The sequence below is a fragment of the Punica granatum genome, chromosome 1 (genome assembly GCF_007655135.1).
Source record: "Punica granatum isolate Tunisia-2019 chromosome 1, ASM765513v2, whole genome shotgun sequence".
Classification (NCBI taxonomy): domain Eukaryota; kingdom Viridiplantae; phylum Streptophyta; class Magnoliopsida; order Myrtales; family Lythraceae; genus Punica; species Punica granatum.
In genome coordinates this window covers 15,330,527-15,399,905 of record NC_045127.1, presented here as the reverse complement: position 1 = coordinate 15,399,905, position 69,379 = coordinate 15,330,527, and the positions used below count along the sequence as shown (strand labels likewise).

The following is a 69,379-nucleotide window of genomic DNA, read 5'->3' as shown; positions in this document are numbered from 1 at the left end:
ATGGGAATTGTCCATCTCAATTAATTTGCAACGCCAAAATTACCTATGGTGCAAAATCCGTCCCTATTCCTTAGATTTCTTGTAGTGACCTCCATTGTAACAAAAAAAATCGAGAATCCAGTGGTAGGCCAAACAACCTTTGTATTTTGAAATATTCGCCAAAAGTGATTTTCTACTTTTCCATTACGTACTTAAGTGGAAAGCTTTCTTAATTATATATGATTAAGGATTTAACATGCAGTCAATAATGTCTTATCCTATAGATTATGTAGAAGTTTGGCATTCAACAATATCGAATTAACCGTATCCATTGGGTACATTTTTTTCCTTTCGATTGATTAAAATTTCACACTTATTCACATAATCATTATCACTTTGATCAATAGAACCATCTTTTTTATGTTGGGCATGAACCCAGACCGAAAGAAGATGATGATGAACTCTATCTTCAATATTGAAAAATTACTTCGAGAAATATTTTTCGAAAAGAGTTATTCGCTTCCTCGTAAAGTCATTAAAGGGTTTCAATAAGTCTTTTCTCGGAAATACTACGAAACTTTTTAGTGTTGTTCGATTAGCAAACTCAAAGAATACCTTGATTATCTCCCTCAATCGATCTTCAAGAAGTGTTTTGAATCATCAATTTGATTAATGATTTTGGGCATATGAGTCTTTATTTATTTATGCTCAACGGGCATTAAACGAAGAATTTCTTCTTATTTCTTTCCATTATAGGACGTCTTTTATGTCGAATATGTCCCACAAAAAAAAAGCCCTTTCATTTATTCATACATTTCGGACCTTTTATAGGAAATAACTATCAACACCACCTACATGGAAACAGCAATATGCGCTCCAGATCACGGTTTGGGGCTGGAACATGCCCCATAACTGCCATCACGGGGCCTTGACCGTGGTCGCAGAGCCATGACAACGGTCACAGAGGGGCATTGCATCTCGGGTTAAAACTACTCCAAGCCATGGTTTGGGGAACTCGTGAACGTAATATGGACCCCTGAAATCTCTGAATGTGTATGTTATGATCCTTTTCATCCGAATCCTCGTTTTCATTCACGAAATATGTGAATTACAGCAACTAACTCATCGAAATACAAACTCAATAGATCAAAAAAAAATTGAATTATTCGTTTTGAAACCATTTCTATATTAAATTAACATTTCTCAGTCTGAAAAGTGCATTGTTGGAACTATATGCAGCTGAGACATCCTACCAAACCGGTAGACGTGAACCTTGTTCCTACATGACCCAATCAATTCGATCAGACATTGCAAAAGAGGGGAAGTCAGCCACATTAAAATTACCTTTTAGCATTCTAATTTTCACAACAATATCAACCTTAATAAGACGGCTAAAATTTTAGCTGGATATCATTTTATCTTTTGGGCGGCTGAATATGTGGGAGATATAGGGATATCACAAAAATCTCTATCAATCTATTAAGGCTAGTATTGATTCCTCGAGAAATTTTTCGTGTTTCAGCCTCTTACTGGCTAAGCAGAGCAAAGACATCCTCAATTTGTTACTCGTGATCGGTCTTATGGCCGGGTTGCTCATCAAGTAAGACTCATTTCGGCCCCAACCGAGACCGGGTTACCTAAACTAGGCATACTTTATACTTTTTCGAAAACGTAATCATAAGACCACTTACACCAATTGGACTCGCATATTTTTGGGGCCACTAATTAGATTGTCGTTCAACCACCATGTCAGACCGATACCTTGGCTGGTCAGAAAACCGAGCTGTATGGATATTTGTTATGCAATTTGAGTCACCTGATACATGAAACGGAACTATAGGCACCAAATTATAATAATCTGAATTATGGGGGTGAATTTAATAGAAGAAAACCTCAGGAGCCAATTTTAAATTAAGGAAAAAGTCTTGAGGGCCAGCGTAACGGCGTCGTGTTGCTGAGGAAGCCAGTGTTTCTCTCTGCTTCCACTTCCTCTCCGGTTGATTGCAATTGGGGGAGGAAGCCATGGCACGCGGGAAGCCGCCGTCGGCTGCCTCCGGGAGATCAGTACCACGGCAACTTCGCGGCGCCGAACGGTCAGCCTACTTTGCCCGCAGAGAGGCGGCGAAGGTCCTCCGGAAAGTCCTCGAGGGAGACTCCCGCCGCCAGGCCGTCGGCTCCATCAAGTCGCTCGTGTACAGCCCTTCAGTCAGGAACAAGAAGGCGACTTTTGCCCTAGTCTGTCAAACCCTAAAATGTAAGCATTTCCCGTTAACGCTCGATTTCTGTATGGTTTTTCGGCTCCTGCTGTTTGAATATGGCAACCTGAGCTGCAATTTGAAGATTAGAATGTGCTACTGAGGCTCCATTGGTTGAGCTAGTAGAAGCTTTATTGAGAAGAGCATTGCTTTCTTAGTCAGTTTGATAAGCCAATGAGTTGAATTGGTATTAGGTATTATCTAGCAACTATATTAGGATTTCCATTAGTTTGAGATTGAAAGTTTTCAAGTTATATTCTTGTTTGCCTGTTTGCAGATCTTCCTATCATCAAGAATGTGTTGAAGAGTGCTCAAGTGCTTAATGGAAAACTGAAGGTATGAGATTGTTTGCGGCAGTGGTGGTACAACACCTTGAACCAAAGCTAGAGGCTAATAACTCGGAATAAAACGATAAATTTCTCTTTGATACCGTGTCATGAGAAGAAAGTATTAGGTCTTTACGACTTATTGAGGTGGCATGAGCTATTCCTAGTCAAATTTAAGATAAGAGTAGAGAGTCAAATTTCGCGAGCTCTGAGATATTGACTCACTCTTAGTGGGAATTATACGCCACAGCAGATAAGACACACCCTTGTAATGTTTTCTTCTGTCAACTTTTATCTACTTGGAAGTGTAATATGTGAACAGAAGGATTACTTTGCAATTATTGTTAGCGTGTGTTACCATGACCTGCCTAGAACTTTCTTGTGAGTATTTGTATGTTCGTGGATTTGCACTTAAGTGATTGTTGCTGCTGTTTTTACAGAGACAATTGGAGTTGGTTTACATTGTTGCATATGATGTCCTTTTCAGGCAGGTAATTCATGAGTTTCTCATATTCCTTTCAGTACTGAGCTTTTGGAAAATGTGAAGGACAATTTGAGATGAGTAAGTCTAACAGAAGGTAGAGTGTTTGCGTTTCCAAAGCAATAGGCATGTGGTGTTGAATTTTCTCCAAGTAAATAGTAGATTATGAAATTTACTGATTTAGGCTTAGTCCTTGGGGATGATTGTGCTTAGGATTTCTTCCTGCAGCCTTTCATCTGCAAACATTTCTCATTGATCTTTAACTGAAGCTTTTTTTCTCTTACTGATTACGTAAAGCATGGTTGCTTCAAATTTTAGCATTACACGTGCTATGCCACATAAGTGGTTATAGGGTTTTTGTTTTTTTCTATTTTTATGTAATGGATTTTTTTTTTCCTTTTTAATCATTGAACTTTTTTGAGGATATGTTTGGTCGCTGTGAGTTATGTCATATTAAGAACAACCAACTCTTCTCTTATGATTCCACAATTTTGACTGGGATTCTGCAGGCAACGTCAACAGTTGGTGAACCAGAAAAGTTTCTCGTACTTCGCAGAGACGCTTTACAATCAGCCCTTCAGAAACTTTTAACGAAGAAAAGGGTTAAATGCGTTGACGATTTGACAGTGCTGTATCGAACGCCTGGTTTGTATTGCATCTTCTCAAACCCTATTATGGTATTCTCAAATTGGCACAGTTGATTGATATATTAATTTGCTGGTTGCTAAAACATCAATGGTACAATCTTTTACTGGAGATATTTCAAAAAGCAGCCTTTTCATACTTGACTTCTACGGTTGACAATTAATCAGCTTATGGTCACTTTTCATGCAATTTTCAGGGTGCTCTTGGTAAATTCTGTTCTCGAAGCCTTTAGTAATGCCTACCATTTCATTCATAAATAAGGCTATTTACCTTGGTTGTGTTGGAAGAAAACGGAAGGGAAATGAAGGGTATTGTATTGAAAATTCCATACAATCCCTTCAATTTCCCTGCCTCACCTTCATTTCCCTCCAACCTAGAACACCTTAATCTAATCCCTTAAGTAGCCAGCATTGTATATCACTTTTGCTCAGTCATCTAGCTATCAGAGAAATTTCTAAGCTATTATCAGGAAAGAATGTGCTTAGCCAGTAGACCAATACCAATTTAATAATCCTGAATGAATTTTCAACGGTTATCTTGGGAGATGCTTTTGATCTTTTACACTGGAAACGTGAGTTGTAGCAACAGTTACAGGTAATGCTTTTCTGATTATAATGCAGATATGCTGAAACCACGTTATGTTCGAGTAAACACGCTGAAGTTGGATGTTCAATCTGCAATACTTGAATTAGGGAAGCATGTCAAAGTACGTTCTGAATCATTGGTTAATGATTATAATGGCGTGGAAATAGAAGATGTCAATGCACTGCATAGATGGACATCATGTGAAATATTGGAGGATGAGTGTGGGCCACCTGCCCATTGTAACAAGATGAGCGCAGTTGTTTTCCATCTGTAATTAGGTTTCTTCAAATCCACAAGCAATGATATACAAACATTTGAATCCTGAACCTGTTTAGGATTTTCTCTCTTATACATATAGCTGTTCCTCCTGACTTATTCTGATGATATGATGAGACTTGTATTTTCCCTTCATGCCAGCATCATGTTTCTGATCTGAAAAACTTGGGTCTGCTTATCCTTTCCATCTCTGGATAGGTTGCATGTTGATGATTGTTACTAGCCCTTCCTGTTTCACAGGTTGAAAAGGATGGCTTGGTTCCGGACCTGCTGATGCTTCCGCCAAATACTGACTTGCATGATCATCCGCTTGTCTTGAATGGAAGTATCTTTATGCAAGTAAGGCGGCTGAAAACACAGAATTTTCAATGTTGTGGGTGTAGTAGCTATAATGGTCTAGCTCAAAATGTTATGTGTGTATTAACATGAATCTCATATTTCATTTAAAGAGACATGAGAAATGATTTAGCCAGTTTAATCTTCATCTAGTAATTTTCAGGGCAAGGCAAGTTCCATGGTTGCAGCAGCCCTTGATCCTGAGCCTGACTGGGATGTGAGTTCTTTTTTTCAACACACCTCTCTCCTGGAGTCTCTGAGAGAGCTCATTTCCGATTGAGGATTGTCTTTTCATTTTATTTGTTATGAAATAAACTTCCCACATTTATGCTACTGAAATTCACATTGGTACTTTAAAGATTATCTTATTTAAAATTCTACTTCCTTTTATGTATAATTCATGAAGAATCTATAAAGGAGACATTGCTTAAGTTAACCCTATAATTCCCTGCAGTAGTGATTCATAACTTTGCGACAAGTCTCTCTTCCTAGTTCTGCCAGTTACTGAAGTGAGAACATGTTGGACTTATTTTCTCCTCGTGTGTTTGATGAAACTTTTTTTTTTCCTAATTTGCTTGAAGGTCCTCGATGCATGTTCTGCACCAGGAAACAAGACTGTCCATCTAGCTGCTCTTATGAGAGGCAAAGGAAAGATAATAGCCTGCGAACTCAATGAGGAGAGGTTAACCCGGTTAAACCATACTATCAGCCTTTCTGGTGCTTCTAGTATCCTTCTAATGGGTTCCTCCTGTTGTATTCGTAGATGGTAAAGCATAAAATGGTGATTGAAGTTATTTGATCATCTCGATGCATTTGTCTCGGCCGAAAATTTAGGACCATTTTTTATGTATACTATCCAGCTGCTTTCGTCAGTTTGTTATGTTTTTTAACCCAGTTGAAATACAATGACCTTAATTCTGTTAGACATCCAAGTTTTGCATGGAGATTTCTTGAAGTTGAACCCGCATGACCCTTTGTATGTTAGGTAAAACTTTTGTTTTCTATGATTCATATCAGCAATATTTCTTCTATTTTCTTGGATAAGTATGTCGTAAGCATTTTTCGTTCGGAGAGTTTTTTCTTGTCTTCCCGTCTGTGTACATTTACTGTCTTGTTATAACAGGTTTTGTGCTTTGCAGATCCGTGCAATCCTTTTGGATCCTTCTTGTTCAGGTTCTGGAACAACCGCCAATAGATTAGATCATCTGCTTCCGTCTTATAATGCAAGTAAAGTTCTAATCTTCACTGAGCTCTTCAACTTTTTCCAAGAATACATTTCGACTTCTCATTCGCCATAAGATATTGTTTGAAATTTCTGTTGCATTGAAGAACTTGATCTTTCTTCAGCGACTGTATTTATGCTTACTCCTACAACTGCAGGTGATACAGTAGACACTGACCGGCTTAATAAACTCGCCGCTTTTCAAAAGAAGGCTCTTTCACACGCCTTAACATGTTAAGTCTCTGCTTCCACGTCATTGATATTAGAATGATCACAAATTGGAGCTTTTGAGAAAAGAGAAAGGAAACGGTTTTTACTGATTGAACGAGAATTTGATTTTCCAGTCCCAGCAGTTGAAAGAGTGGTTTATAGCACATGCTCGATCCACCAAATTGAAAACGAAGATGTTGTGGAGTCGGTGCTTCCTCTCGCCACATCTCTAGGCTTCCGCCTTTCAACACCCTTCCCCAAATGGAATGGACGAGGCCTTCCGGCATTTGATGGCTGTAAGTGTCCTTGTCCTCGCCCTCACCATGGAACTTAGACCTCTCTGAATCAATTTATCAGCTGTTCTCTACATTGTTTTTGCAGCGGAGAATCTTCTGAGAACTGATCCAGTGGAAGACAAAGAGGGTTTCTTCATTGCCTTATTCATCAGGAAAAGCTCCGGAAACAAGCTCCATTGTCAGGACGGAGCTGGTGACTTTGCAGGCACCCGAAGAACGTCACATAACGGAAATACTCATTCGACCAGGACGAAGGTTGCTTCCTCAACCGGGAGATATATCAGGTTCCCGTATTTGTTGACCAGATTGTCTAAAATGAGCTTGTATCACTCAATACAGAGGAAGAGAACCGCATAGATGGACTTAAATAGTTGCATCCTCTTGTCTTTTCCATTCGTCGAGATTTTCCCAACCTTGCAGCGTGCCAAACTTGCAAATGCATTCAGTTTTGTCTCCAAACAGAGTTTTGATTCCCAAAAAGGAAACACTTGCCACAGCATCGATATTTTCTGTCTCATTGGCCAATTACAAAATGTCATCATTCTCTTTATCCTCTTGATTGCATTCGATAACTGTTATAACCTAAGTCAAATCTGATTTTATTTTCTTGCTGCCATTCAAGTCTAGAAATTTGATGTTCTTTGTTAGAACAATATTGTATGCGGCTACTAGTAGACTTTTCATCCAAATGCAAATTCCATATATGAAATAAACAAGCTAGATTGTCTTAACACAAACCGAACTTAATATTCATATATTCCATGAGACACATCAAAACAACTCGCACACTAAGACCCATACATAACATCATGGAACGGGCAACGGCACACAGACAAGCCAGCTCTCCCAAGCCAGCTCTCCCATCTAATTATTTATCAAAATCCGCCACACCAGAATCCGTACATCCCCCCATCCGCACTCCACGTCATCATAAAACATATTCAGATCCGAGCACAACGAACCTGCTCATGCAATCTTCACCTCGATAGTCTTGGGCTTCTTGGGCTCGGGCGGGGGCAGCTTCTGCACGGTCACAGTCAGCACGCCATCCTTGCAAGCCGCCGAAACAGCATCGGTGTTTGCATTCTCAGGCAGCACGAACTTTCTCATGAACTTCCCGACCCGCCGCTCCATCCTCAGGTACTTCTCCCCTTCCTTCACCTCGTCCCGCTTCCTCTCCCCGCTGATTGTCAGCACATTGTCGTCCTCGACCTGGACCTTGATGTCACCAGACTTGAGCCCGGGCATGTCGATCACGAACTCATAGGAGTTCGGGTACTCCTTCACATCTGCTGGGGTGGACGCCATCGCCCTTGCATCCCTCACATAGGCCCGAGACGGGGCATTGACGGAAGACTTCTCAGACGACTCATCCGATGGCAGGTCCATCATGTGCTGGAGCGCCGAGAAGACCGGGGAGTCGAAGCCCATCATCCTGAGATCCATTGCTAATCAATGTGACTACTCGAACGAGACCCTACACGACTCGAGATGGCTTGAATTGCTTGTAACTTGTTCTTCCCGTTTGCTACTGCGGAAGAAGCGGATGATGAACAATATTTATAGGCGTTCAGGTGGCAGTTGAATGGGAGCTTCTAGGAGTTTCCGGGCCTGTCGGAATGCCGCTTTACAGAAGTCCAGAACTGATGAGAAACTTTTCGGAGGCAAAGTTCAAGAAAGTTCTAGACCAAATTGTCAAAGAGAAGGCCCATTAACGAGCGTAATGGGCCAAGAATACAGGCCCGGCCTTATCTGTACTCGGGGTCCGGCTGTCCTGCGAAGTAGATATTGATTTATTGAAGGACAAGCGGGGTAGTCAAAAATCGGGTTTCGAGGTAGAAATAGTAGTGTATCCCAAGATCAAGATATAAAATCAAATAATAAAATCGTAAGTTTCAATAAAAAAAATTGATATAGTCCTATGAGAATAAATTTATACATACTCTTCTAAATAACAACTAGCCATTTCACCAGCACATTGCACGGAAATGTGATATGAATTTTTATAATTTATTATGCAGTCTTTAAAAATATATTGATTACTTTGTCATTGTAGAATTAACTCTTTGATAATCGTTAAAATAATGATGAACAAAGAACGTTAAATTCATCGTATTGAATTTGCTCTATCAAATACTTTATTTACATAAAAAACTATATTATTTATTTAAAAAATATTAATTTATATAATTTATAAATAAGATTAGTGAAATAACATGAATACAATTCTTTTAATTAAAGTAATTAATTAATGCCTCATAGTTTTTAAGAAAAGCTCTTATTTTTCAATATCGAAATTGTTGAAGATATTTGCATTTATATCATTTATACAATAATAAGTCACTCATAGAACTTAATAAAAAGTGAGACTAAATTTATTTTATTCATTTAATGAACTTTTAAATACATAATTTGTTTTAATATCAATTTTAATTTCTAAGCGTATTTAATTTTGACATATAACTTGTAATAGTTTTTTAATATTCCATACCTCCTCATAATTTCAATTATACTTGTGTGAAAAATTTTAGAAAAATATTTCTCTATCCTTTTTAAACTGAAAAACCCTATTACAGTTTCAAGAATATAATTAAGCATTTGTAGAATTGAAAAATAAAAAAATTAATTAATCGAATTCTAAAAGATATATTTATTACTAAATTGTATGAACTCTTAGATCAATTTATTTATATTATATTTTTTATATTTCTTAAGTGTATTTAATATTGGTATAGAAATTTTTAAAAGTTCATAGATATTCTAGTAAACAAAATTTTACTTGTTAAATTGAGAATTGGAAAATTGGAAATAATTTTAGAAAATCGAATTGATATAAATATATTATCGCTATAAATCAATTTATTTACTTGTGATTTAATTATTAATGCATTAAAGAGGGTAGAGAAGATTAAAGAAATTTGGGTAAATAGAGAGCTGAGGGATTGACACGTGCCACCACCTTGTTAATCCTGTGATGACACATTGCACAATCTCGTTAGACTTGCCTTTTCATTTTGCTATCATATATCATATATAGTTTCTTATTCACAAGTTAAGGGTACATATTATTCAAGTAAAGGGTAAATATACGTTTCAAATGAAAATCTTACAAGATGAACTAAACATTCTTTTTCCCTCCTTTTTATGTTTCCAAACGTCGATTTTTGTGGAGGAAAAAGGAGGTCATGCGAAATTATAAATTGACTAGCCATTCAATTTGCGCATTGCTCATTTTTACGGTTTTTGCTTTGTATTTATACTATTGTATTTACAAATTTTATAATAATAAAAAATTTGAAATAAATAATCTCCTTGAAAATATCTAATATATAAATGTATTGTGAAATTTTGATAAAAATAATTATGAGAATATGAAAAAAATCTAGGTATGTATTAATGTGGACATTTGAAGGGACAATGGATTAGGAGCTGAGTGTTTACGAAAACCGCTTACGTGACATGTTCTCAACGATCGAATTGGAGATTCTTGTGGTATTGTATAAATTTTATTTATCAATGACTCTACCCATTTGAAATTTGGATTTGATTTTAGAATCGTGATTTTGATTTTAACTCTATCCATAACAAAACAAATTACACTCATCAAAGTCAAAATAATGGGCTACACCCATAAATATTTACATCACTCCATTTTAATACAACTCCATAATTACAATATTCTCAAATGAATGTGGGCCCGCAAGTTTGACCAAATACTCCGTAAAATCACAATCAAAGTCAAGTTAAAATCAAACCTAAATTTCAAATGCCACTTATATATCATCTTATCGTATGAATTTTAATGAAATCTCTCAGTATATCTGTAAATCAATGTAAGCTAAAGATTAAATGCGATATATACAATACATTAATTGGTTTCAATGCAATATAATTAGAAAAATCCTTAGAATTAGTATGAGCGAAAATTGAACACGACACATGATTGTACTTAATGGGATGCATTAATATCGATCTCGATCAACGTGTCTTCGTTCCGTACATAGAAGTTCACAGCCGCTGCATCTACATGTTTAAAAGGAAAAAAAAAACCACGTTAATTGAATTTTTCATTGGGGAAGTTATATATCCACTTGCTTTTTGTTAATTTCCTCCTATAAATGGTCAAGCTAATAAAATGTCATAAGCAAGTTTCGGGAGAAACTTCCCATCTAAGAAAATCGATTGCATCCGCTTCTACGTTTTTGTTCAAGTAGACTATCATTGTCGTCCTCCACTTATTCATTTGCCATCATTTTTGCCATTGACATATTTTTGTCACCAGTTAGCTCCAAACATTGGCATTCCGTTTAACATTTATATCCTTTCGTGACGGAAAAGTGACATAGCATATAATGTCGTCCATGAATTTTCTGTCACAGAGGTTAATAGAAAGGTATAAATGTTAGACGAAATGCCAACGTTTAGAGCTAACTGATGGCAAAAATATGTCAGGGGCAAAAACAGTGTCAAATGAATAAGTGGAGGGCGACAGTAATAGTCTACTCTTTTTTTTGTCTTAATAATTTTTGCTCAATAAATAAATTACAAAAATTTGAATGGATTTATTGCTTTGAAAAATGTAAATTCATTATTGAGTAATCATAAAAACCGATGTAAATATTAACATGGGATGCAAAGGGTCGATCGTCTAGGAGTTGAGAGTTACGAACAGAAACTCTTTATCAATCGAATAGAGAGCTCTCATAGGAGGAATTTAAATTACATAATATATAGATATAGATATAGATATATTCTTCGTTTTTTTTTTCTTTGAGATATATGCTCTATACTTGCGAGTCCATTATAATAATCAATTTCTGCATAAAAAATTATAAAAATATATTAATTGCCTATATATTTGAAAATGGTAATAACAAATTAATTTAGAGCTTGCAGACTTGAATTTTATGCTAATTTTAAACTAAATAAATCCACATTTTTGTACAAGTCTAGCATATTTAAATCTTTATGGCGAACTGACTCATTATGAAAAATATATAAAAACATAAAAATAACTAGATTTTACACGAGCGCTAATGCGTGGTATAATATCAAGTCCTAATCAATATTAAGTACAAAAGTTCATCAGTAGAGAATACGTAGTTTCGAAATTTATAAATATATAATTATAGATTTTAATTTGAAATGATGTACTCAATCATGCTATCTGGATCTATTAAAAAAATTGTGGGTGAAAAAAATAAAAAAATAAAAGAAAATTAAATGAGGATGAGAGGAGAGAAAGAGAGAGAGAGAACGTTGAAAGTGGAATGGGTGGGACACATATAGTGAAGGGTAAGAGAAAGAAAAGAGAAGCGTGTTAATAAATTTATCATTTTAACCCTGTATTGGATGTTTTATTTTTCCTTCAACCAATATTAGTTAAAGATTATCAGGACAATATGATATGATCAGCTCAAAAGTATCTTATGGGGTGGTTTTTTTTTTTTGGGTAAGTTACAATAGGGATTTCGACAAGTAGATTTAATTTAGTGTAAATGCAAGTAAAGTACTTGAGCTCGCCTTAAGTAATTTACTTGGGTTCGAAGGCAAAGAAAAAAAAAAAAAAAAAGAGGAGTAATTTACGGGGGAGTCAGGATGGTACGGTCACATGGTTTAAACCAGGCCCCTGACTGACCCTGAGGAGCTCCAATCGGATCCAAGTGAAGTAACCAATATTCGAACATTCACTGACTAAACATTACATTTACTCGGGACCTAAACGGTACGTAGTTGATTCTTCCAAGGGACCACCAAGAACCTAACCAATGAGAATTGCACAGCCAATAGCTCGAATTGATTCCAGTGGCTCCGACTGTGTGAAATAGTTGAAGAACAAAGCCTAAGCTATATAGACGCAAAGTCAGCCATATTTACAAACGAGAATTCATCAATATGAGTTAGTTCAAATAGTTCATTGCTTGTTCTTCTTAATAAAATCTCGAGTTCGAGTCTTGTGATAGAGAAATTCATATTGGAATAACTTTATTCTTTTATGACCGCTTGACTCGAACTGAATTAGTTAATGTCCATTGGCCAAGAAGAAGAATATTTCACTTATAATAATTTTATCTTATAACTAGGGTGTTGACCAGCGTGATGCCACGGCCGAAAAAAATTGTGGTCAATATTGGTCAATCTTTTGATTTGTCTTATTAGTTTAAAGGATGAAATGAAAGTTATTAAAAAAAAAGACCATTATAATCTATATCTTGTCATAATTGCAATTCTACTTAAAATCGATCGAGGGTCATAGAATCGTGAATCGTAGAATTGAATTGTGAATCGTAAAATTCTATCTGTAATTTAAAAAATAATATATATTATATTATATATAATATATATGTATATACATATATATTATATATTATATCTATGCTTCCGGACTTCATCGTCGGTGAAGAAACGAAAGCTAACAGCCTCCACTGTCTCTGTGGTTCTTTGCAATAACACGAAACACTTAAAATTTGAAATGACACAAAGATATACACGAATCAGCAATCTGGAAATGCGAGAGCTCCTGCTGAAAAATCCGAGAAGCAGGTGGAGATGCAATGGATGATCGGAGAAGCTGAGAAGCAGGTGGAATGGAAGCTCGGATAAGCTCGGAGTTTTAAGGCAGAACTCGTCGAATACTCGAAGATTTAGGGCAAACTTGTCGAAGCTCGGACTGGAAGTACAGAAGAAATTGGGGAAAACCAGAAAACCCGACTGGAAAAGAAGAAGAAAGGGAGGGGGAGGAGAAAAAAAAGAAGAGGGCTGAGGCTTGGGCTTCAGTCCGCTTCTAGGCCTAGGCTTCGGTTCGTTTCTAGGCCTGAGCTTGACCTGACTCTGGCCTGAACCCAGAATCACGGAATTGGTCCGATTCTGCAATTCAGCACTCGATTCACCACTGATTGTACTGTCCCGACTCATACCGTGGAATCGGAATCAGAGACCCCCATTTGAATCGTAAAATCGTACTATTCTACGATTCGAATCGCAATTTAACAATCATGATATATATCTATTTATATAAGAGTAGGAACATAGTGAGCTCGAGCAGATGGCATTAGAACGCTCCATTATTAAATGAATTTTCTCGATTTTTTGAGTTTTTTAAAGAATCTTTTTGAATTTTTTTAGTATTCATTATAGTATCAAGAAGTCCGTACCATTCTTATTTTATCGATTTTTTTAGCTTTCTTTAAAAGATATTTCTTTTTTGAATTCAAAAGATATAAATATAGATTTGTGGGACTGATCATTATTTTTTTCTAGCTTTTAAGCCTTTTTTAGAGAAACGAATTATTATTGTTATTATTTTTGAATATATAAGTGTAGATCTCCATTTCTTAATGGGATTTTCTCGATTTTTTAAGTTTTAAAAAAAACAAATTTCTGAATTTTGTAAAATATATAGGTAGATAGATTTGTGAGACTGTTCTTTATTTTCTTATTTTTTAGCTCTCTTTAGATTTTCTTATATGTTTAAAGTTTCAAAAGATATAAATATAAATTTGTGGGACTGATCTCTATATTCTCGAGTTTTTAAGCTTTTATTAGATTTTTTTTAAATATTTTGGGACATATAACTATAGATTTATGGAAATGGTCATTTTTTTTGAATATTTAAAAATTATAAATACCATATGAGAAGATCTAGATAAAATAAATTCTTTTCTTTTCTTTTTAAAATATAAATTGGATCATATTTATATAGATATATATGATGGGGCATACATTTGATTTTTAAAAACCAAATATGATCATTTTTTTTATTAATATAGGTACACTGTATCATTTATATTATATTCTGTATAATATGATATAATAGGAGAAGTACCCTACATAAACTATGATCAATCCGCTTTGGAAAAATATTGCTACCATTTGAGTTCGTTTTCGCACACATGCACGCTTGTTTATTTCATTACGCCCATAATTAGACCAAATATGAGTTCTTCAACTTTTTGCTTTTTTTACAAATAAATTATTACCAAATTTTTGGGTTCTTTAATTTTTTTGCTTTTTTATATTTCCAGACATAAACTTTTACAAAAATTTTTGAATTCTCCACTTTTACATAATATCATGTTTTATCCCGTGCGATGCATGAATTGCACAGCTAGTTAATAATAATATTTGTGACAACTGATAGTATTATATTATTACTACTCATTTATCTATTTGATACGATCTAAATGGTATTTTCTATTTTGCTACTCCTTAAATTTTTTATGTGGGATTCTACATCTCAATAGTACAGCCAATGCAAAAATCAAACTCCATGGCAGTCCTCCCGGCTCCAGAGATGGAGAGATTTCTGACAAGCCACTGCTCGTTAGAAGCCGAAAGAAATGCTCCGTGTTCGTCACTAGCACAATGAAAACACCCACTGTAGCAAAGCATGAACTGATAGTTTCAACAACTGAATTTGAAATGTGTTTTTTAGTTTTTTTTATCTTATTTAGACTTATAGTAAAAGTTATTTTGGTGAGTGAAAAATTGACAGAATTTGGAAGTGGATATTAATAAATAACACAAATGATTCCAAACTACACGCTTCAATTTTTAACGATTTTTATTTTTTTGTTATATCTATGAAATCTATGGAAATAGAGTATAATTGAGGCGTTAGTTTTGAAAATTAGACCAGACTTTTATCCGCCGTAGCTAAACTTGAACTCTAGAGAGGAAGAGGGTAAAGTGTAGTAGTGCGGCTCCTCTTTTGTCAAGCAAGAGATTGCAGATTTAGTTATTGTAATGAGAGTATTCATATATCGTTATTAATTATTAAGATTTTTATTTTCTTATATTTTATTTGTACAAATCTACTCTAGCAGAATCCAATAAAGCTCTTGAAAAAATACAGGCATCACCGATTTAGCAAAGATAATAAATATATATAAATCATCGGTGGCACGTGCACAGCCATCCCACCTGTCACTGTCACTGTCACTGTCACTCATTCCATCTCCGTTATATATGTTCACACACAGACATGCATCTCATTCCCTTCCCAGTTCTCAGTGATCAGTTCTGTTCTTATCAAGCTTATAAACACAATTTCCTTCCAAGAGGAGGAGGAGAAGAAGAAGCGGACAGCAGTATGGACCTTGGGGAGATGGGGATGGACCCCGTCCTAATCAATGCTCTCCACGAGCTCCTTGACTTATCCGAGGAGACCCCGGAGAAGTCAGGCCACCATACCCCGTCCCGTGCCTACATCCGCGACAGGAAAGCCATGGCCGCCACCCCTGCTGATGTCCTCGAAAAGCCATGGCCGCCACCCCTGCTGATGTCCTCGAGTACCCTGACTCCTACGTCTTCCTGCTCGACATGCCCGGACTCAAACAGGGCCAGGTTGTTTAATTAATTACGTACTAGTTAATTATTGATAGATCATTTGAGGTCGTGTTTGATATCAACTCTATGGTGGTGCTGAAAACTTTTCCGGCTTCCATTTGATTGCTTATAATTAGTGCAGATCAACATCCTCGTCGAGGACGACAACGTGCTGGTGGTGAGCGGGGAGAGGAAGAGGGAGAAGGCCGACAAGGAGCAGCGCATCAAGTATGTGAGGATGGAGCGGAGGCACGGCAAGTACCTCAAGAAGTTTGCGCTGGGTGATAATGCAGACACCGAGAAAATCACGGCAGTCTACAAGGATGGGGTCCTCACGGTCACGATGGGGAAGAGGCCACCGCCCGAGCCAAAGAAGGCCAAGACCATTCAGGTCCAAATCGGGTGAAGAAAGGGACAAGACGCATATATAGTGTCGAATGTAGCATACATATGCCGATCAAGGGTTTGCATTAGTCCTTATGTGGAAAAAGTTGCATTCTCTGTATGGGCGTCTGTTTAAAAGAAAAAAGATCAAGTCTAATGTTTGATGCTTCTGTAGAGTATATGTTCAGTGAAGTGTGCGTGTGATCGGTGAAGTGTGTGCAATCAGGAGGGTATGGTTGGAGCTATGTCAATATGCATGACTTAATTGAAGGGATGATGCTTTCGAGATTTTAGCATAGTAACGCATTGTAGGATATGATAGTCCTATTAGATATCAAACATGCGATTTATAGATCAACAAATAAGGGCACGTGCGCTACACTCTCTTTTGATACTCGACTCTTTATTAGTTATTAAGATATTTATTTTATTAAATTAGGTCCAAGGGTCGTTCTTACAACCCAAAAAAAGAAAAAAAAAATGAAGCTTCCGTTCATTGTTATATTACCGTCTGACTAGCCAGCATAAATCATCGAGTACCCAGCATAAATCATCGAGTACGAGAAAATAGGTGCTTGTAGTCGCACTCGTTTTGGATCCGGAATCATGCGATTTCACGACAATTGTTGTTACTGTAAATTTGTGGCATTTTATTTTTGTATCAAACTTGATTCATCCTCTCATCCATAGAGGTAGTTATTTACATGGATATCACAGGTATGTGTCCATTCGAGACTCACTTTCTTGCTCCCTTTCATCGCAGTACAAGGAGAGATTATTGAGGAAAGAAATCGAGAAGGAATTTCGGGGAATAATCAGAAAGGAAATCAAGACGGGATTGGAAAGAATAATCAAGACTGCAATCAACCGAGTATGCACTCGGATCATTGCCTCACTGAAAATCAATCTCATCCATTCCATGACAGCACGAAGTAATTAGCTGGACGTTTAGAAACAAATCGCTGTTCAAAGCTCAATCTTCTCGACTTCCCGTATCTTGCCGGGGTGATTTTTCGTGCTGCCAGCAGCTTTAATAGGGGGGTTGGTCGATACAGAGATGGCTCATGTAGGGTTGGGTCAAATTGAACACGGATGAAGCCTTGAAAGACAATCCTGGTGTGGCATGGGAGCGGGGCTATAGTAGGATCATCCTTGAGATGGATTCTGAGGTAGCAGTGCCTTTTTTACCTTCCAGCAGCTCGAGAATGCCTCGTTTCATGGCTCACTTCGGGATATTTGTCGGATTCTTTTACATGATTAGGTCGTTAGCATCCGTTTATACTTACTGGAAAGGGAATTTGTGTGTGGAGTGGCTGTCTAACTATGCACTTCCCTTCACGGGTGGGGTTTCATGGCTTGTTCACTAGTCCATCCGGGCCAGCTCTTTTGCTGTTTGCTGATTCTGAGGTCGACATGCCTCGTTTTTGGACTGTATAGTTTGTTCCATTATTTACCCAAAAAACACAAAATTGAGAAAAAATAAATAAATAAAAAGGAGGATACTCAAAGAACTAGGGGCGGTGGTAGCCCCCAGTTTCGATGACGTCGGGCTGAAGTAGCCAAAACAAGTTTGTGACGACATCGTACCTCTACTAGTCTGCTTGCTATAACTATGTTCGGGTATATTATCCTTTTATTTTTTCTAATATTATTTATTTTTTTCTCAAGAAATTAATAAAATAGCCACAGGAAAACAGATGGAAAACAAATGAAAATGCAAAAGTTGATGTAAAAAAGGAAAATTTAACTGAAAACACACAAAATAAAAATATTTTGAAAATACGTGACTTATTTTCTACTCAGTTTCATTTTTTTATAATTAGTAAAAGAAAAATAGTATTGATATTTATCTATTTTTACTGCCCAACACGTTTTTAAAATTTAACACGTCCTAGCACGAGTAATGATTTTTTGTGTCGAAGCTAGCATGTTATTTAAACATGTGTTAGAAAAATAGATGGAAAGCTGATGTAGTCTTCACGATGTGCCCACCCCTGCACACGCAGAGAGGAACACGTGACAAAATAACATTAAAATTTATTTATTTTTATTATTATTATTTTTAATTTAAGGAGAAGAGTAGGGGGAAGAAGGGAGGGAGGGGATACGGTTCCCCCCAAAACCCCACCCCCAACGAAGGAGGTTCCCCAGGGTACGGGGGTCCGTCCCTGATGATCTTGTTTTTTTGTTTTTTTTGGGGAGGGTGGGTTGGGTTTGGACTTGGAGCCCCTTCCCTGAGCAGGTGAGGTCGTCGATGGCTGGCGAGGAACCCCACCCAATTCAATTCCTTTCCCTCCTTTTTTTTTTGTACTTTTTTTTTGGGTACTTTTAGTGTCATTTTCTAATTCATGTGTCATCTTCACATGTGCAGCGGTGGACTGCGGATGCCAACTTAGCTTTCTGTCCATTTTTCAAGTACCCATCACATGGCATGCTAGATTTGACCAAGAATCGCAATTTTTGTTAGGGTGTGTTAAATTTTACAATCGTATTAGGTGGTGACTATAGAGAAAAATCAATGGTATATTATGCTAAGACTAAAGTACAGTTTTTTTAAAGAAAAAAATATACAGGAAAAATTTATTTTTCTTTTTTTTTTTCCTCCAAATCAATCTAAAATTTCTTTTTAGTTATCATTTTGATTAATTAAGGCATCACTTTTTGTTTATAATTTTATCCAATTTTTGTCATGTAATTATTTGACTCGAAACCCTTTTGATTTTATGATTTTAAAGGTATTGCGAGTACTAAATAATTATCATGAAACTTAGTAAGAATAAATTTAGGCTAAGGACATATATGGAATTTTACTCTCTTTTTTTTGTAAGGAGTGGGGAAAGAAGGGGTTGTTTGTGTTTGCTGCGTTGGTAGGGTTCCCGTCCATCAGCCCAGATCATGACCTACTTTTGGCGGCGGGTGGGATGTCATTTATATTTTTGAGGATTTTCCATTGATATATCTATGTTTTGTTTGACATCAACTGGATAATCAACCCGAATATAATCGGAACTAGATGATTCTCGCGCGTTAATTTTTTATTACTTATTATAAGATAGAATTCAACACATATAACTTATAAATGAGTATAAACAAAAAATCTATATTAAAAAACCAATCATATAAATAAAATCATGATCACAATAAATAAACACGTACTCTAGACATATAAAGTGAACGATATGCTTATAGAGACACTATAATCTTGTAATATCCATAAGTACTTAGAAAAAAAAGCATAGCAAATAGAAAGAGGACAGATAAAATGAATTTCATCAGGTATTTATAAAGAATTTAGCGCATTGAACTTGAAGCATTTCAAGCATTTCGATGAGTTCTTTTTTATTATCGAGGAAACTTTTATTTTTTCAAAATTAATTGCTAATATATTATTGCTTGCAAATAATCTAGACAAATTTTTAATATTCGTTAAATATAACATCAATAAATGCAATGTCAAATCCCGTGGAGCTTAGGGCTATCAAATGGATGTAAGATTAATATTAAATATATTAACATATTACGCAGCGGAATAACTAACTTACAACCATAGCTTTGATGATATTGATGATTTTTCACGTCACACGATAGACTTGTGAAAACAATTAAAACCGAGAGTGTCTTCTAGCTCCTACCCTCTCTGTATGGGACATCTAGATGGAGATATAGGCCTTTTAAATAGACAGAGTTAGTGACCCCACGGAATAATATTTCCTTACATATTTTCCCATCAAAATGATATTAATTGCAATCCACAAGATACATGATATCTCACTCAAATATCGGAATATCTTGTTACTTGAGAGCCATCTAATAGAGAGATTATTTCCTTATTTTATAAAATATTCTTACATTCTCCCACTTGGCCCCATGACACAAATATTTATGAGTGAAATTTTATTTGGCCAAACTTGATATCCTGAAGTGTGAAAACCTCCCACATACCCTGAAAATGCTACACACAAATCACTTTAGGGAGACTTTGTAACACTCCCAAAATAAGCATTTTAGGGAGACTTTGTAACTTAAAAATATAACTTACACGGATCAAACTATATCCCAATGAATTCGATACTTTATTTATGCAATTGATGAAAATAGAATTCAACTTTGTTATCCAAAAGTAACAAAAGCAATACATATGTGACCAAAATACATCAGGAGAAACTACACCCTGAATAGGTCCATACTTCCAACATGACCAAGAAACTATTTTACTAATAAACTTTTGGTAATTGGATATGCAATCATAGCATATGTGTTGGCGTGTTCAATAACCACCACGCTTCCCTTGATATATTCCCTCACACTAAGATACTTGATATCGATATACTTATTTTTGTTATTCTTAGAGAAGAATACCGCAAATGTGTTATCACGATAGATCTGGATTGGTCTCTCTATGGTATCGACAATCTGAAGACCACTTATGAAATTCTTCAGCCATAATGCATGTGTCGTGGCTTCATAGCATGCAATGAAATCTACCTCCGTAGTAAATGTAACCACGATGGACTGCTTGATACTCCTCAAGGAAATAGCCCCTCAAACAAGAAGAAACACATATCCTGACATAGATTTTCTGGAATCTACACATCCGACAAAGTCAGCATCTAAATAACAAACCATCCTCAAATGGTTAATATGCCTTTAGGTCAGCTTATAGTCTTGGTTCCTTGAAGATACCCCATCACCTTCTTTGCAGCAACCTAATGTTGGACCCTAGGATTACTCTAATAACATTCCAGTAATCCAACTGCTAGACATATGTCAGGTATCGCGCAGACCTGGGCATACATTAAACTCCCAACTGCAGATGCATATGTGATGTTTTTCATTTGCTCTACTTTCAATTCATCCTTAGGTAACTAGTCTTTATTAAAGTTATCTCCTTGGACTACAGGAGCTGAAGAGGATCGACAATCTTTCATTTCGAATCTCTGCAAACATTTTCAGTGTAGGCTTTCTGAGATAGTCCTAAAGTTCTTTGTTTCCTATCTCTGTGAATCTCTATGCTAATGACATAAGAGGCTTAACACATATCCTTCATTTCAAAATCAGCAGAGAGAAACTACTTAGTCTTTTCCAGTAGACCCAAGTCATTGGTTGCAAGGAGTATGTCATCTACATAAAGGACTAAGAAAATGAACTTACTTTCACCGACTTTAAGGCATACAGACTGATCAACAAGGTTTTCAGAAAATTCGAATAAAGTGATACCCTTGTGAAACTTTAGATACCATTGGGGGCTGCTTGTTTTAGCCTATATATAGATTTCTTTAACCTATACACTTTATGACTATCATCATTAAAACCTTAAGAGTGCTTCAATTGCACCTCCCCGTCAAGATCTCCATTAAGGAAAGTTGTTTTCACATCCATCTAATGTAACTCTAAGTCCATATGAGCCATCAAAGTCATAATTATCCTGAGCAAGTCCTTTAAAATTGGAAAGAAGGTCTCGTGGTAGTCTATACCTTCTTTTGAGTAAAACCCTTGGCAACAAGTCTAGCCTTATATCCTTCGCCATTATTGGAAGCATCTCTTTTGGTTTTATAAACCCAGTTACCACCAATCACTACTGCCCATTCTGGTAATTCGACGAGATCCTATACTACATTCTTAGCCATAGAATCTAACTCATCCTTTATGACTTCTAACCACAGTGAGGAGTTGTCCTCACTCATGGCTTGTGAAAACGTTGTGGGGTTTTCCTTGGTTCCAATATCAAAGTCGGACTCCACAAGGTATACAAGATAGTTAGGTCTCCTAGTTCTTGAGGATCTCCTTAATTCAACTTCTGTAGTATTCTGGATAGAACTATTTGGTTCTTTTGTTACCGGTTGAACCAGTACTTCAATAGGAGCAGTTTGTTCATCATTTGGTTTCTCTGTATGATCGATGGATCAATTATTCCTTAATGCAACCAAAGGTATTGTAGGTACCCAAACACTTTCTCAAGATTCCTCAAACTCAATAGTATGGGTACCATTACTCCTACTAGACTCAACATCCTCAAGAAACCTTGTATTATTCAATTCGATAATTCGAGGACTATGTGAAGGGCAATAGAACTTGAAACCCTTCAAATTTATGGATTAGCCAATGAAAAATTGCTAATGGTTCTTGTGTCCAATTTATTCATGTAAGGATTATAAACCCTTACTTCTACAGGACAACCCCATACGTGTAAATTATTCATATTAGGTTTCCAACTGCATTGGATCTCAAAAGGTATTTTAGGCACTGCTTTGGGCCCTATTCAATATATACATAGCGATTTTCAAAACTTCTCTCCATAATGACAGTGGTAGCTCAGAATGAACAATCATGCTTCTGACCATATCCATAAGCATTATATTCCACCCTTCAGCAACACCATTTTGTTGTGGTGTGCCAAACATTGTATATTAGGAAACTATACTTTCACTTTCGAGGAATTTCGCAAATGGACAACTCATTTGTCCATTCTCTGTTGACCATAGGTAATACTCCCCACCTCTACAGATCTCACGATCTTAATTTTTTGGTCCTTTTGTTTCTCTACTTTTGCCTTAAATGATTTGAAAGTATCAAGTGCTTCCACCTTTTCATTTAGTAAATAGAGATACATATATATGAAATGATCATCAATAAAGGAGATAAAATATCTCTTACCATTAAAATATGGAGTAGGAAATGGGTCACATATATATGTATGTATGATTTCGAGAAGCTCAGAACTCCTTCGAGAACCCTTGGATGTCTTATTGGTCTACTTTTCTTTTATGCAGTCCACACAAGTCTTAAAGTCGGTATCGTCAAGAGCCTTTACGACTCCTTCCTTTACCAACCTTTTAATCCTCTCTAAAGAGATATGTCACAAACTCTTATACCATAGTCGAGAAGAATTTTCATCCACAAGATTTCTCTTAATACCAGCAGTCGCATGCAAGCATAAATAATTATGTTCAAAGTCGGGATGTAGATTAACGTTAAAGAGACTATCAATCATGATACCACTATCAATAACAAAATTATTTCTAAAAATAGTCAATTTATTCTCAATTAGAAACTTGTAGTCAAATACAACTAGTCTGGAAATAGAAATCAAATTTCTAGAAAAGTCTGGAATGTAAAAGACATTATTCAAATCTAAAACATATCCCGATAACAAAATTATCCTAAACGTCGTAACTCTAATGACTTGAGAGCGCCTCTTATTCTCTGAGTAGATGAATCTCTCACTTTCCGTCGGATTCCTTAGGTTGAGAAAGCACTGCATGGTATTAACAATATGGATTGAAGAACCGGAGTCAATCCACCATATATTTTTAGGAGTTTCAACGAAGAATGATTCATGACATACTAAACAAATTAAGATACCTCTCTTTTCAAGCCACTTTTGATATTTGGGGCAATCTTTCTTTATATGCCCGTCCTTCCTGCAGAAGAAGTACTTCACCTTATTGCCATCCGTTTTGGGAGGTGCCTTATGTTACCTCTTGCCATGATCTTTCTTGCCCTTACCCTTTGCACGAGTGGCCAGATGGGCAACTTCAGGCTTGTCATGCTTCGACCTCTCCTCCTCTTGAACACATATGGTCAAGAGTTCCGTCATGGACCATCCCTCCTTATGTGCGTTGTATGAGATCTTAAAAGGTCCATACTCTGCCAGAAAGGAGTTGATAATGAAATGAACCAAAAATGGCTCGGAAATATCAATCTTCAGAGTCTTGAATTGAATTGCCAAGTCTCTAATTTCCATAATGTGTGCACGCACACCCTTTGAACTGTCAAAGATCTTGCTAGTCAACCTCTTCATCAGGGTAATCACCAAGGCTTTATCTGATTTGACAAATTGTTCCTTAATTGCATTCAGAAAATCCTTACCCTTAGTCACCTCACCAATAGCTCCCTATATACTTTTGTTCACAAGGGACTTCATGAGCATGAGGCTTAAGCGGTTGGATTTCTCCCACCACTCATACTTTTCCTGATCTCTGGTGCATCTATATCCGTGGGAACATGTGGCTCCTTCTCACTGAGCGCATAATCCAGGTCCATGTACCCCAGAGTGAAAAGAACTTACTCCTCCTTGTTAGAAAAGTTTTGACCAAGAAGAATAGAAACATAAGTAATATTTTCAAGAACAAATTGAGGAAGAGCTGCAAAGATCAAGGACATTATTTTGGTACTATGCAAAATAAGAAATAGCCATATATAGTAAATTCCTCATCCCTTTAGGGATAGGTCGCAAAAAATTCAAGAATTTATTAGTGAGACCAATAAATTTGATAATTACGAAGAAATTATTCCTTAATCCTTTGGGTATAGAACAATTCCACAATAACACCAAAATTTTTCCTTCTCAGACTAATCTAAGTCCCATGACTAGTAATTGCCCTTTAGGGCAAAGCTATAAATCACACGACTCGATTACAATTTGATGCTAATAACCATATTGTAGTATAACTATATGTGATTTTCCTTATATAGGGTGCTTTGGCTACTCAGATGACCTTAAAAACCACACTACATGGTATTAGAATCGGATAAAGCCTGATTGAAACTGACCAGACCTCTCAGAATAGCCCAACCTGTCAAATTGGTCAAATCTTAACCAATTCAGTCAAACTTGGCAAGTCTGAACTTTATGGACTTAAGCCCAAACTCAGCCCAATTGCCTGAAGCGGATCGTGCTTAATTAGGTCGGGCCAAATGCGAATTGGGAGAGACCGAAGGCAGAGCCAAGTCCGGTCGACTTCATGTTTCTAACTCGACTCTACTACCTCCTCCCTGAAACCACATCCTCATCTTCATCCCATTAGAACCCAGCCACAGCAATGCCCATCACGGCCATCCGTAGCATCAACAACAGTAGCCGCTAGCCATAACAGTTGTCGACTGGGCCTGGGCTCGAGAGATGGATTGAGATCGAGAGAAGGGGCGGGATGGCTCGGGGAGAGCTCGAATCATCGAGTCTCGACCACGATTCCGGTTGGATTGGTCTGTCACAAACCACCCACCATCATAGACGCGACTTGCTCCTCAATCCCGACTCTTTGACGGTGCGACTGAGAACCCTCGACCCCTGATACATGACCCGTGATCCTCGCTAGTCTGCAATCACACTGCATTGTCAGAGGCGTTGATCTCTAGCCATAAAACAAGGTTGCAAGCCACGATTCGATCGGTCTGAGCGAAGTCACCTCCATCCACGTCGGGCTGAGAGCATGCTGACAACCAATTCTAGGGCTTGCATGTCCCACTGGCCGCCCCCTTCGGCCACACAAAGGCTAACCGCGACCACCAGAAGCCTATCAACACCTCAATCCGACTCGATTAACTTTAATTAACCCTAATTTGGGCTTATTAAAGCTGAAACGAGATTAATTTTAGAAAACCAACAAATAATTGTAATAATCAAAACCCTAATTTTTAAGATCAAGTCCAATCAACCTTAATTGGTTGGAAAAACAATCCCTAATTTCATATTATGATCAAGAGTGTGAGTTAAGCATGACAAAATCTTCAAGCCACGACTATTAGCATCAAAGCATGCCATGAAGGGTGGCTATGATCCCACATGTAAGATTAACTTTAAATATATTAACATATTACGCAGTGGAATAACCAACCTTTAGCCATTGCTTTGATGATATTGATGATTTTTCACGTCACACGATAGATGATGTAATATATTTAATTAAAGTCAACTGTACATTCTCAACTGAAATTTTTTTAAAGGGTGAACTGTTAAAACAACTGATGAGTTGCTTTCGAGCTACTTGGTTGTGGTTTCTGGGTCAAATTCTATGGTCTTCTTGTCATTTATTTGGACGAACAACTGATCCACGCGTTTTACATGGAAACTGGAATCTGAATAAATCACCCAGAAAAGATCAATGAATTTTGGGACCAATTCTTTAAAAGCCAGAAAGATTCTGAAACTTAATATGAAACTACTAATAATCTCAATTGACGCAGGACGGATCACAGTTTCCTAATGGTAATTGAATTGCAATTCTGATTCTCTGTGATTCTGCAAACAAACTACAAGGGCCATATGTAATTACATGGGACAATGTTCCTAAAATCATTTCAAAAATGTAACTTCGGAAAAATAGTTTAAAACAAGGTTCTAAGACACTCTTTTGAAGCTTTTAGTAAGTAGCATTTTCCGACAATACCGGTTCTAAAAATATTGTAAGCAGGTATTTCTAAACATACTCTATCAGAGCAGGATTGATAGCAAGTTAAAAGCGGAAGCAGAGCAAGTTTTGAAGGTCTTCCCTCAAGACCCAAAATTTTATTGGTCGTCATTGTTGTTGCTTCTGAGTCCAGATTCAACCTTAAGCAATGTCGTCGGAAGCTCATTTATCTATTCAAAAAGCCATCTTCTGCCCAATATTATAGAACTCAAACCTGACTGCAGGCCAAATCACATTCCTAGACTTTCCACAAGTATGATCTCCAAAGAACAGTACAGATGCACTGTTACATCTGGTGAATGAAAGAAGAAATATTAGGAAATGGAATCACCGTACTAAAACAGGACATTAATTAATCATTAGAGAGATCATCTATCTAACCGAATATGGCCTAATCACAAGGCAATAGCCGAACAATCAGAATATGTGTGCACTGAATTGAAGGCCAAGGACAACCGTGCATCAGCAAAGACAGCAATATCACAAAACCGGTCTTCAGGCTACATCCAGCCTCTAGAAAAGCTAGTTCCAATTGTAAGCTCTGGAAGATGGGCGGCAGGTTTCCACTACATCGATAGAGCTCCTAGCGCCCATCAAGAAACCCCACGAGGCATCGGTTTTCCTTTTGCAAATCAATACGATCAGTGAATAAAAGACTAAGAAAAGGGTATGTGTGGAATTAAAGTGTCACATATCGAACTTCAAAATGAAAAAACGAAATCGTAAAGATTCACAGCGGAAATTAGAATTCTAATGGACACGACCTAAAACAACACAAAATTTTACATGCGACATGATCAGTATATTCAGGGCAGAGGTCTCGAATATGAAGGGGTTTGGCCCTATAATTGAGTCATTTTTTTTCAAAAAAGTCACCAACATTCAAATCCCTCTAAGTTCAAGCAGCCAAAAAAATTTACTCCTATAAAATTTCCTAGACCGAGGGCGGATGACTTAATACAATATCAAATGCAGCTTTCGGCCTATCCATGGGCGTTTGGTATGAGATAATCCATGTGGATTATTGGGGATCTGATTTTAAATTTCCTAGGCTCATTAGATTACCATGTTTGGTTGAAGCAAATTACTAATAATTTGGATTCCCAAAGTAATCAACTTCCCACTCAGCTAGTAATATACTTTTCCAGTTAGGGTAATGAACATTACTGGCAATTTTAAAAGTGGAAATTTATAGTAATCTTAAATGGTAATGTCCACCGCAGGAAAAGCCCCAAGTCCCATTTGCCTGCATAAATATGTGCACCTCAACTCTCCAAGCAGCCTGACTAAATTAGACGCTGAAATTTTGCCATAATCACAACCAGTGGGCCTTTGGCTGGCTCCAGTGTGCCTCGCGGATAGTCACGTAGATATGTCGGTCAGCCCAACTCAAGACACCTCTTCTTCTTGGGCATGTAACCAAACCGCCCTATGGTTAAAAAAAATATAAAATAAAAATTTATTGAAAACACTTCATGATTAGGCCAATACAACGCTTGAGCATAGGTTGTGATTCAACAAATAAAAAAAATCATATTCTTTGCTATAAAAGAAGAGATTTTGTATCATCTATTAATATCAAAATAATGGTAATAGGTATAATAAAAAATCAGAAAAATAATAAAATGTGAATTGTGGGAAGCCAATGAGCTTTTTTTTTTTTCCCCTTTTTTGGATAACTTAAGAGCCAGTTGTTGGTGATGCCTTTCGGCAATAGTTCTCAATCATCGGGCCAAACTCATGAGGTGGTAAATGAGAAAGACATTGACACTCGCACTCTATTCAAAATTAAAAAAAGAAATATATATTTATGTAAATTTTCTTGCATCTTTAATTCTCCCTTCCTTATTCACTCCTTTTAAGGCCCATTTTTAAGGCCCATAAGCCTCCTCAATAATATTAGATTTTATTGAGTTTGATACATCTTGTTCTTCCAAATTATATATATATACATATGTATATATATAATTTCGTATAAAGTCAATGTAAACGCACATCTCATTGCTGCCTTAGGTGACGCTGACAGGTCAACGTTTTCCTGAGTCGAACAAATTTTACGCGCATAATTTGTCATCTTTGTGATTATATAATTATATACATGTTGAAGTTTCATACCAAACCAAAGAACAGTATGGGACGTTGCTTTCGAGCTGTTTGTTTTTGGTGTCTGCGTCAAATTCCTAGCTATTTCTTATATCTAATAAGAACAATCAATCCAATCGTCTTTCAGGAAAACCCAAATTGAGAATTGAATGGCTGGAAAGAAAAATCAACGTAGGCTGAGGCCGGACTCTCCCTAAACCACAAGAATTCTCTAGTCTTCAACATAAGAATAATGCGACATTTTGGCAGAAGTAATAAGCTTAGTGCGGTCTCAATCTCTAAAGCACGACATTGATGGAAAGGAGGCTACACAGGGCTGCACTGGAAGGCAACGTCCCTTCACTGCTGCAGCTCCTCCGGGAAGATGAACTCGTCCTCGAACGATCCCTTGTTGGGCCCCACTCCGACACCCCTCTCCACGTTGCGGCGATGCTAGGACACTCAGAGTTCGTGAGCAAGATCCTTTCCTTGAAGCCCGAGCTCGCCTGCGAGCTCAACTCTCAGAGATCAACGCCTCTTCACCTGGCAGCAGCAAAAGGTTACGTAGACATAGTGAAAGGCCTGCTAAACGCGTGCAAGGAGGCATGCTTGGTGTCCGACAAGTATGGGAGGAACCCTCTGCAAGTTGCTGCCGTTAAAGGGAAGGTCAAGGTGCTAGAGGCATTGGTTCAGGTTGCAGCAGAGGCTGCTCGGATCGTCAATAAGAGTGGGGAGACGGTCTTGCATATGTGTGTCAAAAATAATAAGTTGGAGAGTTTGAAGGTACTGGTGGGGATGTTTGGGGGAGAGGATGAGTTCATTGACTGGAAGGACAAAGATGGAAACTCTGCTTTGCATCTTGCTGCTGCAGATGGGCAATTTGAAGTAAGTCTCTCTTAATTATTTTGCCTTTACTTTAACTTCTGTCAGTTAATTTAGATTTTATCGGTAATTAAGTCAATGATCCGTGGAAAAGTTTTTATGGTGTTCAATTTGCCCGCTAACAACACAAATAGAATAGGAATTCACCAATTCGAGCCATCGCTATCTTCACGACAGATTTCTTTTGTCTCCCCTAAAAAATATCGGCCCTAGATTTGATACGATTGAAGCTATACCGACATGTTTTGTTGGATGGGTGGTTGGAATTCCCAAGTAAATCCCTTTCTCATTTCATATATAGAACCTCTACCGAACTCAGGAACTACTTGATCTCAGGTCGAGAGTGATTTTCGTTATACCAACCCCCTTTCTTTGCTAATAGAACATAAATATGCATTTACAGAGGCAAGTCACAAGTAGGAAACTTAGATAAAAGAAGCTGAACACCCACACAAGACAGTGGTTTATAATAGAACTACATGTCGATTTTCTCAGTTCATCTATATATATATCAGTTGATTGGTTCTCTGCTTCATTGTGCAGACAGTGGATTTCCTAACCACCCACACAAGAGCAGACATTCACTCTCGCAACCTTGAAGGTTTCATGGCGCTTGACCTCTTAGCACAAAGCACAACCGGCACCAAGGAAAAGGCAATTGCAGATAATCAGACCATGTCAAAACAGACTAGGGTCTCACCCTTGAGTCGTGCGAGTAAGTTCCCATCAGGAGCATACAATTGGAAAAAGCATTTCAAGAGGCAGAACAGCTGGTTGGAACGGATGCGGAACTCGCTGATGGTTGTTGCAACTCTGACTGCCACCATGGCTTTCCAGGCAGGCATGAACCCACCTGGCGGTGTGTGGCAGGACAATGCAGGGGACAACTCAACGTCGGTCCCAGTGAACAACACCATCTCCTACTTTGGCCTTGTTGTGCCAGGAAACTCAACTATCACACACCTTGCAGGAATCACAGTAATGGGAGATTCTTATTATGGTGTGTACCTTGCCTTCCTCGTATTCAACACTATCGGCTTCATTGCATCTTTGAGCATCATCGTCCTGCTCATAAGTGGACTTCCAATGCGACGGAGGTTATTCGTTGGCGTCCTGATGGTGATCATGTGGATCGTAATCACTTCCATGGCACTGACTTACGCAATCTCCATCATCTTCTTGACACCTCGGGGTCGAGGTTTGCCATACGAGATCATTTCGCTCGGTATCCTTGCATGGACGGGCCTGATGACTCTCCTTGTTGGCTTGCACATCATTCGCCTGATAGGGAAGGCCTTGCGTGCGTGCATAAGAGCAGTCACCCATCGAAGGAGACGAATCATGGTTTAGTGTTCAAAATCCATGTCCTCCCCAAGTCTATACCTTCATGCAGGAGTTCCACAAATTTGAACTTAGTGCTTGCTTAATGTGAGTTTTCAGGACTATACTTGATATTGAGTAGGCCATGACTAGGGGCCACGCTCTTATAGAATTGGGCCTAAATGGATTCCAAATACGATGTCGGCATCATATTCAAATAAACACTTCAATAAAGGATGATTTTCCACATCCATACGTATATAAAAGATGCGAGACGTTAGAAACAACCATAGATAATAGTAATTGATATCTTTCCATATATTGCCTCATTTTGTACTTTGAATTTGTAACTATCACTTGAAAAGAATGCAAAGAATGTCACCTAACACCAGTTATCTCCTGTGTCTGTTAGTTAGGATATATATGCCTATTGGCATTCCTAATATAAATGTAGAAGATAGGATCTTCTATCGAAGATTAAATTATACCTGATCTAACCTAACCACAAGATAATAACTGAACAATTAGGAGATGTATACCTATTAGCCAGCTAAGCTTGGAATGAAAAGTCATGAAAAGCAACCATTAATCAATGAAGGAAGCAAAGCTTGACAATCATTTTTCAAGCTGTCTACAGTGCAGTTAATTCCAATCATGGGTCCGGAAGATTGTGCAAGAATTCTACGTTCAAACGTTGGCCTCCAAGTGCCGGCTTTCAGGTTCCCTATAAGGAATTGGTTTCCATTCTTTGTGAATGTATTTGTGTTTATAACAAACTAACCAAAGGGCAGATATATGGATTTAAATCAACATAAATCAAACTTAAATGGAACAAGGGCTCTCAACTTGAACTAGGATCACCCTGCTCGTACAGATACCTTGGTTCCAACAAACTCTCACAAATTAACGGTCATAAGTTTGACATATTTCACTTTCTCAACAATTAGATCATAAGGCCCAGTCTCTTTTTCATTTTGGTGTGGTCCTAAATTCTTGAAGTAACATTGTTGGGTCAATACAGAATCTTCAGCTCAGAATCTTGGTGACCTCGTATATTCGTTCTGGCTCAGATAAATCGAACTCTGGCAACTAACCTACCCCAAAGAATAGACTTTCTATGCATGCTTGAGAGTATAAAGGAAACGGAGCCTCAAAAAACAGTATCAGTGCTGGTGAAGACTTTAATCAAGGCCTTACAGTCTCACTTGGAATCAAGGTTGTTAGAATCGCGATTCTACCTAGAATCGGTCGAGGGTTATGGAATCGTGAATCGTAGAATCGAATCGTGAATCGTAAGATTCTACCTGTAATTAAAAAAAATAATATATACAGATATATACCAAATTTCATACAGAAATAGTAGAAGTAAACATCAAATGATAAATCTTGCTGCTTCCTACTTCGTTCACCAAAATCTGATGGTGCTTAGTCTTCACAAGAGAGCGCTCCCACTATAACAACTTCTAATGAAAATTGATATAGTACCGTGGTCACGAATCTTATAGGCGAAGCTGTTTTTCCTCCTTAACTTCTTCTTGGTCTGTCCTTTCTTGAAATCATCTTTCCCTGCACCTAAAAAGTCAAAAAAAATTCCAGCCTAAGTCATCTCAAACCAGACGGCAATCAGGAATCGACAAGAACCCAATTCGAAGCAGTTCGAAAAACTTCTCAGGTCTCTATCACTTACAGACATAAGAGAAGTTTCAAACTTTTCATAAAATAAGAGAACCAACGAGCAATACTGTTGTAAAATGAGAGAGATGAGGAGGGAGAGAGGGGGCATACAACTTTGGATTGAAACTAGAATCGGTCCAATTCTACGATTCTACATTCTCGATTCATGCCATGGAATTGGAATCGCTAGGCACACCTTGAATCGTAGAATCACAATTCTAACAACCATGCTCGGTCTCTCGAATATTCTGCAAGTATTTTTACCCAATGAAAAGCCAGTCAAAAATTTAAAAATTCAGTGGGATAAACATCAACTGTTTCTCCTGATAATTTATAATGAACTACTGAGATGAAATGTACTTGTGACAAGTTCGATCATCTACTCCAGTCCGGGTTTTGAAAAAGGTGGAAACCTTCTGAAAGGAAACACCACTTGTGTCGTTTCATCTGAACATAGCTGCGTTTAAGAGCTTGTCATATGGAAATTTTTGTGCGATGCATCTGAGATGCATTGATCATTGATACTATCGTGAGAAATATGAAATGAAAGTAACCCTTTTTAATTTGGCAAAAAACTCACCAAAGTAAGGAAAATGAGAGATTGCTAAACACCAATGAGAATTTAATTCTCATCATCAGAGAATTGACAATGTCATTTGCTTCACCATTCAGACTCCTACCAACTCAAGGCAAAGAATGACCTCGTAATGCCTCAAGGTCAAGTTTTCTTCTCTCTGAAAAACCGTCACTCACAATCTTCAATTTTTGCCTTTACCGGAATCAACTTAGCGGACCTACCCTTTTCTTGCAAACATTACAGAAAACCCAACATGCATGCCTAGTATCATTCCTGCCACAGATTGCCCATCCGTCTCCCTCATTGCCCCATGTTCACCTTTGTGTTCTTCTTGCAAAGCCTACTAATCCTCAGACTTTGGATGAACAGCTGCCAGATGGCCCTCACTCTGCAGTTTTGACTCGCTGTGCCTGCAAGAAAATCACGAGGGGAGTGTATCATTATACAGATGAACAATAAGGAAGGGGAAGAACCCATCATTCATTCCCAATGCATTGATTGGACATTGTTCCCATTGTCGTTTTGAAATCATCGGTTTCCGACAATGACAGCAAGAATATACAACACATTTCCTGGTTCATACATAGGATAAGAATGATATTGTAATGTCTCAAGGTCGAGTTTTCTGCTCTTTGGAAGATGCGCGCTCATAAATCTTCAAATATTTTGGCCTTGCAGGAGTTTACTTAGAGCACCTACCCACTTCTTGCAAATGTTACAGAAAACCCATTTTATGCGCCTAATACCGTTCCCACCACAGGTTACACCTTTGTCTCTCCCATGTCTATCTTTCTGCTCTTCCAAAGCCGACTCATTCTCAGACTTTGGATGAACAGCTGCTTGATGGCCCTTGCTCTGCGGTTCCGGATCTCTATGTGTCTGCAATCAAATCATAGGGGACTGTATCATTACATAGATGAATGATAAGAAAAGAGAAGCACCTTCATTCCTTCCCATTGCATTTTTTTGGACATTGCCCTCAAAATCGTTTTGAAAACATCGCTTTCTAAAAATGAAAGCAAGTGTATATAACACATTTCCTATGCTGAAAATATTAGTTCTGATAAACTACTCTACGAATGAATTTTCAAGCACATTGTATCAAAACAAATTTCATCCTACCCCAACGTTAGGTCCAGGATGGCTGCTGCTGTTATTCAGGACTGCTGACCTCACCTCCGTTGGCTTCTCAACCGTACCAGATGACACAACTTCGAGTACTGTAGGAAGGTCGTTTATCATATTAAAAAGTTGTCTCCTGCACCATAAATTCCGACCATGACATATGGCAAAGAAAGAGAGAAAAAAACTTAAATGTCCAGCATATAGAAGAAAGTCAATTTAGAAGAGAGCTCGGGCTCTTGTTCACTCTTCCACTAAACGGACCTACATTACAGAACAATACCTACTCTAACAGGAGTCCAATCCAAATCACATTCATTTCTCACATGTCATGGGACGTCCAAAGGACATAAAACTATTCCTCTATGTTTTAAAAAAAAGAAGATAATTGTTTTGGCGTGGAATTGATGTATGAAATCAAGTCTTCTCTTGGGCATTTGACTCCAATACACATGAAAAGATGAGAACCAAACATATAGGAGAACTATTACCTATCATCCTTGCTAAACTTGAGACTTGCGCTGCAGTAAGACATCACAGAAAGCAACCATGCGTCGCTGTTTGCAGCAACGTGACATAGCCATTCTTGAGACAGCATATCATCTTTGGAAACGTTAATAGCGATTGTGGGCTCTGGAAGTTTGGGTGGCAGTTCTTCTTCAGGAACTTTGACTTCCCAATGCCCGTCGGGAAACCCGTAAAGGGCTTGATCTTCCTTATCTGTAATATCAGTTCGAGTAATAACGGACTGAACAAGACGATGACATATGGAATTAAATATTAAAATTGAAAATAAAGAAGCTTCAAGAACAACCAGGATCACACTGCTTGTAAAAGTCCGCTACATCTGCAATCGGAAAAAGTATAATTTCATTAAGAAATTTAAGATAATCCTAATGAACAACACAACTTGTACAAGACAATTCACCATTTCCCATAGCTGATGGCTGCGCCACAACAAAATCTGGCAAATGGCTAAATATTTCAGTAAGTTACCCCCTGTTTTAGTACCCATAGAGTTCACTGTCTCAGCAAAATCCGATCATAAGGATTAATTTTGAAGTAAGTGATAGCCATCACAGCTTTTCCATTTTTCTTGGCTCTGTATTCTTGAAATAACATGGTCAGGTGATTACAGCGTCTTCCGTTCCAAATCTTGCCATCTCCGAATTCAAGAAGGGAACTTGTATAAGAAAACAGGCTTCAAGAAGCAGTCAGGACGTACCGGTGGTGAGGGCTTTGATCAAGGCAGCACGGCGGCCCTTCAAATCGTTGAAGACTTTCACCACCTTAGAGGGCTCGCAATTCTCTGTCCGTCTGCCGGCCATGGCAGAGAAGAGCTTCTCTATTGATATCTCTTTCAAGCTTGAATTGAAAGCTTTCCGGGGAGAGAACACAGAGGGGAGAGAGGGAGGGAAAGAAAAGGAGGGAAAATTTAGAATTCATTATTGGTTAAATTGTAGATATGCCCCTGACAGTTGCTGCCCGTTTCACTTTCTTCTACATTCTCCGTTCAACCCCTCTAGTTTGTAACTGGTCCCATATTTGCCCTTATAAAATGTGAATGTGGAATTTCCATGCCGTGTGTATAACTGGATTTAGAGGCCTTGAGATACGTAGCTTCATATATTTGTAATGTCGAAAATAATGCTTATCTGTGGGTAATTTACGGAATTTTATTCAATGCTTGTTCGTGGGTAATTTACAGAATTTGTAACAAGGGGTGAAACTTCTTGAGTCCAAGTATGCTTGATTCGACGTTACATTTCCAGTCGCAGTTTCCCCTAATGCAGGTATCAATTTGAGCACAGTAGGTAGTATGATTTAGTCGTGCTCTCATTTGTGTCAATTTCAACCTGCCACCAAAGTATATTCCAATTCCAAGAGGAAGTTGTTCCTCTGTATTGTTGGATGCGATTTACACTTTATTTCCGGCTCAAATCGCATTGTTCTCATAGCATCAAGAATATATCAAGTATAAGGGTTTATGTTGTGTATGGCTACTGGAGTATCAAATGAGAAGATATCGATTGAAAGCAAATGTCTTTTAGTGAACCAGTTTCAAATTTACGATCTCTTCACAATGAAGGAGGAGGAGCAAAGCCACCGGGTGGCTGAAGTGTGGAAACCATCCCTCGAGGACTAGCCAAGCGGGCCTGATTCGGCCAAGCCATGATGTGGATTTGGATCCCTTCTGTTCTCTCGATTGCCTGGGTCAAGACATCTCTTATGTCATTGTGATCGCAACAGTTAATGAGCCCAGAGGAGCACACGTTTGAAGGCATCACGCTTTTGCCCTCGAGCCTCGAGATCACCAGCAGGTGCCCCTTGGCATTCGCTTCTTCGTGCAGATGGCCTAACCCAGCACGCTCTGCTGCAGACCCCAATGCCACCGAGTAGATACATATGAATCCCTGTAATTAAGCAGTAAGTTGATCCAGAAGTTTAGATTGATGAATGCACGCCAACAGAAAAGAATATTAGATTTTTTTGGCTATATTTTTCCTTTTCTCCAACCTCTTCGGTTCGTTTGATGTCCATACCAAAACGAGTCTCTTCTGGCCTGGGCATGATGTCTATAGAGACTTCTGCAATCCCTGGCAAGAACCATAGCCTTATTCCTTGCACTATGTGGTAGTTCGTTGGGAGGGTTTGTTGCCTACCCCAACTTATTTCCCTTGCTATTGGATTATTTTTATCCTTCACAAGAAAAACAAAAGGGCAAAATCAAGAGATGTGATGCAATTTGGCAATGGAACATGATGTTAGCTTTCTATTATTATGAGGTATAACAATATAATATTTAAGATTTGTGCCTTTTTTAAATGGTATTTTTTGTTTATTTTTCTGTCTTTAAATATTTTTAAAGAAAATAAGCACAAGTTGATTAATTTACTGGAGTCCATAGCTGCTCCGTCTGGATGTTGACAAAGACGAGTGGAGCTCCCGAGGAGACTGCCGCAGAGAACCAAGCCATGGACCGGGCTGTAGTGGCCTCGATTGTGCTTTCTTCTACAAAAGGCGTGAATAGGATTGAGCTGATGATCGGAGATCGTGGGTCGGGCAAGTAGGTACCCAACTTCATTTTCCAGTTGTACTTCATGCCTCTCCTGTGGAATTCCTCTCCATCCACATTCACCACTTTCCTGCTCATTTCTGCAGAGCATGATAGATTCACAATTCATCAAGCAGTTATAAAGAAAAGCCGCATAATTACGTTTTACGCCCACGAATTCAGCATCTAACCTATTTCAATCCTCGAGTTTAATTTAGATTCTGGAATGACATGCCAAAAAAGAAATTTACATGAAAATCTTTGAGAGTGGATTGAAAGCTCTTGCCTTGCAGCTCAGTGCATTCATCCAAGTTCAATTCTCTCAAGACAGCAACATGCCTATCATCAGTTGCTGCCTGAATCGTGAACTTCCGATGAAGCATCCCGCCCTTCTCGGGCACAACCCTTGCTTTGATCTTCACCACGTTCTCCCCTCTCCTCACCTTGACCCAAATCACCTCCGATTTCCGCTGACTGGCAATCTTCCCGAGCTGAGCAGTGAACTCAGAGCGGCCCTGCGCGGGAATGAAAGACTCTCCTGCCAAATCATCATCCTCCTCGCAGGCGAGGCCCTCTATGATGTCCCCAGGCAGGGGCATGGTGTCATCCCATTCCTCAGGCAGCTCCTGCTTCACCAGCTTCACGCACAGCACCGTCTTCCCACCACCCATCTTTTCTCTCGGTCTCTTTCCCCTGAACACAGACCGGTATTTGTCCATGGAATCTCCGATTTACAACTTTGTTGGGGCTTATACTTCGATGCAACAGAATTCTAGGATAGTCCTAGAGATGCACGAAGAATAACTATTTTCGTTGAATACAAGAAAGGTCAATTTTTCTCTTTGGATCTTCACGTCCTGTTGTTAATTCTTAGTTAAGGTTCTTTGAGACATTTGTTCGAGATTTCTCTGTTTAAGGTTGTATTTTATTAAGGTAATGCCAATTAATCCGGCCGATCAAAATTAAGTAGGTACAGCTTCAGTCTAATTGAAAACAGAATATACTTCAACCACATGAAAGTTAAGATAATATCTGTCTTTATTCAGATGTGACTTCTACGGACAGTTTATTCATTTTGGTCCTAAAACAATTTCCTCTCCTACAGCTAGAAATCCACCTAAGAGTACTAAAACGTTTGTTTTGATCAACTGGGGAGCTTCCGGGACCCCATATCGGATTATGGAAATCCGATGCTCAATCATCGGGCCAAACCTATGAGGTGGTAAATGAGAAAGGCATTGACACTCGCTCTCGATTCAAAATTAGAAAAAAAATTATTTGTGTGATTTCTCTTGCATGTTTAATTCTCCCTTCCTTATTCATCCCTTTTAAGGGCCATTCTTAAGGCCCATGAGCCTCCTCAATATTATTAGATTTATAGAGTTTGATACACCTTGTTCTTCGTATTAAGTCAAAGTAAACGCACACTTTCTCACTGCTGCCTTAGGAGACGCTGACTGATCAACGTTTTCATGAGGAAACAACTGCCCTAAGAGTCGAACACATGGAGCCTTAAGCGTATAATTTGTCATCTGTACATTCTCCGTGAATATATAATTGTGTGTGTGTATATATATATATATGCGTGTTGAAGTTTCATACCAAACCAAACAACATGAGAAGTCGCTTTCGAGCTGTTTGTTTTTGGTGTCTGCGTCAAATTCCTAGCTATTTTTTATATCTAATAAGAACGGTCAATCCAATCGTCTAACTGGAAAACCCAAACAGATTGAATGGTTGGAAATAAAAATCAACGTAGGTTGGGGCCGGACTCTCATTAAACCAAAAAAATTCTCTCGTCTTCAACATAGGAATAATTCGACATTTTGCCGGAACTGATAAGCTTAGTGCGGTCTCAATCTTTAAAGCACGGCATTGATGGAGAGGAGGCTGTACAGGGCTGCACTGGAAGGCAACGTCCCTTCACTGCTGCAGCTCCTCCGGGAAGATGAACTCGTCCTCGAACGATCCCTTGTTGGGCCCCACTCCGACACCCCTCTTCACGTTGCGGCGATGCTAGGACACTCAGAGTTTGTGAGCAAGATCCTTTCCTTGAAGCCCGAGCTCGCCTGCGAGCTCGACTCTCAGAGATCGACGCCTCTTCACCTGGCAGCAGCAAAAGGGTACGTAGACATAGTGAAAGGCCTGCTAAACGCGTGCAAGGAGGCATGCTTGGTGTCCGACAAGTATGGGAGGAACCCTCTGCAAGTTGCTGCCGTTAAAGGGAAGGTCGAGGTGCTAGAAGTATTGGTCCAGGTTGAAGCGGAGGCTGCTCGGATCGTCAATAAGAGTGGGGAGACGGTCTTGCATACGTGTGTCAAAAATAATAAGTTGGAGAGTTTGAAGGTACTGGTGGGGATGTTTGGGGGAGAGGATGAGTTCATTGATTGGAAGGACAAAGATGGAAACTCTGCTTTGCACCTTGCTGCTGCAGATGGGCAATTTGAAGTAGGTCTCTCTTAAATATTTTCCTTTACTTCAACTTCTATCAGTTAATTTAGATTTTATCGATAATAAGTCAACGATTCGTGGGAAAGTTTTTATGCTGTTCAATTTGCCCGCTAACAACGGAAAACGAATAGGAATTCACCAATTCGAGCCATCGCTATCTTCACGACAGATTTCTTTTGTCTCCCCTAAAAAATATTGGCCCTAGATTTGATACGATTGAAGCTATACTGACATGTTTTGTTGGATGGGAGGTCGGAATTCCCAAGTAAATCCCTTCCTTAGTTCACACACACACATATATATATAACTTCCACCGAACTCAGGAACTACTTGATCACAGTTCGAGAGTGATTTTCATTATACCGACCCTCTGTCTTTGCTAATAGAATTTAAAGTGCGTTTACTGGGGCAAGTCACAAGTAGGAAACCTAGATAAAAGAAGCTGAACTTTCCTCATCATAAAAGCAAAATTCATGTAGTATGTGTCTTAATTGGTTTCTCTGCTTCATTGTGCAGACAGTGGATTTCCTAACCACCCACACAAGAGCAGACATTCACTCTCGCAACCTTGAAGGTTTCATGGCTCTTGACCTGTTAGCACAAAGCACAACCGGAACCAAAGAAAAGGCAATTGCAGATAATCAGAGCATGTCAAAAGAGACTAGGATCTCACCCTCGAGCCGTGCGAGCAAGTTCCCATCAGGAGCGTACAATTGGAAAAAGCATTTCAAGAGGCAGAACAGCTGGTTGGAACGGATGCGGAACTCGCTGATGGTTGTTGCAACTCTGACTGCCACCATGGCTTTCCAGGCAGGCATGAACCCACCTGGCGGTGTGTGGCAGGACAATGCAGGGGACAACTCAACGTCGGTCCCAGTGAACAGCACCATCTCCTTCTTTGGCCTTGATGTGCCAGGAAACTCAACTATCACACACCTTGCAGGAATCACTGTAATGGGAGATTCTTATTATGGTGTGTACCTCACCTTCCTTGTATGCAACACTATCAGCTTCATTGCATCTTTGAGCATCATCCTCCTGCTTATAAGTGGACTTCCAATGCGACGGAGGTTATTCGTTGGCGTCCTGATGGTTATCATGTGGATCGTAATCACATCCATGGCACTGACTTATGCAATCTCCGTCATCTTCTTGACACCTCGGGGTCGAGATTGGTCATACTGGGTCATTTGGGTCGGTATCCTTGCATGGATGGGCTTGATGACTCTCCTTTTTGTCTTGCACATCATTCGCCTGATAGTGAAGGCCTCGCATGCGTGCATAAAAGCAGTCACCCATCGAAGGAGACGAATCATGGTTTAGTGTTCAAAATCCATGTCCTCCCCAAGTCTATACCTTTATGCAGGAGTTCCATAAATTTGGAACTTAGTGCTTGTTTAATGTGAGTTTTCAGGACTATACTTGATATTGAGTAGGCCATGACAAGGGTCCACGCGTTTATAGAATTGCGCCTAAATGGATTCCAAATACGATGTTGGCATCATATTCAAATAAACATTTCAATAAAGACGATTTTCCACATCCATACATATATAAAAGATGCCAGACATTAGGAACAGCCAGAGATGATAGTATTTGATATCTTTCCATATATTGCCTCATTTTCGTACTTTGAATTTGTAACTATCACTTGAAAAGAATGCAAAGAATGTCACCTAACACCAGTTATCTCCTGTGTCTGTTAGTTAGGATATGTATGCCTATTGGCATTCCTAATATAAATGTAGAAGATAGGATCTTCTGTCGAAGATTAAATTGTACCAGATCTAACCTAGTCACAAGATAATGACTGAACAATTAGGAGATGTATACCTATTAGCCAGCTAAGCTTGGAATGAAAAGTCATGGAAAGCAACCATTAATCAATGAAGGAAGCAAAGCTTGACAATCATTTTTCAAGCTATCTCTAGTACAGTTAATTCCAATCATGGGTCCCGAAGATCGTGCAAGAATTCTACATTCAAACATTGGCCTCCAAGTGCTGGCTTTCAGGTTCTCGGTAAGGAATTGGTTTCCATTCTTTGTGAATGTATTTTTGTTTATAACAAACTAACCAAAGGGCAGATATATGAATTTAAATCAACATAAATCAAACTTAAGTGGAACAAGGGCTCTCAACTTGAACTAGGATCACCCTGCTCGTACAATTCTCAGATACCTCGGTTCCAACAAACTCTCACAAATTAACTGCCATAAGTTCGACATATTTCACTTTCTCAACAATTAGATCATAAGGTCCAGCCTGTTTTTCCTTTTCGTGTCGTCCTAAAGTCTTGAAGTAACATTGTTGGGTCAATACTGAATCTTCAGCTCAGAATCTCGATGACCTCGTGTATTCGTTCTGGCTCAGATAAACCGAACTCTGGCAACTACCCTACCCCAAAGAACAGAATTTCTATGGATTCTTGAGAGTATAAAAGAAACGGAGCCTCAAGGAATAGTATCAGTGGTGAAGACTTTAATCAGGGCCTTACAGTCACACTTAGAATTACTGAAGACTTCCTCCTCCCTAGGAGAGTTGCTCTTAAGTCTTAAAATTTGAAAGAAAGTGTCTCCAAGGGAGAAAGCATAGAGAGGCTGATACGGAGTGCCAGAAAAAAGGGGAAAGTTTGGGCATTTATCATTCAGTTGATTTTCAGTTATGCTCATGAGCGTTTGCCATGGGTTTCAGTTCAACCTTTCTCACAGGCACATCTGCACCATGAAGATCCAAATTTAGTTCTGCATTGTAACTAATTCTCTAGGGACCTCCCAGCAAACCGACATGTTGCCTGCACTGTTGCAATAATTTTAATGTCAATCACCGAAAGAGAGGTCAGGATATTGAGTCACTCAATCTTCTATATGGATTGAGTGAGGCATCAACTTCATGTGGTTCCATCCAGACTTTGGGTGGATGTTGTTTTGCTTTCTGATCTTTTAATGTTCTTAATTTATTAGGTTCCTCGCTCTCTCTATTCTTATTGTGTATGCTTTTCCTTTGCCGTGACATGCTCTATTCTCTGATCAGGTATTCAGGTATAGCTCGAAGACCTTCAGTTTTTAGCAATCAAGCAATATTTGTGGTACGTTTAGCGATTTGTGTGTCTCGGTCTCTCGAATATTCTGCAAGTATTTGTACGCAATGAAAAGTCGGTCAAAAATTTTAAAATTCAGTAGGATGAGCATCAACTGTTTCTCCTGATAATTTATAAAGAACTACTGAGATGAAATGTACTTGTGACAAGTTCGATCATCTGCTCCGGTCCGGGTTTTGAAAACGGTGGAAGCCTTCTGAAAGAAAACACTACTCGTGTCGTTTCATCTTAACATAGCTGTGTTTAACAGCTTGTCATATGGAAATTTTTGTGCAAAGCATCTGAGATGCATTGATCATTGATACAATTGTGAGAAATATGGAATGAAAGTAACCCTTTTTAATTTGTCAAAAAAATGGCTGAACCAAATTAAAAAGGGTTACTTTCATTCCATATTTCTCACCAATGAGAATTTAATTCAATTTAATTCTCATTGATGATGAGAATTTGTCAAAAGAGAGATTGCTAAACACCAATGAGAATTAAATTCTCATCATCAGAGAATTGACAATGTCATTTGCTTCACCATTCGGACTCCTAACAACTCTAGGCAAAGAATGACCTCGTAATGCCTCAAGGTCGAGTTTTCTTCTCTCTGAATAACAGGCACTTGCAAATCTTCAATGTTTTTGCCTTTACAGGAATCAACTTAGCGAACCTACCCATTTCTTGCAAACATTACAGAAAACCCAACATGCACGCCTAGTATCATTCCCGCCACAGATTGCCCATCCGTCTCCCTCATGGCCCCATGTTCACCTTTGTGTTCTTCTTGCAAAGCCTACTAATCCTCAGACTTTGGATGAACAGCGTGCCAGATGGCCCTCGCTCTGCAGTTTTGACTCTCTGTGTCTGTAATAAAAGCACGAGGGGAGTGTATCATTATACAGATGAACGATAAGGAAAGGGAAGAACCCATCATTCATTCCCAATGCATTGATTGGACATTGTTCTCATAGTTGTTTTGAAAACATCGGTTTCCGACAATGACAGCAAGTTTATACAACAAATTACCTAGTTCCTACATAGGATAAGAATGACATTGTAATGTCTCAAGGTCGAGTTTTCTGCTCTCTGGAAGATGCGCGCTCATAAATCTTCAAATATTTTGGCCTTGCAGGAATTTACTTAGAGCACCTACCCACTTCTTGCAAATGTTACAGAAAACCCATTTTATGCGCCTAATACTGTTCCCACCACACGTTACACCTTTGTCTCCCCCATGTCTATCTTTATGCTCTTCCAAAGCCGACTCATTCTCAGACTTTGGATGAACAGCTGCCTGATGGCCCTCGCTCTGCGCTTCATGATCTCCTGTGTCTGCAATCAAATCACAGATGAGCGATAAGAAAAGAGAAGCACCTTTGTTCCTTCCTATCGCATTTTTTTGGACATTGCCCTCAAAATCGTTTTGAAAACATCGGTTTATAAAAATGAAAGCAAGTGCATATAACACATTTCTTAAGCTTCAATACATTAACACTTGCTGAAAATATTAGTTCTGATAAACTACTCTAAGAATGAATTTTCAAGCACATTGTATCAAAACAAGTTTCATCCTACCCCAGAGTTAGGTCCAGGATGGCAGCTGCTGTTATTCAAGACTGCTGACTTCACCTCCTTTGGCTTCTCAACTGTCCCAGATGACACAACCTCGAGTACTGTCGGAAGGTCGTTTATCATATTAAAAAGCTGTCTCCTGCACCATAAATTCTGACCATGACGTATGGCATAGAAAGAGAGAATAAAACTTAAATGTCCAGCATATAGAAGAAAGTCAATTTAGAAGAGTGCTCGGGCTCTTGCTCACTCTTCCACTAAACGGACCTACATTACAGAACAATACCTACTCTAACAGGAGTCCAATCCAAATCACATTCATTTCTCACATGTCATGGGACGTCCAAAGGACATAAAACTATTCCTCTATGTTCTAAACAAAAGAAGAGAATTGTTTTGGCGTGGAATTGATGTATGAAATCAAGTCTTCTCTTGGGCATTTGACTCCAATAAACATGAAAAGATGAGAACCAAACATATAGGAGAACTATTACCTATCATCCTTGCTAAACTTGAGACTTGCACTGCAGTGAGACATCACAAAAAGCAACAATGTGTCGCTGTTTGCAGCAACGTCACATAGCCATTCTTGAGACAGCATATCATCTTTGGAAACGTTAATAGCGATTGTGGGCTCTAGAAGTTTGGGTGGCAGCTCTTCTTCAGGAACTTTGACTTCCCAATGCCCGTCAGGAAACCTGTAAAGAGCTTGACCTTCCTTATCTGTAATATATGTTTGAGTAATAACGGACTGAACAAGGCGATGACATATGGAATTAAATATTAAAATTGAACATAAAGGAGCTTCAAGAACAGCCAGGATCACACTACTTGTAAAACTCCGCTACACCTGCAATCGGAAAAAGTATAATTTCATTAAAATAATCCGAATGAACAACATAACTTGTACAAGACAATTCACCATTGCCCATAGCTGATGTCTGCGCCACAACAAAATCTGGAAAATGGCTAAAATATTTCAGTAAGTTATCCCCCGTTTTAGTATCCGCAGAGTTCATAGTCTCAGCAAAATCCAATCGTATGGATTAATTTTGAAATAAGTGATAGGCATCACAGCTTTTCCATTTTTATTGGCTCTGCATTCTTGAAATAACATGGTCAGGTGATTACAGCGTCTTCCGTTCCAAATCTTGCCATCTCCGAATTCAAGAAGGGAACTTGTATAAGAAAACAGGCTTCAAGAAGCAGTCAGGACGTACCGGTGGTGAAGGCTTTGATCAAGGCAGCACGGCGGCCCTTCAAATCGTTGAAGAGTTTCACCACCTTAGAGGGCTCGCAACTCTCTGTCAGAGTTTCTCTATCGATTTCTTTTTCAAGCTTGAATTGAAAGCTTTCCGGGGAGAGAACACAGAGGGGAGAGAGGGAGGGAAAGAAAAGGAGGGAAAATTTAGAATTCATTGTTGGTTAAATTGCAGATATGCCCCTGACAGTTGCTGCCCGTTTCACTTTCTTCTACATTCTCCGTTCAACCCCTCTAGTTTGTAACCGGTCCCTTATTTGCCCTTGTAAAATGTGAATGTGGAATTTCTATGCCGTGTGTATAACTGGATTTAGAGGCCTTGAGATACGTAGCTTCATATATTTGTAATGTCGAAAACAATGCTTATCTGTGGGTAATTTACGGAATTTTCTTCAATGCTTGTTCGTGGGTAATTTACAGAATTTGTAACAAGGGGTGAAACTTCTCGAGTCCAAGTATGCTTGATTCGACATTACATTTCCAGTCGCAGTTTCCCCTAATGCAGGTATCAATTTGAGCACAGTAGGTAGTATGATTTAGTCGTGCTCTCATTTGTGTCAATTTCAACCTGCCACCAAAGTATATTCCAATTCCAAGAGGAGGTTGTTCCTCTGTATTGTTGGATGCGATTTACACTTTATTTCCGGCTCAAATCGCTTTGTTCTCATAGCATCAAGAATATATCAAGTATAAGGGTTTATGTTGTGTATGGCTACTGGAGTATCAAATGAGAAGATATCGATTGAAAGCAAATGTTCTTTTAGTGAACCAGTTTCAAATTTACGATCTCTTCACAATGAAGGAGGAGGAGCAAAGCCACTGGGTGGCTGAAGTGTGGAAACCATCCCTCGAGGACTAGCCAAGCGGGCCTGATTCGGCCAAGCCATGATGTAGATTCGGATCCCTTCTGTTCTCTCGATTGCCTGGGTCAAGACATCTCTTATGTCATTGTGATTGCAACAGTTAATGAGCCCAGAGGAGCACACGCTTGAAGGCATCACGCTTTTGCCCTCGAGCCTCGAGATCACCAGCAGGTGCCCCTTGGCATTCGCTTCTTCGTGCAGATGCCCTAACCCAGCACGCTCTGCTGCAGACCCCAATGCCACCGAGTAGATACATATGAATCCCTGTAATTAAACAGTAAGTTGATCCAGAAGTTTAGATTGATGAATGCACGCCAACAGAAAAGAATATTAGATTTTTTTGTCTATATTTTTCCTTTTCTCCAACCTCTTCGGTTCGTTTGATGTCCATACCAAAACGAGTCTCTTCTGGCCTGGGCATGATGCCTATTGAGACTTCTGCAATCCCTGGCAAGAACCATAGCCTTATTCCTTGCACTATGTGGAAGTTCGTTGGGAGGGTTTGTTGCCTACCCCAACTTATTTCCCTTGCTATTGGATTATTTTTATCCTTCACAAGAAAAACAAAAGGGCAAAATCAAGAGATGTGATGCAATTTCGCAATGGAACATGATGTTAGCTTTCTATTATTATGAGGTATAACAATATAATATTTAAGATTTGTGCCCTTTTTAAATGGTATTTTTTGTTTATTTTTCTGTCTTTAAATATTTTTAAAGAAAATAAGCGCAAGTTGACTAATTTACTGGAGTCCATAGCTGCTCCGTCTGGATGTTGACAAAGACGAGTGGGGCTCCCGAGGAGACTGCCGCAGAGAACCAAGCCATGGACCGGGCTGTAGTGGCCTCGATTGTGCTTTCTTCTACAAAAGGCGTGAATAGGATTGAGCTGATGATCGGAGATCGTGGGTCGGGCAAGTAGGTACCCAACTTCCTTTTCCAGTTGTACTTCATGCCTCTCCTGTGGAATTCCTCTCCATTCACATTCACCACTTTCCTGCTCATTTCTGCAGAGCATGATAGATTCACAATTCATCAAGCAGTTATAAAGAAAAGCCGCATAATTACGTTTTACGCCCACGAATTCAGCATCTAACCTATTTCAATCCTCGAGTTTAATTTAGATTCTGGAATGACATGCCAAAAAAGAAATTTGAAACTTTACATGGTAAAATCTTTGAGAGTGGATTGAAAGCTCTTGCCTTGCAGCTCAGTGCATTCATCCAAGTTCAATTCTCTCAAGACAGCAACATGCCTATCATCAGTTGCTGCCTGAATCGTGAACTTCCGATGAAGCATCCCTCCCTTCTCGGGCACAACCCTTGCTTTGATCTTCACCACGTTCTCCCCTCTCCTCACCTTGACCCAAATCACCTCCGATTTCCGCTGACTGGCAATCTTCCCGAGCTGAGCAGTGAACTCAGAGCGGCCCTGCGCGGGAATGAAAGACTCTCCTGCCAAATCATCATCATCCTCGCAGGCGAGGCCCTCTATGATGTCACCAGGCAGGGGCATGGTGTCATCCCATTCCTCAGGCAGCTCCTGCTTCACCTGCTTCACGCACAGCACCGTCTTCCCACCACCCATCTTTTCTCTCGGTCTCTTTCCCCTGAACACAGACCGGTATTTGTCCATGGAATCTCCGATTTACAACTTTGTTGGGGCTTATACTTCGATGCAACAGAATTCTAGGATAGTCCTAGAGATGCACGAAGAATAACTATTTTCGTTGAATACAAGGAAGGTCAATTTTTCTCTTTGGATCTTCACGTCCTGTTGTTAATTCTTAGTTAAGGTTCTTTGAGACATTTGTTCGAGATTTCTCTGTTTAAGGTTGTATTTTATTAAGGTAATGCCAATTAAGCCGGCCGATCAAAATTAAGTAGGTACAGCTTCAGTCTAATTGAAAACAGAATATACTTCAACCACATGAAAGTTAAGATAATATCTGTCTTTATTCAGATGTGACTTCTATGGACAGTTTATTCATTTTGGTCCTGTGCGCACCCGAATTTCGTCTCGTCGTGGTACGCATGCGCGTGCCTAAATGCAACGCGGCTTGGGAGTGTCCACCTTCCCGGGGACGCACGACAGACGCACGTGAGAAGGAGTCGCCACTTGCCATTTTACGACCCGAAGGTCGAGGGCCGGCAAGTTACCCGGGTCTAGGGGTATGGGATACACCTAGTATGTTAAGGCAATGGTCTGTACGGAACCGAAAATTCCGACTTCGGGGGTTCTATTACGTGTGGGCCTATATCCCACACGCCCTTTCGGTACTCTAACTTGCTAGGCTTGCCATTTTATTTATTTACTGCATGATTAAGTTTCGCTCATCTTACGCGTTTTGACACCGTAAATTCGAAGAAACACTCTGACCATCTACTCTCCGACCGGGATTTTACATGAATATATGTATAATATAAAACCTTACATTGTTCTCTCAAATAAATAAAGACAAGCTATAATGACTAAATCCCGGTCGGTTCGCATTTGGCCATGATTTCACTCATGCTCACCGTATAATTTGGAAAAGACCGAAAATTAAATTAAATGCGCACTCGGTGTATGGGGGTATTGGATCCCGTGATCGACGGTTATGGGCGTTGGACCCAGTGTGAATCGAGTCCTAAAGGATCGGGCCCGATCCGCATAACAATCAAGTGCAAAAGATGTAACAAGCAAGCTCAACTAAACAATCAATGGGGTTTTATTATCGCCGAATTTACGTGAATTAACTGATTATTAACCGGGGTATATTGGCATACAAATCCTACCTTAAAACAAACAAAAGGGTGATGGATAGGGTATGTAGCATTCAACATTATTTAAACGGACCCAACAGACGTGATGTCCATAGTCAAGTCTCGAATGTGTGGGTTGTTTTTAGATTATTCTATATCCTGACAATATGGCTTTTACAAATTAAGAGTGTTTTTCACCTAAAAAACCAAAACCTAACCCTCTATTTGACTATTTGACCATGTTTGATTAAGCCGAGTTTGAGATTAATCCGTTTTCCCATGTTTTAACCTGTTCTAAACACAAACTTACACTAGGATTATGGCAGGACAAGAACCGGTAATCATACCCTTGAATCGGTAAATATGTGTGTGCATGAAAATCAAGATTACGCTGTACGTATCTCGGTGCTTTAGAAATTGTGAATTTTGAAAAGGGCATGACTAACAGTTCTTGGACTGTCGACGCGATTACAAATTATTAATTAATTCGTGCAATCCATTTAAAGAAATCAAGTGATTTAATTTAGCCAAATTTAACGTCCCGATTACCCCGTATGTAGAATTTTAGGTTAATTAGAAACTTGCCGAATACTTTAGTCTACGGATTTCGAGCCGTCGAGATGGCCATTAGTTGACCGCCTGATAAACACTAATTTCCGATATGCTCACATAATTACAAAATTGAAATATTTAAATGGGGCACATGCATTGTCGGTGGATGATCCAAGTAGAAAAGGCCAGGATATTTTAGAAAATGTACAGGGGACTGAATTAAACGATTTTAAAAGAGCAGGGACTGATTTGAAAATTCTAAAAAATTGGGGACTGATCTGAAAATTCTAAAAGATTGGGGACTGATTTGAAAATTCTAAAAAATGGGGACTGTGTAAAAAATTACTGAAAGTGTCCTTGGGCCTATTTGAAATGAATTTGAAAATTGGGACTGATCTGAAAATAAAAAAAAATTGCCCCAGGACTAAACTGAAACAACTTGGAAAGTTTTTTTGGGATGTTTGAAAAATTCTGGGAATTCCAGGACTGATTGGGAGATAGTAAAATGACTGGGACTGGATTGAAAAGAAATTGTGAAGTTCGGGGCAGACCTGAAAAGGGTGAAAAATGGCCCAGGGACTAAACTGAAACAACTTGGAAAGTCTTTTGGGACGCTTGAGAAATTCTGGAAAATCCAAGGACTGATTGAAAAATAATAAAATGCCCGGGACTTGGTTGAAAATAAATTTTAGGGTTCGGGGCAGATCTGAAAAAAAATAAAATGAGTCCTCTGGACAGAAATGTAACAAAATGGAAAGTTCATAAAATCGAGTTCGGGACAAATCCGATCACCCACGCGACCCAAGAACACTCAATTCACATTATATCCAATTAAGCAAGCAATAATATTCAGGAAATGAGCCCTAATTATGCCACTAAGTTGAGAATTTACCTAGTTCGGAAAGTTGAAGGGCTTCTCTGTAAAAATAAAAAAAATCGCCGGATGAATCGGACCAAATCGGATCGGACCGGATCGGATCGGACCGGATCGCCTGAAGGAAAACCGCCCGGAAGAGCGCTGGGCCGGACTGGGGAGCCTTGGGCCAGAATGGGCCGAGCCTGCAAAGGAAGATAAATGGGCCGAGGCCCGTTAGCTGAAGGGCGGCCGGGATCGGGAGGAAAGCGGCGGCGACGGGCTGGGGCCGGCGGTTCTCGCCCCCTGGACGCCTCGACGACGGCCGGAATGGACGTGGGGGATAGCTCTGGGTGCCGCCGATGCTTCGCCGTGGTCGATCGGGACCTCACCGGCGCTTAATCAGTCGGAATCGGGGGGAAAAGGTTACGGTTTTCCGGCGGAAGCTCCGAAACTCCGATTTCAAAATCCGCCAAATCGAGAGCCAATTTTCTGATTTCGTTTGCTGGGTCATGTCCCTCCCCACCCGAATTGTATTTCTGTCCATTTAATTGCGATTCCATTCCCTTTTCCGTTAAGATTTCGGCCGATTTGGCCGAAAATCGCGAAAATCGCGATTTGGGCGTTCTGGGCCAGCGGGAATCGCGAGCAGCCGGCGAGAGCTGCCCGGCCTGCCCGAACTGCCCGAATCGCTCTTTTTTTTTTCTTTTTTACTTTTTTTTTTTCAAATTAGGGCCGGCGGGTCACGGGCAGCCGGTCAACGCTGCCCGGCCTTGCCCAGCCCTGCCCGAGATTTTTTCTTTTCTTTCCTTCTTTCTTTTTTTTTCTTTCCTCTTTCTTATTTATTTATTTATTATTATTATTATTAATTAATTAATTAATTATTTTTTTTTAAAAAAAAAGGTGATAAATAGAAAAATGACAATTTTACCCCCCCTGGAGCCGATGGACCGAAATTGGGTGCTGACAGCTTGCCCCTCTTTGGTTGCGTGCTCGGATAGAGGATGCAGCCAAAGACTATGAGAAGCACCTCGTTTGATCCTAGCGATCGTCTGGCCTGTTGCAAAATAGTACAAACCATAAATTAGTAAATGTAGACGCATACTTGAAGGACATTAAATGCAGACACGAAGTCTGAAAAGCAGTATATGCGGACACGAAATCCGGAAAGCAGTAAATGAGGACACGAAGTCCGAAAAGCAGTAAATGATGACACAAAGTCCGGAATGCAGTGGACACGGACACGAAGTTTGGAATGCAATGAATGTGGATACGAAGTCCAAAATGCAATAGATGCGGACGCGAAGTCCAAAATGCAGTGAATGCGGACACGAAGTCCGGAAAGCAGTAAATGAGGACACGAAGTCCGGAATGCAGTAGACTCGGACACGAAGTCCGGAATGCAATGAATGTGGACACAAAGTCCAAAAAGCAGTAAATGAGGACACGAAGTCCGGAATGCAGTAAGAGGCGGACACGAAGTCCGAAAAGCAGTAAAGATGGACACGAAGTCCTGGACGCAATCCGAAAAGCAGTAAAGATGGACACGAAGTCCTGGACGCGAAGTCCGAAAAGCAGTAAAGATGGACACGAAGTCCTGGACGCGAAGTCCGAAAAGCGGTAAAGATGGACACGAAGTCCTGGACGCGAAGTCCGAAAAGCGGTAAATGTGGACACGAAGTCCTGGACGCGAAGTCCGAAAAGCAGTAAAGATGGACACGAAGTCCTGGACGCGAAGTCCGAAAAGCAGTAAATGTGGACACGAAGTCCTGGACGCGAAGTCCGAAAAGCGGTAAGGATGGACACGAAGTCCTGGACGCGAAGTCCGAAAAGCGGTAAGGATGGACACGAAGTCCTGGACGCGAAGTCCGAAAAGCGGTAAGGATGGACACGAAGTCCTGGACGCGAAGTCCGAAAAGCGGTAAGGATGGACACGAAGTCCTGGACGCGAAGTCCGAAAAGCGGTAAATGTGGACACGAAGTCCTGGACGCGAAGTCCGAAAAGCGGTAAAGATGGACACGAAGTCCTGGACGCGAAGTCCGAAAAGCGGTAAATGTGGACACGAAGTCCTGGACGCGAAGTCCGAAAAGCGGTAAATGTGGACACGAAGTCCTGGACGCGAAGTCCGAAAAGCGGTAAAGATGGACCCGAAGTCCTGGACGCGAAGTCCGAAAAGCGGTAAAGATGGACACGAAGTCCTGGACGCGAAGTCCGAAAAGCAGTAAATGTGGACACGAAGTCCTGGACGCGAAGTCCGAAAAGCAGTAAAGGTGGACACGAAGTCCTGGACGCGAAGTCCGAAAAGCGATAAAGATGGACACGAAGTCCTGGACGCGAAGTCCGAAAAGCAGTAAATGTGGACACGAAGTCCAAAATGCAGTAGATGCGGACACGATGTCCGGAAAACAGTAAATAAAGACACGAAGTCCAAAGAACGGTGAATGCGAGAGTAAGAATCACTGTTATGAGGTAGCGTAGGGCTATGTGTTCGGAGTTAAGCCGGTATTGTGTTGAAATAATGCAGTGATAACTGCGCCCTGTCGCTGGTCGTGCGCCCATGGGTTTGTCTGGCGGAGTTGACGTGTGCTCCTTTTTGGGTCCTCCACCCGAATAGGGACTGCGACCTGTCGAACGAGATAGACATACGCCCGCTCGGGGAGACGCCTCCCGGGATCTGTACACTCAGACCTGTATGCAGGAAAACGATAACCAACGATCGTTGTCAGTCGGGCAGAACTTGCTGAAATTGCGATATGTAAAGAAATCTATGTAATGATATTCCGGGAATTTAGATTCAGTGGTGGTTCGAGGGGTGACCGCGTCCCCGAGTATGACATGTATTTGACTTGAAGGAATGGCCTTTGCAAGACGGGCATGACCCGCAGAGTTTTTTTTGCATGAAGGTAAAAGGAAGGATCTTTAGGAATCCTCTAAATCAAGGATACGACGATTCGAACTCATTTCGAGGCATGTCTTGAACCCGTAGAGTCGAAGAGAGTTTGCTTGCGTTGAAAACCGCTAAACCACTACTTGTCATAGCTCCACACGAGGTATCGCAGCTCTTTCGTGGTTGAACCGACAATTTCCCCTAATTTTTGCCCAGGCCGCAAAATGCGCGACGACCTGACGGGGTATTTTATTTTGACTTTTCTCTCATGAATGCTCTCCTTTTGCTACGACCGCCCAAGATAGGGTCCGATCGCACCTCTCGGTTCCTTTAACTTTTGCTTAGACCGCCCTTTGTGGGTTTTCAGCCTAGCAATGATATAATTCATGCTCTCTTTTTGCCACGGCTCCCCTTTGCGGGATTTTAAGTCGTGCCCCTCATTCCCTAATTTTTGCCTAGGCCGCCTCGAGGAGGTTTTCAACCTAGCGGGAAAATTATTCTTTTTCTCTCAGAGATGTTCTTATATGGAAGGATTGGATGGAGATGGCATAAATGCTGATAACAGAAGATACGCTGAAGTAAAACGGGCGCGAAGCCTGAAGAATACGGAAGAAGGCAAGTGTTGGAAGTGTGAGTTGTAGCTGCGGGGACATGCAACGGCTGTAGAACGACGAAGCACCCAATCAGGGATAGTACTTCTTAAGGGCATCGGCGTTGACTGGGAGCGCATTTTCAGTCCCGTCCATGTCGCTTAAGATAATTGCCCCTCCGGAGAAGACTTCCTTGACGACAAAAGGCCCGTCGTACTTGTATGCGAACTTGCCCCGAGAATTAGGTGTAATATGTAAGACTTTCCGCAAGACGAGGTCACCGGGTTTGAACTCGCGGCGGCGGACTCTCGCATTGAACGCTCGGGCCATCTCTGTTGGTAGCATTGGCCGTGACAGAGTGCCGTTAGCCGCTTCTCGTCAATGAGATTGAGTTGTTCACAACGTTGCTTCGCCCATTCTGCTTCTTCAAGTTCGGTCTCGGCGAGGACCCTCATAGAAGGAATCTCCACTTCGATTGGGAGGACGGCGCCGTAGACCAAAGAATACGGGGTTGCCCCGGTTGAAGAGCGGATAGATGTTCGGTATGCCAAGAGCGCGAAAGGAAGCATCTCGTGCCAATCTTTGTAAGTGACCGTCATTTTCTCGATGATCTTCTTGATATTTTTGTTTGCAGCCTCCACTGCACCGTTCATTTGGGGACGGTATGGAGTGGAGTTGCGGTGATGCACTTTGAATCGCTCACAAAGCTCGTCAATGACCCTGTTGTTCAGGTTCTTGGCATTGTCGGTGATGATCGTCTCGGGAACTCCGTATCGGGCGATGATGTCACGCTTGAGAAAACGTGCCACGGCATTTGCTGTGACTGAAGCAAGCGTTACGGCCTCGATCCACTTGGTAAAATAGTCTATCACCACCAAAATGAATTGGTGTCCGTTGGATGCTTTGGGGTTGATAGGACCGATCACGTCGATACCCCACATTGAAAAGGGCCATGGGGCTGCCATCGGGCGCAACTCGTTAGGCGGTGCTTTGATCTGGTCGGCATACACTTGGCACAAGTGGCAGTGCTTGACGTGTTTGACGCAATCGGCTTCCATGGTGGACCAAAAGTAACCCAAACGCATGAGTTTCTTGGCAAGCATAAGCCCGCTCATGTGGGGTCCGCAGCTCCCTTCGTGTATCTCTCCCATGAGACGTTGTGCCTCGACTTCATCAACACACCGGAGTAGTGTGGCGTCGAAAGAACGACGATAGAGAGTTTCTCCACTCAGGAAATAATGTGCTGCGAGTCGCCGAAGTGTTTTTCGATCACGACGGTTAGCGAATGTAGGGTATTGACCGATTTGCAAGAAATGCTTAATGTCTTCGTACCATGGCTGCTCATCGGTCGCCTCGATTGCGTCGCAGTGAGCAGGGCCTTTGGCGATCTCGATCTCGAGTGGTTCAAGGAGGTTTTCTTTCGTGATGCTCACTATGGAAGCGAGCGTCGCAAGTGCATCTGCAAATTGGTTCTTGATGCGAGGTGTGTATGTGAATGAGATTTTCTCGAAGTTCTCCGCTAACTCCTCAAGATACTCGTGATATGGCACTAGCTTTTCGTCCTTCGTCTTCCATTGCCCCAGAGTCTGGAAGATCGTAAGCATAAAATCTCCGAACACTTCTAGCTCCTTCACCTTGAAGTCAATCGCCGCTTGCAGGCCAAGGATGCATGCCTCGTATTCAGCCACGTTGTTGGTGCAGGAAAAATCGACTTTTGCTGCAATCGGATAATAACGTCCGTCGGGGGATATCAGCACTGCGCCGATACCAGAACCGGTGGAATTCACTGCGCCGTCGAAATACATCTTCCATGCGAATTTGTTCTCCTCACTATCCACTTGGAGAATCCCTTCGTCCGGAAAATTAGAGTTGATTGGCGTATCGTCTTCGATTGGGAACTCCGCTAAGTGATCTGCAATTGCCTGCCCCTTAACCGATGTACGGGGCACATATTCAATGTCATATTCTGTCAGTTGACATCGCCACTTTGAAATGTTCTTCATGGAAGATGGATTATCAAGCAAGTACTTCAGGGGATCCGCCTTTGACAATAAGCGGATAGTGTGGTAGAGCGTGTATTGTCGAAGTCTCTGCATAACCCACACTAGCGCGCAACATATCTTCTCAATCTCCGGGTAGTTAGACTCCCCTTCGGTAAACTTCTTGCTCAAATAATAAATGGCGTGTTCTGTACGCGTGGACTCGTCTTCCTGCCCTAACATGCATCCTAGGGATTGCCGACGCACTGTCAAGTAAAGGATCAGCGGACGATCTGGTGTCGGCGGAACTAGCACTGGTGGCTGAGCCAAATATGCCTTGATAGTATCGAAGGCCTTCTGACATTCCTCGTCCCACTCAATTGCCGCATTTTTACGAAGCAGACGAAAGAGTGGTTGACATTTGTCTGTCAGGTTTGCGATAAATCTTGCAATGTAATTCAGCCGTCCCAAGAAACCTTGTACTTCGCGGGCCGTCGATGGCGGACGTAGCTCCCTGATTGCCTTCACCTTGTCCGGGTCAACCTCAATGCCTCGCTCACTGACCACAAATCCTAACAGTTTCCCTGACTTAGCGCCGAATGTGCACTTCGTCGGGTTGAGTCTGAGCTTGTACCTCTTGAGGCGGTCAAAAAGGCGTTTTAAATTAACCAGGTGGTCCTCTCCTTCTTTGGATTTGGCAATCATGTCGTCAACGTAGACCTCGATCTCTTTGTGCATCATGTCGTGGAATAGCGTGACCATCGCCCTCTGATATGTTGCCCCGGCGTTTTTGAGGCCGAAGGGCATGACTCGGTAATAGAAAGTGCCCCACATTGTGCTGAACGTCGTCTTGATCTTGTCTTCTTCGGCCATCCGAATCTGGTTATATCCGGAGAAGCCATCCATGAAGGAGAACAACGTGTGGCGTGCTGTGTTGTCGACTAAAACGTCAATGTGAGGTAGGGGGAAGTTACCTTTGGGACTGGCTTTGTTGAGGTCTCTGTAGTCGACGCAGACTCTAACTCTTCCATCCTTCTTCTCCACGGGCACGATATTCGCTACCCATTCAGAATAATTGCAAACCTCCAGGAACCCTGCGTTGATCTGTTTAATAATCTCCTCTTTGATGCGGAGGAGAAGGCCGGCACGTTGCCGCCGTAAGTGCTGTCGCTTGGGTGGAAACCTCTCTGTATCAAGCGGTAGGAAGTGCTTGACTATCGACGGATCTAAGCCCGGCATGTCGGCGTAGGACCAAGCAAAGACCTCTTGGTAGTCGGTTAAAAATTCTATCATCCTGGCTCGTTGTGTAGGGTCGAGACCTGTCCCGATCTTTAGGATGCGAGGTTCTTCTTCGGTACCCACATTGATCTCCTCTGTCGGCTCCACGGAAGTGAGTTGGCGGTTCTCAAGGCGGCGCAAACTCTCTTCTATCTCGGGCACTCGACCATCCTCGTCGAGTCCTTCCCCGAAGTATATGGGTCGGGACTCTTCAAGGAGTTCCTCGGATGGGTTCGAATCGACGCGTCGAAGACTCAGATTCGAGTGGAGCCTGGCGATTTAAATAAATTGTCTTAGAAACTTTAAAGTGCTGCGAATAAGTGAGAGAGAAAGAGAAAGTAGACACGAGAATTCTGAAAAATGCATGTAGGGATTTTATTAATGATGAGGGCGCAATGCCATAACAAGAATCCCTCTTCCGTCGTGTGGCTTATGGCTATGCTGACACGCGGAGAATATCAAAACATAGATGGCCTTACACATCGGCGATTACAACCGAGTAACGCGGGACTAAGGTCCAGTTGTTGAGTTTCTCATTTTCCTGCGCGAGGCGGATGTAAGCCCCTGGAGTTGTCTCCTCGGTGACGGCGCATATGTTTGGCAGGTCAACAGGCTCGCTGTCTGAATCCGAGGAGAGACCGTCAAGTGTACCTCCGACGATGTGTGGAGGCCCAGGAAAAAAGTAGGAGAGCGGCTGAACCGGGATGCCCCTGTTGATCTTCCCATAGCGTGCAGCGAGACGGTGAAGGTGCTTGCCCCTGCGGGCCTCAATAATCTCGTGACAGGAAGGGTGAAAACCGAGTCCCCTCCTGTTCTTGTACTCTTCGACCTCGATGGGGCGGTTGATCCCCTGCCCATGTGCTCCGAGTCCGGTGCCGGGGATGTAATTGTGGCGCAGCAAAACCTTCCCCACCATACGGTCAGCGCGAGTTGGACCAATCTCTCCGTAGTCTCGAATGACGGAGATGGTTTCAAATGAATGGAAGGGGAGGTTTTGATCGTCCCCGATACTGATGTAGGGAACAGTTGTCTCCTTGTAAATGGCGTAGTCCTCCTCACCCTTGATCGTGATAAGTCGATCTTCTGCGATGAATTTGATCCTTTGGTGTAGGGACGAAGGAACGGCGCCAGCTGCATGGATCCACGGTCTCCCGAGCAACAAGCTGAAAGCATTCGGAATGTCTAGGACTTGGAACGTAACAGCGAATGAGCAGGGACCCACCTCGATCACCAGGTCGATCTCTCCATTTACTTCCCTCCGCGAGCCGTCGAAGGCTCGAACCGCAGTTTTGCTCGGACAGATGCGGTTAAAGTCCACGTTCATCTGCTTCAGCGTGGAAACCGGACAAACATTGAGTGCCAAGCCATTGTCGATCATGACTCGACCGATGATAAAGTTATTGCACTTGCAGACAATGTGTAGTGCCCGCGAGTGTGCCCACCCTTCTGAGGGAAGTTCATCATCTGAAAATGAAATGTTGTTGGAGAAGATCGAACTGATAGTCTCCTCAATCCGCTCCGGAGCCGTCTCTTTGGGGATCTGCGCTGCTGTCAGGACCTTCAGAAGCGCTTCACGATGTGGCTCTGAACCTAAGAGGAGGGCGAGTAGTGAAATGTGGGCTGGAGATTTGCCCATTTGTTCAACGACCTTGTATTCGCTTGCCTTGATAATCTTCATGAAGGCCTCAGCTTCTTCTTCAGTCACCTTCTTCTGGGGAATGGACGAAGCTTCCGGGGCGACTCCGGGCACTGTCAGGGCTTTCCCTTTGTTTGCAGCCTTCGGATTTTCATAGACTCGACCCGCGCGCGTCACGCCCATGACGCTAAATTGACTCTCGAGGTTCCCAACACTTCCCTCGTAGGTCCACGGGACCTTGCTGTCTTGATATGGCTCTCGTGCGGGGACTTCTATCACGAATGGGGTGGGCGTGGCATCGAACCCTGCGTACCCTACACCAGCTTCTACAGGAACATATTCGATCACAAACGGGGCAGGTGCCTCCTGTCCGGTCTCGTACTCCCCTATAGCGCAAACACCGATCATGTTAATGCTGGGTCCCGAGCTCGACCCGTGATCGGGAAGAGGATTTGATTGCACGTTCAGGGGTTTGACGGCGTTGAACGTGAGTTGCTTGTCATCAATCAACTGTTGGATCCTCTCCCGTAGTTTCCAACAATTGTCAGTGGTGTGACCGGGCGCGCCCTGATGGTACTCGCAGCGCCGACTCTGATCTTGGATGGTTGGGTCAAAATCAGGGTTAGGTGCTATCGATCGGATCTTGTTACCCGCGAGGAGTTGCCGGTATATGTAGGAGAGCGGAGCCGGCAGAGGTGTGAACTGTTTACGCCGCGTTTGTGTTGCGATGCCCTGTTGGTCCTGCGGAGCCGGAGCCCGTTGCACCGGCTGAGGAGTTCTCGAAGCCGGGGGCCTACTTTGTTGAATCGTAGGAGGAGCAGGGGCATAATTATGGGCGTATTGCTGCGGGACCGACGACGGAAAGGAAGCCGGCGGAGCAGAATAGTAAGCTTGCTGTGTTGGGGGTTGTTGTTGATAATGCACCGAAGGTGGGGCATACGCTTGAGTGGCCGGTGGTGCGGGCGTGTAGCTTATGGAATATTGCTGGGGAGCCTGGTGCCCTGAGTTGACAGCGTTGACGGACGTGTCTTTCCCTCTCCTGTTTCCCGCTGTCCTAGTGGCGGCCCTTTTCGAGGACTCTTCCTCCTTTTTCTCGACCGGACCTTCTATCTTGCCGAGCTTAATGCCGATGTCGAGCTTCTTTCCGGCGTCGATAAGGTTAGAGAATGAAGACGTGTGGGCCAACAAGTGCAAGTAGTAGGCCCCTTTAAGAGTGGAGTGGAATAATTGGATCTGCTGTGCCTCACTGATCGGAGGGACGTGCTTCGCCGCTCTAGCTCGCCACTTCACTGCATAGGCCTCGAAGCCCTGGTCCTCGGTCATCTCCATCGTGCTGAGCTCCAGCAGAGTCGGGGGCGTCTCCGCACAGTACCTGTACTGGTCGATGAATTTGCTTGAGAGGTCTGCCCACGTGGGGATATCTGCAGCTTTTAGTGACATGTACCAATCCAGAGCCGCTCCTGCCAAACTATCCTGGAACGTATGGATGACAAACTCTTCGTAGTCCCAGTACTGCAGGATTTTTCCCCGGTAGTGATGGAGATGGTGACGAGGGTCGGTCGTGCCGTAGTATCTCTGGAATTCAGGCACCTTAATCTTTGGGGGTAGCTGCATGCTTGGGAAAAGACTCCAATCGCCGTCGCCGGCATCGAGGCGGGAGCCGCCTGATTGTAGGGCTCGGATATTCTCTTCCAACTTCTTCAATCTCTATTCCTATTCAGTCTCCGTTTCCGGGAGAAAATTTGTGGGTGGAGCTCTAGGGGCCGCGTGGTTCGGCGTGCCCGGTTCAGAGTAGGCTATATTTATGGGAGGTGGAGCTTGGTAAGAAAGGCCGATATGGGGTTGTGGAGCTTGGTACGGGGGAGGTTCAGCAGTGTGAGCAGGAGCCTGGGCAGTTGTAGGCAGGAATATGATCGGCGGTGGGACAGCGGAAGTCGGAGCTGGGACCGACGCAGAGACCGGAACCGGGACTGATGTGGAGATCGGTGGAGGTATGAGCGTAGGTGGTTCCAACATCGTCGCTGAAGCAGGTGGTACTGGAAGATTGTTAACCGGATGGGCCGCCGGTGCGTTCACTATCGTTGGGGCAGACGTATCTCCATTATCGGGGATCAAGGTCGGCTGGGCCCATGGGCTTGGATCGACCGCTGGCCCGTACCCAGGAGGTGGGGTGAAGCTCGAAGAAGCGCGATTTGGGCCTTTGAGTAGGGCCATGAGCTCGGCCATATTGGTGGCCATGGTGGCAGCCAGTTGATTGACCGTGCTCTCAAGTACTGCAATACGTGCACGATCATCAGTTGCGGAAGATGGCTGCCCTCCTGAATATGCCGGGTGTGGGCCCGAAGATACAAGTGGCTGAAGATGAGTCGGGGAAGCTCCCCGATGTGCTGGTGGCACGCCTGCAGGCGACACGGGTGGTGGTGGCGCATGCATAGTCGGTGCTTGAGAATGAATTGGGGCGATAGGCGTATCTTCCTCAAAGACAGCTAATTGATTTTCTTCTGCCATTCTTTGCTGAAAACGAGTGGGATATCGATGAGGTGCCGCCAGTTGTTAACACCTAAATTCCATAAGTGCGTGAGTAAAGATTCTGTTTAAAATGAATAAGGTATTGAATAAAAGAGGAGATGCATGAAATGCATGAAATTTGAAAACTAATGCTGTCATTTGTATTGACTCCGAACGATCCAAAATACAATGCAAATTTTTAAAAGAAATAGTCCTAAATCGATCTTCCACCACTCCCGGGAACCAAGTAACCATCGCCGTGGAAAGCCCTAGTTCGAGGGTCTAGCGGGGGTGTCTATCCTAGGGTGTATATGGACCCCCGCGGGCCCTTTTCCTAGACCTCTCCAAAGCGGCGTTTACTCGTGCCAATTCCTGATCGCACCTCTGTAGCTCGGCACGGGTCTGGGCGAGCTCTCTCTGTAGTTGGCGCTGATCAACAAGCTGCTCGTCCTTCTCTGCGACTTCTCGACGAAGATGATCTCTTTCAGCTCTGAGATGAGTAAGCTCGGTTTGGATGGACATATTTGGAGTGGGAGTTGCGCCGGGTGACCTGCCATCTTCGACTCGCGGAGAGTTGACGAGATCCTCGTGTGCTGCTGGACCCCATCGGTAGAAGCGAATGATGTATTCTTCTGTAGCCTGGAAATCCCGCTCATCAAGGGTCGGATGCTCGGGGAAGTATGGACGCTCGGTAATCACAGTTCGCCACGCATCCAGGACCTGTTCAATGTTACTTTGGCGATCTGCGGGTGTCTGATCCTCCCGCCAAGTATGTTCAAATCTAGTTCGCGCCGTATCCTCGGGGACCGTCTGTAAGCCACCGAACTGCCTCACTACTCGCGCCGGAAAATAAGTGGTGGACCCCGCATGACTCATGAGTGGGACTCCATAAAAATCAGGACACCTAAGGGCCATGGGTCCGGGTGGCATCCACGCGGCACGCCACTTGAAGCCCCTAGGTGCTATTTCACGAAAAATTTTGATCCACTCAGAGACCTTGCGTTCTTCCACACGCAGGAGGGGTAGCAATTGAGAAATAATTGACTCCGGACCATTAAAATACATAATCGAGCGCAACAGACGCAGAGGGTTTGCGTGACTCTGAAGCCAAATTTGTAAAAGTATAGGGGATCCTCTTATCCTTCGGTCGCATGTTCTCAAGACGCGGTCGAGGGACCGGATGGTCTTAGCCACGAGGGCTACCTCATAACCACGCCCTCCGACCACTTGGAGGACAACACTGGCCAAGGCAGCATCGATGAGACTATAGGAACGAGGGAATAAGAGGGTTCCAAAGATTAGCAATAGAACAGCATGACATAAATCCTTTCGAAGAAAATCCCCCCGGACCCTATGCGCTCGTGACTTAATAAAAAATAGGAGTTTCTCGATTACAATCTCCGTGCTGCCGGAGTATGCGAGTTCAGCATTCAAACGAGTCGTGGGAACCCCGAGTAGGCGTGAGACTAGGGTTGGTCGGGTGGTGTGGAAGTTGGGCTCTACGATGTCGTGGACAACTGCGGTTCGATCGATGAGTGTCCGGTACTCCTCAATGGTTGGCGTGAGCTCGGTACCCTGTATGTCGAAGACGGCACGACTTGGATTCCAGAATGCGATGGCGGCTTCGAGGAAATTCCAATCAACTTGCCGAGTAGCCAGCAAAGGGATATCCCCTATGAACGCAGAGATGTAACGGCGGTCGACTGGGCGTAATGCTCCCCATATACGAGTAATCTCCTCGAGCGGTGGTGTGACTCTGTCGAGGCGCGGGCAGGAGACCGAGCGTGACATCCCTTACCAAGATGAAAGGAAGATCGATTTAAGACTAGTCAATACAAATGACACCCTAATTTTGAAATTGGATGATGCATGTATGCATGAAATAAAAATGCCCATGGCTTAATGAATATTATACATCGCACATCTCTCTCAAGAACAGAAGGAAAAAAAATTCAAATTGGCGCGTAGGCCGACTCAAGGACTGTTGTTGAAGTCAGGTTGGAGGATGGCGTGGAGCTCCTGCAGAATGCATGGTTTCGGCACTACAGGGACCGTGCTACGTAAGGATGGGGGCTCCCGACTCAAGGGTGTCAATTCCTTGAAATCGAGCGGGGATCTTTGGGGGCCTAATCGACGGTCCAACCGTGCGACGTACCCTTACTCGGAACCCCTATCTAACCTGTGTTTCCTAAAATCGGTCGTGGGACGCGACCCGTAGGTACCTAGAAGCTAGTATGATTATGCAATGCGTGTGCGGGAAATAAAAAATGCATAAAGTAAATAAGCGAAAAATTACAGAAAGCGATAAATAAACAAGCAAACAAAGCAAGCGGAAACGAGCCCGAACCCTCTAAGTGGTCCCCAGTGGAGTCGCCAAGCTGTGCGCACCCGAATTTCGTCTCGTCGGGGTACGCATGCGCGTGCCTAAATGCAACGCGGCTTGGGAGTGTCCACCTTCCCGGGGACGCGCGACAGACGCACGTGAGAAGGAGTCGCCACTTGCCATTTTACGACCCGAAGGTCGAGGGCCGGCAAGTTACCCGGGTCTAGGGGTATGGGATACACCTAGTATGTTAAGGCAATGGTCTGTACGGAACCGGAAATTCCGACTTCGGGGGTTCTATTACGTGTGGGCCTATATCCCACACGCCCTTTCGGTACTCTAACTTGCTAGGCTTGCCATTTTATTTATTTACTGCATTATTAAGTTTCGCTCATCTTACGCGTTTTGACACCGTAAATTCGAAGAAACACTCTGACCATCTACTCTCCGACCGGGATTTTACATGAATATATGTATAATATAAAACCTTACATTGTTCTCTCAAATAAATAAAGACAAGCTATAATGACTAAATCCTGGTCGGTTCGCATTTGGCCATGATTTCACTCATGCTCACCGTATAATTTGGAAAAGACCGAAAATTAAATTAAATGCGCACTCGGTGTATGGGGGTATTGGATCCCGTGATCGACGGTTATGGGCGTTGGACCCAGTGTGAATCGAGTCCTAAAAGATCGGGCCCGATCCGCATAACAATCAAGTGCAAAAGATGTAACAAGCAAGCTCAACTAAACAATCAATGGGGTTTTGTTATCGCCGAATTTACGTGAATTAATTGATTATTAACCGGGGTATATTGGCATACAAATCCTACCTTAAAACAAACAAAAGGGTGATGGATAGGGTATGTAGCATTCAACATTATTTAAACGGACCCAACGGACGTGATGTCCATAGTCAAGTCTCGAATGTGTGGGTTGTTTTTAGATTATTCTGTATCGTGACAATATGGCTTTTACAAATTAAGAGTGTTTTTCACCTAAAAAACCAAAACCTAACCCTCTATTTGACTATTTGACCATGTTTGATTAAGCCGAGTTTGAGATTAATCCGTTTTCTCATGTTTTAACCCGTTCTAAACACAAACCTACACTAGGATTATGGCAGGACAAGAACAGGTAATCATACCCTTGAATCGGTAAATATGTGTGTGCATGAAAATCAAGATTACGCTGTACGTATCTCGGTGCTTTAGAAATTGTGAATTTTGAAAAGGGCATGACTAACAGTTCTTGGACTGTCGACGCGATTACAAATTATTAATCAATTCGTGCAATCCATTTAAAGAAATCAAGTGATTTAATTTAGCCAAATTTAACGTCCCGATTACCCCGTATGTAGAATTTTAGGTTAATTAGAAACTTGCCGAATACTTTAGTCTACGGATTTCGAGCCGTCGAGATGGTCATTAGTTGACCGCCCGATAAACTCTAATTTCCGATATGCTCACATAATTACAAAATTGAAATATTTAAATGGGGCACATGCATTGTCGGTGGGTGATCCAAGTAGAAAAGGGCAGGATATTTTAGAAAATGTCCAGGGGACTGAATTAAACGATTTTAAAAGAGCAGGGACTGATTTGAAAATTCTAAAAAATTGGGGACTGATCTGAAAATTCTAAAAGATTGGGGACTGATTTGAAAATTCTAAAAAATGTGGACTGTGTAAAAAATTACTGAAAGTGTCCTAGGGCCTATTTGAAATGAATTTGAAAATTGGGACTGATCTGAAAATAAAAAAAATGGCCCCAGGACTAAACTGAAACAACTTGGAAAGTTTTTTTGGGATGTTTGAAAAATTCTGGGAATTCCAGGACTGATTGGGAGATAGTAAAATGACTGGACTGGATTGAAAAGAAATTTTGAAGTTCGGGGCAGACCTGAAAAGGGTGAAAAATGGCTCAGGGACTAAACTGAAACAACTTGGAAAGTCTTTTGGGACGCTTGAGAAATTCTGGAAAATCCAAGAACTGATTGAAAAATAATAAAATGCCCGGGACTTGGTTGAAAATAAATTTTAGGGTTCGGGGCAGATCTGAAAAAAATAAAATGAGTCCTCTGGACAGAAATGTAACAAAATGGAAAGTTCATAAAATCGAGTTCGGGACAAATCCAATCACCCACGCGACCCAAGAACACTCAATTCACATTATATCCAATTAAGCAAGCAATAATATTCAGTAAATGAGCCCTAATTATGCCACTAAGTTGAGAATTTACCTAGTTCGGCAAGTTGAAGGGCTTCTCTGTAAAAATAAAAAAAAATCGCCGGATGAATCGGACCAAATCGAATCGGACCGGATCGGATCGGACCGGACCGCCCGAAGGAAAACCGCCCGGAAGAGCGCTGTGCCGGACTGGGGAACCTTGGGCCAGAATGGGCCGAGCCTGCAAAGGAAGAGAAATGGGCCGAGGCCCGTTAGCCGAAGGGCGGCCGGGATCGGGAGGAAAGCGGCGGCGACGGGCTGGGGCCGGCGGTTCTCGCCCCTTGGACGCCTCGACGACGGCCGGAATGGACGTGGGGGATAGCTCTGGGCGCCGCCGATGCTTCGCCGTGGTCGATCGGGACCTCACCGGCGCTTAATCAGTCGGAATCGGGGGGAAAAGGTTACGGTTTTCCGGCGGAAGCTCCGAAACTCCGATTTCAAAATCCGCCAAATCGAGAGCCAATTTTCTGATTTCGTTTGCTGGGTCGTGTCCCTCCCCACCCGAATTGTATTTTTGTCCATTTAATTGCGATTCCATTCCCTGGAAAACGATTGTCCACGTGACCTCAAGCATCCAGGAGGGGACAATTCTGTTTCAAGGGGTTTGTGTCTAACACGGGACTTGGCTCTCTCGTATCTTTCGGTTTCGCCTTTGTTTCGGTGTGAATTTCCAAGTTCTTACACTAGTGAAATTCATTTAATTTTATAGCATTTTATTTGTCCGAATTGCTATTTGAATTATCGTTCAATTTTGTGACTTATTAAGGCTAATTAAGTTTTTGATTACAGAAGGAACAATTTCGGTCGCAGTTAATGAATGTTTGGATAGATGATGTGCCGAGAAATGCAATCTTACACATACATTAATGATTACGTTCCTCATACTTCAATTGTTTTAAGCTTTCAGAAAAGGAAAGAATACTTGAATTACTACACCCCGAAACTTGTCGTGAAAAATACAAATTCGAGAAGATTTAAAAAGTCGAATTTTCACATAGATGATCTTCTAGTTTCGAACTCAGATTGCTTCTCCATATTTTTACTGATGTTGTCGCATCTTTTTTCTACTGTGGTTGAGGATTAGTGCAGAGGGAGAGGACTGGAAGGTTGACACTAAGGGACCTTGCGGCTTACAAATTGGTGGCACGGGTTTTTCCCATTGAGGAATGTCCTCTAAAAAATGGCGTAGCCATTCAGCTTCTTCTCCACATTTATCTAGAGCAATAAACTCAGATTCCATTGTGGACCTAGCGATAACAGTTTGTTTCGAGGACTTCCATGAAACTGCTGCACCTGCTAGTGTGAACACATATCCACTAGTGGATTTTGAATCCGTTATATCAGATATCCAATTCGCATCACTGTATCCCTCTAGGACAGCTGGATATCTGGTATTGTGCAGCCCGTAATCTCGAGTGTATCTAAGGTATTTGAGTACCCTGACAATTGCCTTCCAATGGTCTCCACTCGGATTACTCGTATATCTACTGAGTCTACTAACCGAGTATGCAATATCCGGCCTAGTACAACTCATCAGATACATCAGACTTCCAATGACTCGCGAGTATTTTAACTGAGAAATACTCTCTTTTCTATTCTTTGATAGATGAAGATTATTGTCTATTGGAGTCTTTGAAATTCCAGAATCATTTTTGATAAATTTTTCCAGAATTTTGTCTATGAAGTGTGACTGACTCAAAATTAGTCCATCTGATGTTCTCATGATTTTAATTCCTAAAATCACATCAGCGAGTCTCATATCTTTCATATCAAATCTTGAATTCAACATATTCTTCGTAGATTTGATCATTCTGTCATCACTACCAACAATGAGTATGTCATCCACGTAGAGACATAAAATGACGTAACCATTTTCTGTTTCTTTAATGTATACACATTTATCACACTCATTGATTTTAAATCCTTTGGAAATCATTGCATTATCGAATTTTTCGTGCCACTGTTTTGGCGCTTGTTTTAACCCATACAATGATTTGACCAATTTACAGACTTTCCTTTCTTTTCCTGGAGCCACGAACCCCTCGGGTTGTTCCGTATAGATTTTTTCATCTAAATCTCCATTTAGGAAAGCTGTTTTCACATCCATTTGATGAACTTCCAAATTACGCAATGCCGCAACTGCAAGTATCATCCTAATGGAATTTATTCTTGTCACAGGAAAATAAGTGTCAAAATAGTCCAAGCTTTCCTTTTGCTTGTATCCCTTAATTACAAGCCTGGCCTTGTACTTATCAATGGATCCATCTGCTTTCATTTTCCTTTTAAAGATCCATTTGGATCCTAAGGGTTTACAACTAGTGGGGAGATCCACTAATTCCCAAGTGTGATTTCGCAGAATCGAATCAATTTCACTTTTGATTGCCTCCTTCCAGAGAGGTCCCTCAGAGGAATTCACTGCTTGAGCATAGCTTTGTGGTTCATTTTCTAACAAATATGTCAGAAAATCATTCCCGAATGATTTTTCAATTCTAGCTCTTTTGCTGCGTCTAGGTTCAATCTCTTCATCCGAACCCTGCCTTTCATGATCTACGTCATGAAGTCCATCATTCATAGTGCGTGAGGTTCGTTTCGATGAACTCGATGCCTCATTCAATTTACATGGAAATACATCTTCAAAGAACGATGCAATCCTTGATTCCATTATCGTGTTCTTGTGTATATCGGGAATCTTAGATTCATGCACAAGAAATCGATAAGCACTACTATTATGTGCATAGCCAATAAAGATGCAGTCCACCGTTTTAGGACCGATCTTTACTTTCTTTGGTGCCGGAACGACTACTTTTGCCAAACACCCCCACACTCGCAAGTGATCGTAGGATGATCTCCTACCTCTGAATAATTCATACGGTGTCTTTTCCCTTTTCTTTCGAGGCACCTTATTTAATAGGTAATTGCTTGACATTATTGCTTCACCCCACATATTTTGAGGTAATCCTGAACTTAATATCATCGCATTCATCATGTCTTTCAATGTGCGATTTTTGCGTTCAGCAACACCATTCGATTGAGGTGAATAGGATGCAGTCACTTCGTGTATAATTCCGTATTGTGCATAGAATTCCCTGAAAGGCGTTACGTATTCGCCTCCTCTGTCACTCCTCAATCTCTTGATTTTCTTGTTGAGTTGATTCTCAACTTCATTTTTATAGAGAACAAATTTCTCTATGGCCTCATCTTTGCTTTTCAACAAATATACATAACAGTATTTTGTACTATCATCGATAAAGGTAATAAAATAATTATTACCTCCTCTTGTTGTTGCGAACTTTAAATCGCATACATCACTATGAATTAGATCAAGTGGCTCGGTGTTCCTTT

The 69,379-nt window shown here is 41.3% G+C and overlaps 9 protein-coding genes across 10 annotated transcripts; 4 read left to right on the top strand and 5 right to left on the bottom strand.

The window, feature by feature from the left end:
• The first annotated feature begins 1,941 nt into the window (after positions 1–1,941).
• Positions 1,942–7,161, top strand: LOC116186946 (probable 28S rRNA (cytosine-C(5))-methyltransferase). Of its 2 annotated transcripts, XM_031515508.1 has the most exons (13): positions 1,947–2,233; positions 2,512–2,570; positions 3,001–3,051; positions 3,551–3,686; positions 4,307–4,392; positions 4,788–4,886; positions 5,047–5,100; positions 5,465–5,609; positions 5,808–5,868; positions 6,022–6,110; positions 6,264–6,338; positions 6,450–6,611; positions 6,697–7,161. In XM_031515508.1, the coding sequence occupies exons 1-13, from the start codon at positions 2,002–2,004 to the stop codon at positions 6,966–6,968; spliced, it is 1,521 nt and encodes a 506-aa protein (XP_031371368.1). In that variant the 5' UTR covers positions 1,947–2,001; the 3' UTR covers positions 6,969–7,161. The 2 variants fall into 2 exon arrangements, 1 of the variants encoding a protein (XP_031371368.1); XR_004151950.1 differs by lacking the exon at positions 6,697–7,161 and having other exon boundaries at positions 1,942–2,233; positions 6,022–6,106; positions 6,450–6,591.
• A 150-nt stretch (positions 7,162–7,311) lies between these two features.
• On the bottom strand, positions 7,312–8,162 carry LOC116186958 (17.3 kDa class II heat shock protein-like). The gene has a single exon (XM_031515522.1). It carries the CDS (start codon positions 8,055–8,057, stop codon positions 7,578–7,580), a length of 480 nt encoding a protein of 159 aa, XP_031371382.1. The 5' UTR covers positions 8,058–8,162; the 3' UTR covers positions 7,312–7,577.
• Positions 8,163–15,619: 7,457 nt separating this feature from the next.
• On the top strand, positions 15,620–16,610 carry LOC116198081 (17.1 kDa class II heat shock protein-like). Its single transcript, XM_031528408.1, has 3 exons — positions 15,620–15,827; positions 15,863–15,956; positions 16,081–16,610. Exons 1-3 carry the CDS (start codon positions 15,703–15,705, stop codon positions 16,342–16,344), a joined length of 483 nt encoding a protein of 160 aa, XP_031384268.1. The 5' UTR covers positions 15,620–15,702; the 3' UTR covers positions 16,345–16,610.
• Positions 16,611–28,742: 12,132 nt separating this feature from the next.
• On the top strand, positions 28,743–31,115 carry LOC116193604 (ankyrin repeat-containing protein BDA1-like). The gene is made up of 2 exons (XM_031522345.1): positions 28,743–29,479; positions 30,020–31,115. Exons 1-2 carry the CDS (start codon positions 28,910–28,912, stop codon positions 30,824–30,826), a joined length of 1,377 nt encoding a protein of 458 aa, XP_031378205.1. The 5' UTR covers positions 28,743–28,909; the 3' UTR covers positions 30,827–31,115.
• A 2,232-nt stretch (positions 31,116–33,347) lies between these two features.
• LOC116203782 (PHD finger protein ALFIN-LIKE 9-like) lies at positions 33,348–35,497 on the bottom strand. Its single transcript, XM_031535720.1, has 6 exons — positions 35,395–35,497; positions 34,984–35,016; positions 34,661–34,889; positions 34,170–34,305; positions 33,794–33,926; positions 33,348–33,457 (listed from the first exon to the last, which is right to left on the bottom strand). Exons 1-6 carry the CDS (start codon positions 35,495–35,497, stop codon positions 33,348–33,350), a joined length of 744 nt encoding a protein of 247 aa, XP_031391580.1.
• A 635-nt stretch (positions 35,498–36,132) lies between these two features.
• On the bottom strand, positions 36,133–37,449 carry LOC116192948. Its single transcript, XM_031521662.1, has 3 exons — positions 37,066–37,449; positions 36,687–36,869; positions 36,133–36,583 (listed from the first exon to the last, which is right to left on the bottom strand). The coding sequence occupies exons 1-3, from the start codon at positions 37,321–37,323 to the stop codon at positions 36,248–36,250; spliced, it is 777 nt and encodes a 258-aa protein (XP_031377522.1). The 5' UTR covers positions 37,324–37,449; the 3' UTR covers positions 36,133–36,247.
• Positions 37,450–38,954: 1,505 nt separating this feature from the next.
• On the top strand, positions 38,955–41,223 carry LOC116193743 (ankyrin repeat-containing protein BDA1-like). The gene is made up of 2 exons (XM_031522492.1): positions 38,955–39,672; positions 40,192–41,223. The coding sequence occupies exons 1-2, from the start codon at positions 39,103–39,105 to the stop codon at positions 40,996–40,998; spliced, it is 1,377 nt and encodes a 458-aa protein (XP_031378352.1). The 5' UTR covers positions 38,955–39,102; the 3' UTR covers positions 40,999–41,223.
• Positions 41,224–46,385: 5,162 nt separating this feature from the next.
• Positions 46,386–48,091, bottom strand: LOC116203777. The gene is made up of 4 exons (XM_031535707.1): positions 47,659–48,091; positions 47,204–47,463; positions 46,825–47,007; positions 46,386–46,721 (listed from the first exon to the last, which is right to left on the bottom strand). Exons 1-4 carry the CDS (start codon positions 48,089–48,091, stop codon positions 46,386–46,388), a joined length of 1,212 nt encoding a protein of 403 aa, XP_031391567.1.
• Positions 48,092–57,815: 9,724 nt separating this feature from the next.
• On the bottom strand, positions 57,816–60,590 carry LOC116203770. Its single transcript, XM_031535694.1, has 2 exons — positions 58,352–60,590; positions 57,816–57,961 (listed from the first exon to the last, which is right to left on the bottom strand). The coding sequence occupies exons 1-2, from the start codon at positions 60,588–60,590 to the stop codon at positions 57,816–57,818; spliced, it is 2,385 nt and encodes a 794-aa protein (XP_031391554.1).
• Positions 60,591–69,379: the final 8,789 nt, after the last annotated feature.

Excerpts from the sequence above, each read along its gene's own strand:
- LOC116203777 (XM_031535707.1), bottom strand. The coding sequence starts at position 48,091 with ATGGACAAATACCGGTCTGTGTTCAGGGGAAAGAGACCGAGAGAAAAG. Across the intron at positions 47,008-47,203 it reads CGGAGCAGCTATGGACTCCA|GATAAAAATAATCCAATAGC; the intron begins GTAAATTAGTCA and ends TTTCTTGTGAAG. Across the intron at positions 46,722-46,824 it reads ACATCAAACGAACCGAAGAG|GGATTCATATGTATCTACTC; the intron begins GTTGGAGAAAAG and ends GTTTAATTACAG.
- LOC116203770 (XM_031535694.1), bottom strand. The coding sequence starts at position 60,590 with ATGCAGCTACCCCCAAAGATTAAGGTGCCTGAATTCCAGAGATACTAC. Across the intron at positions 57,962-58,351 it reads GACAACTGTTCCCTACATCA|ACAGCGAGCCTGTTGACCTG; the intron begins GTATCGGGGACG and ends CCTCGGATTCAG.
- LOC116203782 (XM_031535720.1), bottom strand. The coding sequence starts at position 35,497 with ATGGCCGGCAGACGGACAGAGAATTGCGAGCCCTCTAAGGTGGTGAAA. Across the intron at positions 35,017-35,394 it reads GATCAAAGCCCTCACCACCG|ATGTAGCGGACTTTTACAAG; the intron begins GTACGTCCTGAC and ends TTCCGATTGCAG. Across the intron at positions 33,927-34,169 it reads ATCCTGGACCTAACGTTGGG|ACACATAGAGATCCGGAACC; the intron begins GTAGGATGAAAT and ends ATTTGATTGCAG.
- LOC116192948 (XM_031521662.1), bottom strand. The coding sequence starts at position 37,323 with ATGAGCAGGAAAGTGGTGAATGTGGATGGAGAGGAATTCCACAGGAGA. Across the intron at positions 36,870-37,065 it reads CGGAGCAGCTATGGACTCCA|GATAAAAATAATCCAATAGC; the intron begins GTAAATTAATCA and ends TTTCTTGTGAAG. Across the intron at positions 36,584-36,686 it reads ACATCAAACGAACCGAAGAG|GGATTCATATGTATCTACTC; the intron begins GTTGGAGAAAAG and ends GCTTAATTACAG.
- LOC116198081 (XM_031528408.1), top strand. The coding sequence starts at position 15,703 with ATGGACCTTGGGGAGATGGGGATGGACCCCGTCCTAATCAATGCTCTC. Across the intron at positions 15,828-15,862 it reads TCCCGTGCCTACATCCGCGA|TCGAAAAGCCATGGCCGCCA; the intron begins CAGGAAAGCCAT and ends CTGCTGATGTCC. Across the intron at positions 15,957-16,080 it reads CCGGACTCAAACAGGGCCAG|ATCAACATCCTCGTCGAGGA; the intron begins GTTGTTTAATTA and ends TAATTAGTGCAG.
- LOC116193743 (XM_031522492.1), top strand. The coding sequence starts at position 39,103 with ATGGAGAGGAGGCTGTACAGGGCTGCACTGGAAGGCAACGTCCCTTCA. Across the intron at positions 39,673-40,191 it reads CTGCAGATGGGCAATTTGAA|ACAGTGGATTTCCTAACCAC; the intron begins GTAGGTCTCTCT and ends TTCATTGTGCAG.
- LOC116186958 (XM_031515522.1), bottom strand. The coding sequence starts at position 8,057 with ATGGATCTCAGGATGATGGGCTTCGACTCCCCGGTCTTCTCGGCGCTC.
- LOC116193604 (XM_031522345.1), top strand. The coding sequence starts at position 28,910 with ATGGAAAGGAGGCTACACAGGGCTGCACTGGAAGGCAACGTCCCTTCA. Across the intron at positions 29,480-30,019 it reads CTGCAGATGGGCAATTTGAA|ACAGTGGATTTCCTAACCAC; the intron begins GTAAGTCTCTCT and ends TTCATTGTGCAG.
- LOC116186946 (XM_031515508.1), top strand. The coding sequence starts at position 2,002 with ATGGCACGCGGGAAGCCGCCGTCGGCTGCCTCCGGGAGATCAGTACCA. Across the intron at positions 4,887-5,046 it reads ATGGAAGTATCTTTATGCAA|GGCAAGGCAAGTTCCATGGT; the intron begins GTAAGGCGGCTG and ends AGTAATTTTCAG. Across the intron at positions 5,610-5,807 it reads CAGCCTTTCTGGTGCTTCTA|ACATCCAAGTTTTGCATGGA; the intron begins GTATCCTTCTAA and ends TAATTCTGTTAG.